The following is a 61,605-nucleotide window of genomic DNA, read 5'->3' as shown; positions in this document are numbered from 1 at the left end:
ATCCCCTGATTCTGTGAGATCTTGAGTGGCTTTTTAATTAAAAAAATAGATATTTGCACAGTATGACAAAAAAATTTATAAAAATATGATGAAAATTAATATGGTTTCATTAAAAGGTTTTAAAAAATTTAAAAAAATTAGGAAAAATGACAATGAGCTTTTAAAGAAGGAAAATAATTATTAAAAAAACCCTAATAACAACCTAAACAGCTTATAATAATAAGTTTTAAAATAAAAAATAATAATTTTTAAAACTTATTTTTTTAAAATTTTTATTTTTGAGACATCGTTGTAATTCTCTTAAAAAATTTAGTGTTGTAAAGCCTACTGCCTCAGTATTATAGCCCAATGGGTGTTTCCTCAAAGCCTAACCATCCTTCCTAACATCTCTGGTTTCACATGAACAGCCCATACGTATTAAAACTATCTCCTCATGGGTCACTCCTTGTCCTTGGTGAATTAAATAACTCAGAGGTTAAAAAAATTAGTTAAATTAAGTACTTGTTATCATCTTTAATCATTTATATTATAAATACCCTCAATAAAAAGCCTCTTAACATATATAATGAAGATAGATAGTTTGCAAAAAGAAAAATTTTTGAATATAAAAAATAAAGTAAATTGAATTTTTATATTCAGAATCAAATTTAATATTTTATCTAGCTTTTATACTATGTCCTGCAGGGAGTATTATCCATTAATTTCAACAAACCCTCAAGCCTCAACTTGACTCCAATCTTAAATCTATAACCCTCCCAGTTGTCCTGCAGCATATGCGTCATAACCAACACAAGTTGTGTCAACCATCTTATATCCTTTTAGCAAAATTGTTGAGAAACTACTCACACGGACCAACTCTTGATTCTTCGTCCCCCGTTCCAATGTACGACCGCTAGATGGCGCTACCGGGTATAAACCAGGGATGCAGACAGCCGAAATCACTGGGCACATCCCCAACCGGTGAATTACGCTTTGTTATCTGACATCAGCACATGATGGAAATTATTGACGTCCACGGCAAAATGCAATAGTACTACCTACGTTAAGATGTTCTTTGCAGATGTCAACAGGATTTGGGGGGAAAACAGACACCGTATTTACAGGCAACATTGGAATAAACAAAGTGTTTGAATGAGCCCCAAGAGACAAGTATTGAAATTTTACGTAATTATGAATTGTTTTCCGCTAAAGTAGATCTTTGCACCTTCTTTTCCATTCTGGGAGAAAGCTAAAGGAAGGGCAGCTAGAAAATGTTTATCCGATGAACAGGCTCAACGCCGGAGCAATCTCAAAGCCATACATACTACTCGTATTAGAAAACATATCAAGCAAGCAGAGTCAACAAGATTTATTCTCATAACAATAAATTAAAATGTGACTTGCTTGTTTTGCTAGGCAGAGCAGGCCTTCATTCACCCTTATCAATCTGGCATATTTTTTTGACACCAGCTAATTCCCCACCATGCCAGACTCAGATGATCTACCGCACAGGCGGAGCTTGATAAGCATTATTGCTCATAGCATGAACCTGGGCCTTTAGGGGCAGTTCTAGCATAGAAGTTCGTGACAGGAGCAGCCGGAACTCCTCGTCTATTTAGCAGACATCTGAAGTGTTGCAATCGCGGCAATGCAGTTAAGGTGATATTTCCTGCATGTGCAGAATCTCTCTGACTCCACAAGCGTTCTGTGACATGCAAGTAGAAGTTAATCTTGCATTTTTCAAATTTAGCAGCCTGCCACCCCAACCCTTCCTTCAATTTACCAAAATACATACATAACTAAAGTAAAATGCCATTATATTCATATCTATGAAAATTAAAAAGAGAGGAGGAGTGCAACTTAAAACTCCTTCATATCTAATTCATCACAAAGAAGAGCCAAAAACAGACTACAAGATCCCTACCACCCCTTCATATAACTTGCATGTCTTAATCCTTCAGTGTATGTGTCTTGCGGTCATACCTTCTAAAGGGCAGAGAAAGATGTGTTTAGATAATAAGGAAAAGACTCTCAACAATGTGTAAGACTTATTATATTCTTAAAGGGAATCTGACATGCAGTATAGGCCCCCAAGGAAAGGAGGGGAGGTTTGGTAACTCTGACTAGGTAAGACGACAGTAATCCTTTAAAGGATCCATTGCTTGATCGATATGCCTTTAAATTACCAACTGCTGATAGAAACACCTGAATCTCTGAAGTCAATAGTGCTACGAACATAGCATAATGACAACAAATTATAAGCAGGGTGTGATTACCTGCAGCTGCTGCAGCTCGAGGCCATATTGTTTGCTGAACGTCTGAGGCATCAGCTGTCTCACCCCACATGCAAACTTCTCCTCCAATTACAAGTTTTTGTTGTGACTCCTCATGTATTCCCTCAAGTGGCTCAGCAGTATAGACCAAATCCCAAGGCACATCAAGATGGTCAAGGTACCAGACGCCCTGGTTACTGAAAATGCACCGGAAACCTTTTGCAACAGCCTTTGGACAAACCCCAGGACCCAACCTAAAAAATTACTTGACCGTCTTCATTCTGAAATTGCGATATTTGAGGTTCATGCCAAGTAAAAAAGGTTATACATATGGAAACTCACCAGTTATGTACTACGGTTTGTGGATGAAGCTTTGACGGGAATGTGTTGAAGGTTTCTTCCCTGAGAAATCACAGAAACTTATTATAAAAATTTAAGAACTTGATGACTCAAAAGAAGTAGAGTTTATACTTGCTGACAAATACGGAAGACATTAAGATACTAGGGGACGGGGGATTTTAAATCCTTAATATAGTCATTGTTTCAAAATTATACATCAAAAGTTTTCAAGTTCAGGCATGAAGAAGAATATGCCGAAGCAGGAACACGAGAGTTTTTGATGCAGGACTTCCATATAGATAAAGATTGTACCAGTTTACAGGAGTCCAATTCTTTGATAATGCTATGCCTTGGGCCTTGAGTACAAAATATTCATAGGCATCTTTAGCAGTCATGTTGTGATTCTGGAGCCTGCACTTGAGAGTCAATACTCAGTATATAGAACGAATGTCACACATGGAAATTATGCATGATACAATGATAATTAATAAAGTTAGGCTACTAAACTTAATTTAGGAAAGTGATGATTATCAGCAGGGCATGTAGGGAGGCATACCGCCAGCCTTTTTCATGCCTTGTTGCACCAATGTCCCTAGGAGAGAGAAAAATCATAAAAGCAAGAATAACAGTTAGGATTGTTACCATTCCTTAACATGAGTAGTATTGCTCCAGCAATCTGTCAAATAATGTTATTGGTCATAAATTAGTATCGATAAAGACAAGAACATGAACCCACATGACTATTAACTAATGACCTAGATTTATCAAATGACATTTTTGCCCAAAATGGTGCTCTTAGGGCAAATTTTACAAAGCTGAAGTTATTTTGAGGGAAACTTTGCTTAAACATCTTTGCAGGGGGGAAAAACCACTTGCGTAAGTCCAGGTCATGAGTTAATGATTGTGTGGATGCCTGTTTATTAATTAGGAGAAATTTTTCCCAACAAATGAATCATTTTGACTGGATAAAAATTGTTCAGGGATTTATTAGGATCCAATTGCAAGGTATGGGACTTGAGCCCCGCATCAAAAGGATGAGATTCTGATATGGGATTTATAGGGACCTTGGGCTCTCCAACCTGATAACTAGCCCTTGAGAACTTCTTATCAAGAACGGCATTGAGAGGCTTTTATCTTTGGAGGACCGAATTAAGAGGAGTCTAATCATTTAACGGTGCACGACCATTAACATTTCATTTTCAGAACAAGGCAGAAATATTATAGGATGAACAATTTATCCATTGCCCTTAGATTGCATCTCTCCTCACAAGACTATTTACTCTTAGCAGTGCTAATTATAAAATTATGCTTAAACCCTTGTTTAACAACTTCAAGTCTTAGGTCATGTGGCTATTCAGAAATTTAATAAAGCTACCAAAGTCTCATACTGACCAGTATTGACTTCATCACCACCCAAGTGGAATAGCTCGAAGGGGAAAATCTTTCTCATATCTGTAAAATTCAGAAAAATTATTATGAAAGGTAGATATGGAGTCATTTAATTAACGATAATGCAAGAATTAAGGAGCTCAAGCTACACCAAGGTTTAGTCAACCAAACAATTAACTTAATAGAGGTGAACCATAACTGTGGTTAAATGCTATCATTGTATTAGAGAGAAAACGAGCAAGAGATTCGAATAGGAATGACAGTTAGTAGTACCAAAGACTCTGCAAAATAGAGCAAGGACAACACGAAATGAACCAAATGACTAAAACACAAATTGGCTAATGCAATCTCTATAACGTGACCAAAGAATCAAAACAGATTTAGAGCTGACTTCTCACAAGACTTTGGTTACAAATAAGAAAATTTAGTGGCTGCTAGAAAGAATAAAAAAGTCAGAAATAGAGACCCATCAATTATTCAAGATTTTAAGCATTGCAAATTCAGTTGGAGGGTCAAAGATTTAAAGATATGCTTTGAAATATCTTCTCCTTTGTCTACAGGTTAAGAATTTATTATTATCCAGGAGTCTTCGAGTAATCCTTATCATTATCTTTAGCAGTTGCCACTATTCAAATAATCAAATTAAACCAATTCAGTATAAAATAAAGCAGGCAGGTGTTACCACTGTCTAAAAGTGTACATGAGCAAGCCATACCATTATGTCTGCTTTAAACATAAATTTCAAAAAAAATAAAATAAAATAAAATAAACAACCACCAAGGGCAATGTTTGATAGGAACATAACCTGTCAAAATCCCAGAAATGAGATCAAATGTAAACTTCTTTGAAACATCCAGCGGCTCTCTACAGGAAGGTGCTGGCCAAAGTTCAGGATATCCAGTACCCCTGGATAAATATAGAACATGTAAATTTTTGTCTGATGCATACTTGGTCAATAAAAATATTAAATTTCACAAGCAGTCTAAAAGTTACACTTAGATTTATGGCTAGAACTCAACAAATCAAAAGTAGTGCATAAATCAAGGTGATTTTTAGGCCAAACAAACAAGGAAACAGGAACAAATTAATGTCAACTTGCAACATATTGTCGGGGTAAGTAATATTCCATCAGAAGAGACACTTGTGGGATTATAGGTTTAAGGCCACAGGCTGGTCCATCCAATGGTTAAACAAAATAACTAATTGACCAACCTCGCTCGATAGAAGTACTCACAATAAATTGCACGAGTGAAAAACATTTTCTTAGTCTCCACGTGCCGGTCTTATCAGGAAAGTTATTATCATAAGATAGATTTTCAAAACTTAGAAGTGCAATATATCATACCATGATTCAGCATGACCAGGGACATCCACTTCTGCCATCACGTTAATGCCTGTAATGCCATGCAAATAACCACTAATAAATGAGCATTGATATTTTAATAGTCAGAAAACTTGACCTCATAATTTACATTTTGCATGATATCAAGAAAGGGGAAGTAACAAAAGCAAAGAATCTGAAATTAGGAATTACTGCAAACTATAGAGGATACAATATAGCAGAACCTTCAAAAGAAATTGGAAGATGCCTCACCTCTCACTTTTGCAAAGCTTTACATCAATCCAGTGTAACATGAAAAGGAAAAAAAAACATCATTAGCTATAGGACTGATAAAGAAAGCTAATCCAAGATAATATATAGAAAATGACAGTTTATTCATAGGTGAAGGAAAAAAATGAAATATTGTTTTAACATCATCACGAAATATTTTCTATTCCGGATCCTTTTTCCCAGGGTTTTAAAACATATTTTTATGGCATATTATCAAGTCCAAATAAATAATGCAACAACAATAACAGACTAATAATTGAATATTTAGCTGAAGAACTAGACAATTTAAAGCAAAGATGATAGTATCAAAGACTTAACTAGAAATTTTGGCCAAAAAAAGAGACTTGGCTAGAAACGTATTTCAGATATTCTATCATACAACCCTCAGCCAGTAAAGTTTTGAGAAGGACAATAAAGTCTTGGATGACATAGTAGGAACCTCTAAATCTAGTAATTCGTGGTAAATGAAATGAGTTGAGTCTTACTTGACAATTTCATAAGCATCCTCTACAGTATAACGTTCCCACTTTGTATATGAGCCTTTCCACAATTTTGGATATGAAGGTATCTCAAGAGGAAATGACTGCTCGTCTATGATGTGCCAATGTAAAACATTCTACTGATTATAATTTTCATATCAGCATTACATGAAACAAAATAACATGATATGGTAGTTAGGTGACACTTCATTGGTTTCCAATGGTGAAAATCGGCATAAAATCAAACAAGAAATACACATAATGTCTATCTTACAAGTTTAGCATAGGACATCGATTCAATTATCTGCTTAATTACATCAATTGGTAAATAGTGTCTTGACGTATCTGCAAAATCAAATACAAAAACATTTTTATGTAGAATAGCATAAAATCACTCAGAAAATAGATTTTTCCTTCAGCAAAATTCTGACTTACCCAGCATAAGCCCACGGTATGCAAACCTTGGCTTATCTTGGATAGACCAAGGTGCCTTGTATATTTGAACTGCTTTGGTTGAATAATCAAAAGAGCACAACTGACTGAAGGTCTGGCGCATTATAAAGGAGAAGAGCATGTGATGGAAATCAATCAGGCATAAATCAAAAGCAATTACATACTTGTTAACATTTTTTAAAGTAGATTGTGTGCTGTGACCAAGATGCATATGTCGAAGAACAAAAGAAACAATAGTTCAGTTTCCAGATAAAATAATGTACACTCACACTGCTTACATCATAGTTATAAGACAAATTTTATAGTATGAAGAATAATTTTAAAAAAAACAGAATAAAATAAATTAAGAATCAAGAAAAATGTTACTACTATGGTCCTAAATATAAAACCCATTTTGTAATGTAATTTGCACTATAAAATAGATCTTATATTTAGGACCAGAGGAGTAAAAGTTACATTAAAACAACTTGGTCATTAATGTCTGATATTCTTAACCACAAAAGAATGCCACAAAAGCATCACAAGTTTTAGCTCTAAATTGTAACAAGCAGCTAACTATTTTGGCAATCTTTTTAACCATCCCTCCTTCACTTCAGACACCACCAAAAGGGAGGGGGGGAGGAAAGAATAAGAGCCTAAATGAGTGACATCAAGTTATGTAGAAAGACATGACACCATATACAGACACCAATATCGTGAGAAGAAATTTTACAGTAATAAGACATACCTCCAATCCACGTAGTGCTCCATAAACTGTATTTGCCTACATGAACAATATCACAGTACCAGACTATTAATAACAATCTAAAAATGGTTCTGCTAAAACACATCTTAATTTGGGCAAAGCTAAAGAATAAACTGCCTATTTCACTTAAAGAAAATAGAAACTCGGTTTCATGTTTTTTGCACTAAAAAGGAGAGAGGAAGAGGGAGGGTATATACTTTGTAGCTACACCATCAATTCCCAAAACTGGTGATTAAGCCCCTCGAAAACTGATAAAAGAATAAGTAGAACCAAGAAGATAAAGCCACAAAACCTGGAATTAAGTAACTTTTAGGCGTCTTTTCTGGTTACCTTTAACCTAAGGTCTCTTCTTGTACAAACGTTACCCTTATATAATTGAGAAGGCTAAATCTATCTCAAGAGTTCCACCTATCAAAAAGTTGGGCCTTTTGACCATTGGATCTATTTCGAGATTCCCTCTTTATTTCAAAGAGAAAAAAATAATCAAAAATCTCACGGTAGATAAAATGTTCAAAGTACTCAACTTTCTTGAGAGCTCGAGCTCGAACTCGTGCCCAATTGAAAATAGGCAACTAGAGTAGATTCATTCATAATTCAGCTCAAGTAATTCATGAAATGCGTTGATAACTGAAAGAGGTAATACAAAACATGTGAACCGAAGCAGGTTTAGGGGGGAAAATAAGCGTACCTCAATCTTTACTTCCCCAGCAACGGACTGCCCATTGGACTTCGGAACGAGCAAAGTATAGCTTTCATCAACACCAAGTTGAAGCTGCAACGTAAAAAAAGACACTTTCGAACCGAGAAATTACTTCCTTAATAGAAAAAGAAAAGGCAATCATCAGAGAACGGAACCAACCTCCTCGCTCGCAGAATGAACGGTAATCCGCAATGTGCTAACATCATAAACAGATATTCTTTCCCTTAATTTCCTAAGAAAACTGAATCTGTCAATTCGCTTGAATATGATCCCTCTGTATCTGTCAAATGCAGCTCTGACAATATCGGAACCACCTCCATTACCATCCACGGCGAGAGAGAGCCCGGGATCAACCGAGAGCGTATCATCGCCGAAGGAGAATTGCGCAGGCAAAGGCCAAATGTAAGTGAGGGGTTCCCTGGGGTGTGGGGTTCTTTTGACTCCGGCACCGAGAGCTTGAGATGAACAGAGAGAAAGAGAAATGATGCAGAATATGGGAGAAGCTTCTAGGAACCATCTGAGTGTACAGAGACGCATGGCTGCGTTATGCTGAGACCCCCGTGCAGATTTGAGCATCAGGCGCGCAAGACACGAAGAGGGAGAGGGAGATGATGATGATGATGATGATGATGATGATGATGAGTTGGATAGGCCCAGCCCCAGCAGGAGTTCAACTACAACGAAAAGCTTAGGCTTTAAGTATGGAGGAATCTCAGGCCATAGAAGTTTTGCACATTTGCCCATTTCATTATACAATGCACTGGAAAAAAGTTTATTAGGGAAGTAATTATTTAATTATTTTACATTTGGGAACATTGAAAAATAAAACGTTTTATTATTTGAAATAAAATTATAATTGTTTAAAATGATTTATTTAGGATTCAATAGCTTGTATTACCAGCATTTAAGACTCGATTTCAATGGTTGAGTTTAGAAAGATAATAGATAATAATATTATTTCGAAAATGGTTTATTATTTTTAAAAATATTTAATTGTGTTTTAGTGTGATAAAAAAATTAATACTTTAAAGAAAATATACGGGAAAATAACAAAAAAAGAACTGTTGAAATTTGAAATGACAAAATGGAAACGCGAATATATGAAATGACCAAATGGACATGATGTATCAATCTGGAATTTTGACAACTCAATAGAAAGACTAAAATGCCCTTGACACGTATTTGGAGCCAATTTTACTACTCCGGTAATGATAATGACAACATTTGTAATGTGAATTACAATTTTTATAATGAGAGTTACCATCTCGCTATTGTCATTTGTAACTCGTTTCTTTCAAACCCAAATAACATGTATTTGGAACCAATTTCACTACCTTGGTAATAATAATAACAACATTTATAATGTGAATTACAACTTTTTTTAATGAGGATTACCATCTCGCTATTGCAATTTGCAACTTATTTATTTCAAACCCATGTAACATGTATTTGGAACCAATTTCACTACCCTAATAATGATTTGACAGCATTTGTAATGTGAATTACAACTTTCATAATAAGAGTTACTATTTCGCTATTGTAATTTACAACTTATTTTTTTTCAAACCCAAGTAACATGTATTTAGAGCTAATTTCACTACCTTGGTAATAATAATGACAATATTTATAATGTGAATTACAACTTTCATATTGAAGGTTACCACCTATTCATGTCTTCAGAGAGGTTCAGCGGTATTTTAGCCTTTCTACCGAATTGTCAAAATTTCAGATTGACACCTCATGCCTATTTGGTCATTTCATATATTCGCATGTCCATTTTATCATTTCAAATTTCAACAGTTATTTTTTGGTCATTTTCCCAAAATATAAATTGTTAATTATTGATTATTTAGTGCATGAATCAAGGTGCATCAGATGATGAATCAAGTTGTTAAATATAACTATTTCAAACCTTTCGAGGGCAAGTGATGGTCTGATTGAGTAGTTCATCAACTTGTTTTGTTGACTCCAATCTTAATCAATCCAATGGATCAACAATCGGAATATTGAAGGCTCAGTGGCTAAATCCATTTTCCAATTATTGCCAGAAAAATCCATTTAAAAAAGGAATAAGCACACACATATATATAAAGATTTTTTAATGAGTTTAAAGCGTTTTGCCAACCAGGAAAGAATTACATAGTCTGCCAGAGGGCGATTTAATTATTCAATGCGGTTTGCCAACAGAAAAAGAGTCTCAAATTCAGTGTTTAAAGAGTATTATATTTTAGGATTAATACAATTTGTAGTTTTTAAAGTTTAATATTGTTTTGATTGTCCCAAAGGCCTTGCTTGCATTCCAGAAACGGCAGCTTTCTTTCGCCCTTCCTGATTGTACAAATTAGTGGTTTTGTCTCTCAAAGTTTTATCTCACAAAGTTTTCAAGTACGGGATATTCATCCAGGTTATTATAGGCACATTTGCCCGACTGGTATGTCTAAAGTTGCTGGTTTTTAAAACAAGATTTTAGGGGGCAAAACCATTAGCTTGAAGTTTTATGGGCTAAAACCCAAATGAGTGTAAATTTTAAAAACTAAAAATCATATAACATTATTAAAAATTAAAAGATATTAAGATTTTATATATTTATGAAAAAATTTAATATGCTACTACATCTGGTCTTTAATATAAAACTTCATTTAATTATTATTTTGATCATTAATATAATATCTCAATTTACCTTATCTCTTATATTTATTTATTTTTTCTCAAAATAGTCTTTTTAATAATAATTAGTTATAGCTAATATATTTAATTAATAAAAATATTTTTTAAAAATAATATCTATTTATTATAAATAACTAAATTAATTTAGTTTTTTAATTTATATCTAAGAGCTGGTAGTATTATTTTTCATGATGTCGTCATTGTCGTTTTCTTCTTGTCCTGACTCGACATGGGGTGGGGGGCCCCTCTAACCAACTCAGCAGGCTCCAACCTACCATCCGTACATTATTTTATTTTGTGTGGGCCACGGATCCTCAAGGTGGAGTGGGAGGTGCTTTGACAATTAACACGATAATTGGTATAATAAATTAATAAAAGTTAAGTTGGATCCAACACTACATTGACAAATATGTTTGGCATTCTAAATTATTTTATGATATGTTTAATTCTGAAATTTTTTTTAAATGCATCAAATATCTTAAAATATTTTGTTGTGTAATTTTATTTTTAAAATATTAATTAGCATGTGCTTGAGCTAATCAATATGGAGTTATTTTATTTTAATTTTTTTATAACAATTTTGTTTTAATTTTAAGTAAGAAAAGAATTCACACCATTTAGGTTGTTCAAATAAAAACAAATCTCTTGAATTTTTAAATATCTCCTTGTTAGCAACATTGGTTGCAGATTTCAAACACCAATTTCAAATTAACCCATCCCTGTTTCTTACTCTGAATCATACAGCACATAACTAATCATATAAAAACAGGCTTTCATAAATTCTGTGACTCAACATGAGGCAATGATTGTACTTGTTGATTATCATAACAAAAAAGATAGAATGATTAGGAATTGTTTCCTCCGCACGTATTTAAAGAACTCATGAAAAGTATTAACAATAAAGAAAATAGCCACATTATAATTTACATGTGCTCATTATTTTTGTTATTCTTCCGATCCTTAATATAAAAACATATTTAACTAATTTAATTAGATTAAGAAAGTTAGGTAATTATAAGAAATATAATATGTTTTTCCTAAAATACTACTTCTGCCTCTTCTACTTAATTATGGTTAAAGGAGTTCCATAAGGGCAATTTAGAAAAACTTGATAAATATGAAAAATAGATCTTATATTTATGATCAAAATCAACTCAATAATTAGGTCTTATATTAAGGACTGGAGAAGTGTTATTTTTTGTGAGATATTAATATACTCCTCCGATCCTAATTATAAGACCCAATTGACTTATTTGAGGAGATTAAGGAAGTAAGTTAAGTTGGTTATTTATAATAAATAAGTGTTGTCATTCCTAAAATATCCTTGCTAATTAAGTATATTGGCTAAAACTATCATTATTAGAAGGATTATCTTGGGAAAAAAATGCATAAATATAATAGACAAAATGGATTGGGGTCTTATAATTAGGACCAAATAAAAAGTTAAATGGAGTCTTATAATAAGGACCGGAGGAGTATTAACATAAATCATCACCATCAAAAACTCCCTTATTTCTTCCTTAACTTTGGTTTGCTAAAACTATTGGCTTATTTTACTAATGAATCACGAAAACAAAAAACAAAAATAATCAAGAATATGGCATCTAATAACTCACAATATATCTATTTGACGTATTTAAAACTGACAATGTAAATTTTAAAAGTAAAATTGTTATGTGTTTTATATTTCTGTTTTGGTTCTTTTTTAATGTGGTTTATTAATAAAATTTATCTTAAGTTGCAATTAAGAAAGAAAATAACCCTGATCTTCCAGACCCAATCAATATCTTGCAATGAAAGACAATTTTAAGAGTTAAGCATTAGCTCGTGTGTCACCCCTACATCATACTCCTCCGGTCCTTAATATAAGACCCATTTAACTAATTTGATTATATTAAGAAAGTTAGGTAAGTTAGTTAATAAGAAAGAAAGTGACATTTTTCCTAAAACACCATAATTATATTTCTTAATACCCCCTCTCCCTCTTCTACTTGATTGTGGTTGAGAGAATATCTATAAGGGTAATTTAGAAAAAATTGATAAATATAAGAAATGGGTCTTATATTTAGGACCAAAATCAACTCAAGAATTGGGTCCTATATTAAGGATCAGAGGAGTATTACTTAGTGCTATTAAAGTAATTTAATGATTATCAATCTTTCTGCCAGCCAAATGATTATCAATTGATCACTTACTATAATATTTAATTTAGTTTTTTTATTAATATTAAGATCATAATCAAACATAAATATTGATTACCCATTTCTTTTTTTTTTTCCTCACTATTGATTGCTCTTTCATACTTTTTACAAATACATAGAACCTGCCCGTCTCATGTCCATTTTATATATAATCTTTTCTTTGAAAATGTATAAATAAGTTTTAAAATTAACAATTTAATGGTTGAAATAAAAATTGTTTGATGAATCACAAAATTTCCTAGAAATATAGTATGCATTGGAAGGAAAATTAAATTAAAAAACATATGCTGCAGTCATCGATAATCATGCAAGGTGGGATAATAAATACTCCTTCTTCTTCTTCTTTTTTACCAGAATAAATACTCCTGGTTGGACTTTAAAGTTGGGCTGCGTAGAACGAGAAATGTCAAGAATTTATGGGTATTCTTTATTTCTTTAATTGGAAAAAGTTGACCCATGTTGATCCCTTACTTGTATTTTAGGCTAAGTAGTTGATCCATTACTCGTATTTTAGGCTAAGTACATATCACATGCAAATGTTTATTGTTCAACTGAAGCAGTTTGGATAACTGCTCCTCAACTACCTGATCAGATTTGCTGTCTTGTAATCCTGTTTGTAGTTGATTTTTTTTTTTTTAATTTGCGAACAACTCGCAATTTCAAAATTGCCAATTTGTTTGTTTGTTTGGATGAGAAGATGGTCGAGAGAGGAGGGCATTTATGTCTTTTCATCTTTTAATGCAGTTCCTACTCTTATGTCAAAACTCAAAGTCAAATGGAAAACTAAAAGAGCATCAACATTTCATTCCCTATCGTGTTTCTCTTTTTTTGGTGGAAATTTATGTATGGTAGCTACTGGTTAGATTTCGAATGTGCTCTTGATGGGTTAGAGTATTTGGTAAAGAGATATTCCCATAGCAAATGTAAATATGTAATACCATTTCTGATCTTAATTATAAGACCTCGTTTGTAATAAATGATATCTTATAATTAGGACCGGAGATAATACCATTCTATTCCTTATTATAAGTCATTTGTATTCCAAACCTACAAACCAATAAATATATTAAATTAATCAATTTTTTTTTACATTTACCCTTATTAAAAGTAGAGAGAGAGAGGGAGGGAGGGGATGGACTGCATAGGAAATAAAAAGTTGAAAGAGAGAGATGGAGAGGGAGAGGGAGAGGGAGAGGGAGAAGGATGTGTTTCGAGGAGCCGTTACTTCAGAGTTTAATTAATTAATTTTTATTAAATTAATAGGGGTAAAATTGAAAAAAGATCATTAATTATACTGTAAGTGACTTATATTTTGAAACAAATTTTTGGGTACAAGTAACCTATAATAAGAAACAGAGTGGTACAATATAGATTAAATAAGTAATTTAATTTATACCATCTGAATAATCTAAATATTAGACATGTATGATTTAATTTATGTTTAAAATATAATCATATCCTTGATTAAATAATCATTTAATCCAATTATCCGATATTATGAATATACGATAGAGATGCACATGAGTTTACATTCAAGTCATATATTCTATTTTATTGAGATAATAAAGAGGTTATACTCCTCCGGTCCTTAATATAGGACCCAATTGTTGAGTTGGTTTTGGTTCTAAATATAATACCCATTTCTTATATTTATCAATTTTCTCTAAATTACCCCTATGAATACTCTCTCAACCATAATCAAGTAGAAGAGGAAGATGGAGTATTAAGAAAGATGATTATGGTATTTTAAGAAAAACATATCACATTTCTTATAATTAACTAACTTACCTAACTTTCTTAATCTAGTCAAATTAGTTAAATGAGTCTTACATTAAGGACCAGAGGAGTAATAAATTAACCGATGTATAGCATGAAATATCTTAAAAGGATAAGATATGAATATCTTGCCTTTCCGGTTTAGAAATAAAAAATTAACTAAAATTTTGGATAAAATGGGCATATGATATATATGAACACCCCTCCATATGTGCTTATATTAGTGTAAAGCCGGAGAGCACAAAACAATAAGGGAATGACGTCAGACGGTGGAGCATCTCTTGCTTTGATGTGCATTCCTCAGCTGCCACTAGCATGGCCCCGACCTCTTTTTTTTTTTTTTTTTTTTGCTAAATAAGAGGGTTAGAGCCCGAACAAACTAAACAAACCAATGGGGATTAAATTTCAAGTACTCACCAACAAGTATTGGTACAAGTAAAAAGAACTTTGACACCTTAAATATCATGTTCTGAATTCGATTCTTGGAGTAGTATGTGTGGAAAAAAACATTATTGGGAGGGATTATCATTATGACGCCTGACAGTATTTCTAGAAATTAGTCTCTTGCTGTTCGAGTGAGAAGATACTTAAAACAAAAAAAAATTCAAGTACTCAGTTTTAAACAAGATTTTGTCCTGATATGTTTTTGAGACTGAATTCACCTAAATTTTACCTATATATATAAAAGAAGAAGAAGAAGAAGAAGCAAAAAGGGACGGGTTGGAAAAACCTCTCTTGACCAAAGCAGCTGCAGGCTGATTTTTGATCTCTTGGCATACCTTTTAATTCAATGTCCCATGCGTGAGTAATGAACTCTCTTATTTTGTCAACTTAAGTCATGATTTTGTTAATAGTAACACAAGAGAATATACATGCACAAGGAGGGAATGGTAGCCGAGAAAGAAGGGCATTTATGTCTTTTCACTTGTGATGAACAGGCCTGGGCTTCATTATATTATGGATTGGGACCATGAACAAGGTGTTAATGGGCCGAACGTCCTGATAATTGGGCCTGGGGATGAACTGATGGTGAACAAAGCTAATAGGCTGTATTTTATTTAGATGGAGGCAGAGTGGCAAAGAAGGAAAGAATTTGGTGATGTCATGGGAATTGCCATTTCACTCCATATCATTGTTTTGCGTCGAAATCTATACATAAAGTGCTTAGTATATAAAACAAACAAAACCTGGAGGCACATATTAACGACTTTTAATATTATCTCTGGTCTTAATTATAAGATTTTGTTTGTAGTCTATAAACGAAGTCTTATAATTATAACCGGAGGTAGTAATATCTATTGGCTGCTCGAGAATATTTCTAGAAGACAAGTAGTCGATTAAAATCAAAGTGAGATTAAATTTAAGGATCTAGAACAATATTAATATAAAAAAAACAATGGCTTTATACACGTAGGACAGACACATGAGAAAAGAGGAAGGGAAGCCTTGAAGGCAAGAACAAGACAGGTGGGAAGGCAGGCCGAGTGGTGTGAGTCAGCATTTTGTTGTATGACGTGGCAAGGGCGAACAGTACAACCAAGGAGTATCTCTTGATTTTCTCCGTGTGTGTTCGGCGGCCTCTGGCCAAGCGCCCAAGCCCCCTGTCCATCACATTACCCGAAAAGTCACAAAAATACTTTCCTCCATTTAAAATTTGTTTTGTAATTTAAATTACTACATCCGATCTTAATTATAAAAATTAATTGACTAATTTAAAGGGATTAAGAAAGTAAGTTGAGTTAGTTATTTATCTTAAATAAACGTTGTTTTTTTTAAAATATCTTTACTAATCAAGTGTATTGACTAGAACTATCATTGTTAAAATGGTTACTTTGGAAAAAAATGTATAAATATGAGAGACAAAGTGGATTGAGATCTTATATTTAAGACTAAAATAAAAGTCAAACATGATCTTATATTAAGGATCGGAGATAGTACATTATAAAAGATATTTTATATTTAGAATTGGAAAAATATTATTTTAATAAAAGAGCTAAATATATGACAGATTAGGATTTGAATTTTTATTAGGAGAAGTATCTATATCTAATGTTTAATATTATCTTAAACATGACTATGCTTGGGAAAAAAAACACCAAAGTTGGTGGAGGACTTTGACAAATCAACTCTCTTGAATCCTAATATTTCAATTTTTGCTTGAAAAATATACTCATTTTTTTTTTGTCAATACCATATTTAGTATCTATATATCGTCAGGCCTTTAATAATAGTAAACATATGCTTTTAAAAAGTTAAAGAAAAGGGGCAATTTGGGATTTTGTTAACATTATTCTAATTGAATGATCCTTACAAATATTCAGGTCACTATCCAACACGGGCGTCCTCACATAAACACACCACGTTGCATGAAGCCATTGGCCGATAGATGAATGGCTCGCTGCCACCGCCTAGAACAGTCTCAAATCAAAGCAAGGGCCCCGCCAGTCGGGGACCATCATTCACGTGCCTGCCTACTTTTTTGGACTTTTTTTTTTTGCTTCGTAATTCGTATATGCGGGTGGATGTTGGATTTTATCCTGCCCATATTAGTTATAATTAATTTTACCCCCCGTAATTAATAGAATTCATCCTTTGCGCTCCATTTATTTTTTTTCCCTCCTCAAGGCCAGGAATATTCTCTATTAATAGCAATTAGCAAACACTGATAGAGGCATCAAGTTCACCTTTTCTTTTTCTTTGAAAAAAAAGGTTCCAATTATTGAGAAACTTCAAAGATTTTTTCCCCCTAATATTTTCAGACCTTATGTAGGGTGAAATTAGATAGGGACTGAAATAGAGGGAAGCTTTTATTTGCGTCCGTTTGTGATGGAAGAGCTTAATGGCTACACGCAACTGCGAGCAAATCAAAGAATGGAAACTCAAAGGGGGGAAAAAGTTCGCGTGCAACATGTGATAGGATAGGCATAAAACGATTTTTGAAATAAAATATGAGTAAATGTAAATGGCAAAAAATGTTTAACATCAAATAAAAAAGGCAAAGTAGCTCGATTGTCTTGACATTATTTTTCAAATGTATCAAGTATTCTAATTCTGTTTATGGTGTATATAACAGCTTAATACTTCTCCGATCCTAAATATAAGAGTATAAGAGTTTTATATTTAGAATCGGAAGAGTACTATTTTCCTAATGCATCTAGTACCCTCTGACTCACCCTAATTTTATTTATAATTTCAAATATTGAACACATTATAAATAAGATAAGATTAGGTGTCGTAGCTTGTGAGTAGGAAAAAAAAAACATTTAAATGCTAGATGTATTTAGAAAATAATTTTAGGGTATTAAATGTTATTTTATCCTAAATAAAATTATCATAAACTTAATCTTATTTTAGATTAATAACAACTATCAAAATTATAATATTTTAAAATTAAAATTAATATTAATATAATCAACACACAATTATGTATAAAATTATGAATAATGAATAGTGTAAGTATTTTATTAAATTTTGATGATATAAAGTTATAAACAATTTTATAAAGTTTTATATCATCAAATGTTAGATTTGGTAGCAAGATATCTTGAAAGAGACTCAAGTTGTGTCTCTGATTATAAGAGTAGTTTACGGATATATTTTATAGAGATTCGACGGAAGCATTGAAGGCTGAAGCCGTCATCTCATTCTCTCCGCCAAAGAATCTGCTGTCAAGGTTGAATCACGCGATCAGCGCGTGCATTAACGCGCGTTCGGGAACCGCATTTGCCTCCCCTTCCTCTTCCCTTTACACGTTTCCCACTTGATTGGTTCGAAAATCTCCCGATTATATATCATCACAACACGATTCATCATCACCTACCCCGATAATTCGCCTCCGTTGATCTGTTCCTCAAATCCCCTCTTGTTCCGCTCACGATCAGGTACTGCTCGCCGAGCCTAGTGACTGTACGGGTTCACTCCTCAGTGACCGGAAAATGGTGGAGACGGCGGAGCTACAGAATGACGAGGAGCTCTCTTTGCTGGGACCGAGCAACAATGGTGACCAGTCCTGGCGGTTGAACTTTGACGGCTTTCAGTTATCTTCAGAGCGCAAGGAGAAGAAGTCTCCACGTAGCCTACACGACTGCCTTGGTGTTCTGGGTAAGCAGAATATGTCCTCCCCGCGATATCTGTCTCATTCTACTTTGGACAAAGTATAGTTACCGGTGACATCTTTATCATAATTCTAGGGGCGGTTTTTTTTTTTTTTTTTTTAATCATTAATGGGGAATCTGCAGATTGCTAGTCACCTTTTAACCTACGGCTGTAGTTGATTGGCATTTGTGAAATTGTGATCATTTTGTATTCTTTTTCTTCCAATGCGGAATTGATAGGCTTTTCTGCTCTAGTTGCGTATTCTCTGCACTGCTAGTCGACCCTTTTCGCTGTTATTCTAGATAGCATCCACCGGGACTAGAGGAAGCTTGTCTTCTTCATCTAAGTAATATGTGTTTGGTAAGAGGGTAGGCATGTATTTTGGATCTCAGTGTATTTTGAGCTTCGTTGTTCTGATATGTGCATGCGAATTACTGTGGGTGAAGTGTGATATTTCATACACATGTCTTCTCTTGCTCTTTCTTTGTGTTTTGAATTGTAGAAGACCAGAAGTTGAGAAAACTGTGAGCTAGACTTTTGGATTTTGCATGTGCTAGAGGAGAAATGCTTTGGATTGTGGACTGGTGCCTTTTGGGCTGATTGGCATTTTATAGTTGGGTTTCCACTTCTAAACTTTGAATTAGTTACATAGACTTGGCGCATAGAGTTTTTGGCTGATCGGCTGTTACTATAGCTTCATAACTTCACTTGAAGTTGTGCGCATAATCAAATGTTTGCTTATCACTCTGCCTGTTGTAATTTCACCTTGTGTATTTTCAGTTGCGTGGGTTGTTTTGTTTTTCGTTTTGGGCCATACTATCAAACTCTATAACCCAATTACAGTGAAACTTGAGACTGTATTATGATGCATTCATGAAACGGGGCTTCTCAGAAGTTGGATGCACAAGTTATATGTGACATTTCCCATCATCAGTAGATGTGTGTGTGTGTTGGATGTTCCAAAAAACTATAGCCCCTTCAGGAGAGGTGGAATGATTTGCCTACATTCTGTGTTGCTATGGGAATATTCTTCAAGTGTGGGTAGTATTTCCATGCACCAAATGATTTTTCTTTTTTCTTTTTAATTTGGAGGTGGGGACAGGGGAATTGAATGAATCAATGTCTTAAATTTCGCTTCTCATTCTTCAGGCTCAGGTCCAGCTCCAGAAAATAATGTAGCTGAGTATTATCAGCAGCAGGTCGAAGTGCTTGAGGGGTTTAATGAAATGGATGCCTTAGCAGAGCGTGGGTTTATTCCTGGAATGTCAAAGGTTTTACATGCGGAGTCATCTTTGGGTTTTAGATTGATAAATAATAATCAAATCACTCTACTGAACATTCATTGTTCTCTACAGGAGGACCGAGAACACTTGGCAAGAAGCGAGACGTTTGCCATAAGATTATCCAATATAGCAAACATGGTCCTTTTTGCTGCTAAAGTTTTAGCATGCATCAAAAGTGGGTCCCTAGCGATAATCGCATCCACTTTGGACTCACTTCTTGACCTACTTTCTGGATTCATTCTCTGGTTCACTGCATTTTCCATGCAAACACGTAACCCATATCAGTATCCTATAGGAAAGAAGCGGATGCAACCTTTGGTTAGTCCCCTAAGCATTTCCTCTTATTTTAATCATTTATTTCTTTTATATTTTTATTTGAAGATCCATCTTTTTTATGCGTATCAATTGCATGCAACCTACACCATTCTGAATGACATGTTTACATTCTGAAGGGCTTTGTTACTTTCTCAATTCACATATTTCAAGATTATTTGTTTACAAGCTTTTTTATTTCCTTCTTAGTTATGGATTACACGATACAAAACCAACCTTGGATTGATGAGGCATCCTATGATAGTATGATTTCTGCGTGTATAGAAAAAAAGTATGATTTCCGCATTTTTATGCCTTGGCTGTTGTTGATTTTTTCCCAATTGTTTAATAATTTTGTGATTCAGTGGCAAAGTGAAGTTTTATTCACTTTTTGTCTGCTTACTTTCTCTTGCTGAGACTTTGAGAGAAGCGCTACTCTCAAAAACAGAACCTTGAAACAAAATGAGGATTACCTTTGTATTACTCAAAAGGAAACCCTACTCCAAAAAAGAAAACACAAAATTTAGTTTACTCTTTATCCAATGGATGTTTATAATTTCCCTATTAGTTTGGAAAGTTAGTGCAGCATATATCATTATATCTTCCAAGGTTCCTTTACTGCTAGTGAGAATAAATTTGTTGTTGATAGATTCTAGGTTGAAAGAACTGTGTCAACCTTGGGTTCTTTGGATTCTTTAACTGTTTTCTTATTTGGATTCTTGATTCAAGTTTATGTATAGTGCATGCATATGTTGCATGCCTCAATTAGGAAGTGAATTTTGATAGTTTGAATGTTAGTGGTAGTTTGATACATTACAGCAGCAACTTCGGGCTAACATTGTGATCTCAAAACTTGGGCTCTAGGGAATTCTTGTTTTTGCCTCTGTCATGGCAACATTGGGACTGCAAATAATTTTGGAGTCAGTGCGTGCTCTAATATCGGATGTGAGTTCATCTCTGCTCAAACTTTTAGTCAAACTTTTCCCCTCCCCCATCAGTAGACATTATATCTTGTTATTGACATTAGTAAACATTATATATAAATATATATATTAGTAACTGCAACTCAATGTCTGGATGGCTCTTACCAATGATCTTGCAGGAAAGTGAATTCAATCTGACCATTGAGCAAGAGCGATGGGTTGTGGGAATAATGCTTTCAGGGACGCTGGTGAAATTCCTACTGATGATTTATTGCCGCGCCTTCAGTAATGAAATTGTCAAAGCCTATGCCCAGGATCACTTTTTTGATGTGATTACTAACGTGATTGGCCTTATTGCTGCACTTTTAGCTAATTATTTTGATGATTGGATAGATCCTATGGGTGCTATTATTGTAAGTAAAATCTTAACTACATGACTTTGAAGTTATTCGCTAAAATATTAATCTGTTGATATTTTTTGCTGCATCACTGGCTAAAATTACTGATTATTATGACTTTTAAATCTATGTTTTGCTGATTGAGTACTTGCAACAAAGGTAACGAACCTATAGCTTTGGGGACGTGGAAACAGATTCTTGTCCTGCCAACTCTACCTTTGCTGTGATCCCAGATTCTACAGTCATGTTTTTAACATTCTTATTTACTGAAATTTTTAGTCTCCATTTGACCTTTCTGTATGCTGGACTGGCTGTCTTTTTTAATTGGACCAAGGAATGCAGTAATGAATTGACGCTTACTTTACTGCACCATGTCAGACAACGAGAACTATAATTAACCATCACTAGTTACTTTGTACAATGCGATCCAAAGAAGCAAATGACTTGATATTTTCACTTGAAGTTTCGAACATTTAACTTGCATCTGCTTATTTGTTAAATCTGATTATTCCGCTGCAGCTTGCTTTGTACACCATTCGCACATGGTCGTTGACAGTGTTAGAAAATGTGAATTCGTTGGTTGGAAGATCAGCTGCACCGGAGTATTTGCAGAAGCTCACGTACCTCTGCTGGAACCATCACGAGGCCATAAGGCACATTGATACGGTCCGGGCTTACACCTTTGGGTCTCATTACTTTGTTGAGGTTGATATTGTCCTGCCAGCCGACATGCCCCTGCAAGAAGCACATGATATTGGGGAATCATTGCAAGAAAAGCTAGAGCTGTTGCCTGAGATTGAGCGTGCTTTTGTTCATCTTGATTATGAGTACTCACATAAACCTGAGCATGCTCAATCTTACTCATAGCAGCAGTAAGTTTCAGTTTGTCCTCTTTCCCCACATGAATTAAAAATTCGAGTCATTTTTGGCATAAATGAGAATCTAAACTAAGAATTATGGTTTAATTTGTAGGAGGTGCAAGTTTTTCTGACGAGAAGCCAAACTTTTCGCGCCATCTTTTGGATCATGGCAATGGTGCACCTCGAAGAGGCTCCCAGTCCCAGATATAATGCAGGGTGCGTTAGGATATGCAAGTAGTACTCATGGTTTTTACTTGGTAAGGCTTGGGCCCTCTGATCGGATCTTTGAATAGTGAATTGTAGAAACGGAAATTAGGAGCTACCTCGTGCATCGCTGGGTTAAGGGCAAAGTATTTAAAGTCGTAGTGTATTGCCGTTGGAAAACCTTGTCAACCTGCTATTATGGGAGGGTCATGACACTGAACAGCTTTGTTACTTAATCTTATGTTTATGTAGAACCAATCCAATGGCTACGGAATTTGGAAATGGTTTAAATTCTTATTTTGGATGAATCTCAAACGTAAATTGTGTTCTCTACGTGCTGAAAATCAAGCTGGCCATTTAATTAAAATATAATAAAACATTTATGCATGAAACATATATAATACAACAAAATAGTTACCAAAGCATAAATTTGATGAATTGTTCTTTTTCACCCGAAACAAGTCGTTTTATGTTCAATAAGAAAGGGAAAAAATGAAATTCAAATCGCTTGATTCGTCTAAAACTTTTTACTTGACAGGCCAATTGTGGTTGGGCAAGTACTAGAGTGCAAGTCAACAAAACCTTTTTTTCCGACCCACGGTGCGTCAGAGTAATACGACAATTTCAAATGCCACAAAATTGATTTTTTTTTTTGTTTGTTTGTTGATAGTCAAAGTTTTAGTTTATACGTGCGGTGAAGGAAATTACATTCACTAATCGAACTTACAAGAGAGAGTACGTCTTATCTTTGCTGAACTCTAGTTGAACTTGGCTACAACGAAATATAATACTCCTCCGGTTCTTAATATAGGACCCGATTCTTGAGTTGGTTTAATCCTAAATATAAGATCATTTTCTCATATTTATCAGTTTTCTCTAAATTACCCCTATGAATACTTCCTCAAACATAATCAAGTAAAAGAGGGAAGAGGGTATTAAGAAAGATGATTATGACGTTTTAGGAAAAATGTGTCACTTTTCCTATAATTAACTAACTTACCTAACTTCCTTAATATAATCAAATTAGTTAAATGAGTCTTATTAAGGACGGAGAGTACTATCTATGATTCTAAATGCATGAACTAACTAATTTAAATAAATTAAAAAAATAAGTTAAATTAGTTATTTATAATAAATAAATATTTTTTAAAATATTATTATTAATTAAATATATTAGTTAGAACTACTATTATTAGAAGGATTACTTTAAAAAATTATTAAATCTTCTATTTAGAATTAAAATAAAAATCAAACAAAAACTTCATAATATTAAAGATATGAATTAGTATCAGTATAAAAAAAAAAAAGTCATTATTTCTCCTGAATATAAAATCTATTTTAATTTATAAATTTATAAATTTTAGAAAAGTACTACTCCTCCGTTCCTTATTATAAGAGACAAATAACCGAAGTACATTGATCAAAAAAAACAGTTAAAGTTAGTTAAGAACAATTAATGTATAAAGTATAATTTTTTTCCAAAATGCCCTCATTAATAAGGAGAGAGAGCATAAGAGAGAACAATTAAATTATTAAAAGAAAGAGAAGTGGGAGGGAGAGAGAGTGTGAGTTGGAGATAATAAATATGAGTAAAATAGTAAATCAACACAAAAAAGTAAAGACAACTTGTAAGTGTCTCTTATATATAGAAACATATCTCTTATAATAAGGAACGGAGGGAGTATTTTTTTATTGTTTTGAATAAACTGAAGGAACCTTAAAATTTCGGGCGTACGAGGCGGATAACACATCAAAAAGGCGTCTTGCAATAAACCCAGGAAAGAGAATCAAAGGTTAAAAACTGAGTATCAGGGGGTTGGGTTGGGAGGCCCGCACAAGCGAGTTCTGCAAAGTAAGCAGCGTCAACGCTCGGCCAGCCTATCACCCCTCCATAAATTCTTGCGCCCTTTTGGTTCAGCGCTGCGACCGGCTCCCACCGCTCGCTTTGTTTTCCTTACTCATTAGTTTAAGGCACCTTTAAGTGTTGCACCCTCCCTCTTATTTATACCCACTTCTCCCCCTTCAACTTCTATTTCTCCTCGATATGGGACTCCTTTCTCTCTTAATCCTCACCTTTCCTCCTCTTCTTCTGCCTTGAACCAGCCCATCCATCTCTCTCTCTTTCTATACACGCACACATATGTTCTGTAACAAACCATTATTATTATTTTTTTTTTGGTAAGAGTAACAAACCATTATTTTGTTTGCAAGTTCTGTGTAACGATTCAAGCCAGGCCTCATCTGAACGCTTGTGCTTTGGTCATAGAAGCCGAACGGGAGCAGAAATTTTGGATCTTGACGAAGAAACAGACGATGCGATAGGCTTCCCTTATTGTTGGGCATAAGGCATTTAAGCTCAGGCCCATGTATATTTCCACAATAATATGCTTGTTTGGATCAGTGTTTGCCAGTCCAAAGGTGACTTAAATTTGAAGATAAGTCTGATTGAAGATGGTGTGATGTTTTGCAGAGCTTATAATGTATCAGGCTTATTGGATTTTAAGCCCTCTGAACATGCAGTTGGAATAAGCTAGGAGGAGAGAGCTTATTTTCCAATTTGAAGAGCTCATAGCCGTTTTGCAAATGTGTCAGGCACTTTTTATTTTTCTCTCCCATCTGCCTTATATTTGCAAGCACATGGCAGGCGTTATCTATATCCCCATCCTGGTGACACCATGTGGCAACTAAAGATCCATTTTTTTTATAAAAAAAATAAAGGTGAGACTGAGATTTATTTTGTTAGAAGAGAATTGAAATTAATAACTCATAAAAATATTAATAAAAAAAGAGAAAGTTTAGAAATTAAAATGTTGGATTTGCAATTTTAAAATTTAATTCACTTATTAAATTTGACTTTTTCATACTAAATTATTTTAATTTCATGGTATTATATAAAATCATTTTTTTAATCATGTTTCATTATTTATTAAAACTCATACCTATTTTGATCATTTTATAACTAAACTTACTTTTACTCAATTATAATCCAAACAACTTTTTACTAATCTCACTTTTATATAGAACTGGTAATATGGAGGTCCAACCAGCCAAAAATAATGGGTTAGGATTAGCTAAAAGCCAACCCACCAGTAAACGAATTTTCTAACCCGCATTGTCAGACCTGCAGCCCATTGGCGGGCTAACCCACATTTATTTTTTTTATTTTTAAAATTTTTAAAAATTATTATAATTGTATTATTATATATAATATTATATCTAAAAAATTTTAAAAATACCTATATAATTTATTTAGTACTTCCAATCAAATATTTCAAGAAAAAAAATAAAAATCTCATTATATTTTTTTAAATATTGAATAAGAAAAAAACTTTTAAAAAAAATAAATAATTGTTGGCGGGTTGGCGGGCCAATCCATCTTGACAGGTTAGGGTTGGCTAAAAGACAACCTTCTTTTAAACAACACTTTTCAACCCGACCCATATGGGTTAAACCCGTCACGGGCCAACCCGCAACCTGTGGGTTAGCCCGTATTACCACTCCTGTTTTTACAAACTAACTTTTCTAAATTTCAATCTAAACACAATTCAATTTATTCAATTTAACTTTTATCCAATTTTGCTTTTCTAAAAATCAAATTAACAATAAACTACTTTTTTAATCGCTATTCCAAACGGATCTAGCGATTGAACTTGCTCACTACTCTTCTCCTAAGTCCTAACTTCATTTGAGGGCCCCAGTTTTGCTTTTCCAGAAAGTCAGAAACATTTGCCATTTGCCACCGACCCTGCCCCCTCCTTCCACAATAATATTTCTTAAAGAGTGGAAGAATTAGTAGAGGTCCTAAGATTTTGATTCTTTGTTAGTGTGCGGGCGTGCGTGCGTGTGTATTTTGCACCTAAGCAGTTGTACATAGCGGTTGAAAATTAGAACTTCTATCAGAAAGGTCGTTACTCTGTCTTGTGATTTAATAATTAACTTGTTGGAAAATGAAGAAATTGAGGAAAAACCTCAAATCATATTGATGGCGATAATGGAGCTAACCTTATATGGTAACAAAACTAACAATAACTAAACTCACATTTAAATTTATGTGTGAAAAATTACTCATCCAGTTAGAAGCTTGTTAGGAAATTAATTTTAATTCTAAATATAAGATCTTAACTCATTTAATCTTTCATATTGATCATTTTTCTCATAAATTTATAATCTAATGTTACTTAAAAATATTTTAGAAAAAACATGTCATATTTATTAGAATTAAGTAATTCGTTAATTTATTTGTTTAAAAAAATAATTTATCAATTTAGCTTTCTTAATTTATCTGCAAGTAACTCTCGCATGAAAAGTGGGAGGAGTAGTTCACCGGTTCATAAATTGGATTTGATTTGAACAAAGGACACTTTCATATCAGATTCCTAAAAAGTAAAGGAATATATTGTATATATCATTAGATTTTTATTAGAGATTCTAATACATTATCATCCCCACTGGTGAGGACCTTCATATTATTATAAATAAATTCATCTCTATATATAAATTCACCTTTGTAGAGAGGAGAAGCCACGAACCTTGAACGTATTAGCCGGATGATAGTATCAAAAAACAAAAGAATTGGATATTACCAAGATTAATTAGTATTTGCGTCAATAAAAGGTGATGATAATGTCCCCGAATCCTAGTAGTTGGCAATTGTAAGATGAGTTTGGTGAGTCCAATATCAAAATTCAAGGGTCTTATATTTAGGATCGGAAGAGTATTTTTTAAAGGCATGACAGGACAATATAAGATAAGATGTTATCTTTATTTAATTAAGACTATTAATTATTCAAAATAATTAATTAGAATTATTTTATTTTAACATATTCAAATATATAGGATCTAAAATTGATCTCTTCACAGACATTACATTATTATTAATTAAACCAAAGTCTAAGAGCAAGGATTAAATACAATCTAAAGTTAGAATTTGCAAATAATATTTTCGTAGCTCCGATTCTTGGATTCTCACTTCTCCGCCTGCGTAAATAAAAGTGATGTTGATATATTGAAAGATTTCGCAGGCACCAGAATCCAATCAGTAAACGCCATATCAGCATCTTACATTATTATCAGACATCAAATTGCACATACAAGTTATCCTCTTGCTGCTTGCGTGGCACGCCGACCTTTCCTTGAAGAAGCTGATGATAACAACATTAGACAGAAATATAGAAAGACAAGAAACCTTGCATGGGACCATGTACGTACGGTAGAAATAAGATTCTCCGGGGACACAGAGAGAGAGAGAGAGTAGGCTGTGTGCTTTCGGGGTCGAAGAAGACAAAGTACGTAAATCCCAAGTGAATATATTAAAACACAAGAGAACAGGAAGAGATCGTTGTCAATGGCAGATGGATTATTAGTCTGCATCTTTAGAGGAGGAATGATCAGAGATCATCTTCTGTATCATCTGACTTGTCTCTTCTTCGGACATTCTATCGTCTTTACTCTTCGATTCTGCATATGCTTCGAAGAATTCCTTGTTTTCTTTCTCCAACTCGTTCCATACTGCAATTTGAGCCAGCAACTATGAATCACAAACGCACACATATATATGTATGTATGGTTCAGAAGGGAAACAACTCAGCCTACCGTATAAGTTTTAGTGATTTCTAGCCGCATATTTAGATTTGGTGTTTCTCATGCGTACCATTTCTTTCCATTTCAGCACATACATATATATGTTGTGTCAACTTGTGGGTGTATAGATATAAGAGGATCCAGATCTGGTCTATTAAACAGGTATTTTTTCCCCCTTCTGTACAAATAAAAAAGGGGTTGTAATAATTCTCATTTGCACTGGATATTCAGTTGTCGTTAAGTTAGTTGGCGACAATTATTACATCTGCGGTTGAAAAAGACTTAACCGCAATTGTTTAAACTCCCTGAGGCACCAAATATTGCAGAGAGTCACACAAAAAAACATGTTTTTGGCTTAGATCATATTTGTGAAGTCAAGTGCAGATTAAGAAAGTCCCAATACGAAAAATTGTCCACAAAACTCAAATATGAGACCCTATATATACTATCTAAACCTGCGTAACTGAGTCAAGCTATAAAGTAAAACTTATTGGCTGTTGTGATCATATATTCAAGCTTATAATAATGAGAGCTTGAGTGCAGAAAGTCTTTCGAAATGACATGTTGATGAGAAAGCCGTAGACTTGTATATAAAGTTATGATCTTTTCATGGTGGGGAGGTAGGAAGAGACAGTAAAAGTAGTTTATATACACACACAATGAGAAGCGGAGTAAATATATTAAAACACACACACACACACACACACACAAAATATACCTGTGGATGTTATGACAGGCTTAATATTTGCATGTTTAGAAAGGGCTTCCATGCACTCTTCCTTTGTCATGTGAAAGGTCAAACACTTCTCGATCAGATGCTGCACCTGTGATCTCACACATCAACCAAACATCATAGTCATAATTTGATCAGTCAACTTGTTGCAATCTTCATCATCTTCATGTTTGTGGGTGTGCGTATATCAAATCAATAAGAGAGAGCTGAAGCTAGCAAGCTTATAACTAAAAAGAGTATGCAAATTAAGAGCATACCATATGAATGTATGAAGCAGCAGAAGTTGATGAAGAAGATGAAGAAGATGAAGAAGAGTCTCCCATAATATATATGATCGATCCTATGTGTGCGTGTGTGATAGCCTATAAAATTGGTTGGTGATCTTCAAATCAGAGGATTGATCGAGGATCTGAGAATTAATATGGGAATTGAATGCAAGTGAAGTGAGGGCGAAGGGAATACACAATAAATGTAACAGAAAAGATATGAAGAATTAAAGAGGGGAGGAGATCAAAGTAGCAGTGAAGGAGACAGATGCAAAAGAGGGTAAAAGAGTACAATATATAAAGTGGCGAGGGTGATTGAGGGGAGTGGGGTCCAGAGGCCCACGTGGGAGATAAATGATAATTGGTTGGGAGGGGATTAGAGGAGATTGTAAATGACTATTTCTTTGTCCAATTCTGTGATTACCATTAGGGCACCCCCTTCACGTGATCTGTGGGGTACCCCCACCCAGAATTCCTCCTTCACGACAACCCCACTTCATCTTCTACACATTACATACTCCTTTCTTGATGGATCCACATGTACATACATGTACATTTCAACATTTCAGTATTATATATCATTGAACAGATCAGTCCGGTCATTCATTCATCTGGGAAAAAAATCAATGTTTTAATTGACATCTTACTATAAAATTATGGAAAAGAGTGATAGATCACAGATTGAGAAACAAGACATGTGTCTCCCAAAAAAAACGAAGGCTATTTAATTATTGGTTAAAGGGTTGACGAAGCAGTATCCGGATAAGGGAAAAGATCTTGCATATGCAATTTATTGATCTGAAAAAGCTTATGATCTTAGTGTCAAGGGTTTTATGGTTTGAACAAGAACACTTGGAGGTGAGATAAATGACTTCTCTGTAAGAACTGGTTTACATCAAATATCATCTTTAAGTTCATATTTGTTTGACCTGGTTTTACATGTCTTAACTGAGCTTATTCGAGAGAAAATCCCCAAGTGCATACCATTTATAAATGAGATAGTCCTGAGAAGAGGTTAACTCAAAATTGGAGTTACGAAGCTGAACTTTAATTTGGAATCAAATGACTTTCGCTTGTGCAGAAGCAAGACATGGTATATACATGCGTTACAAATTTAATAAGAGGCAAGTTAGAAGTGATTTGGAGGTAAAGATTAAACGGCAAACGATAACCACATGTCCGAAAGTTTAAGTATTTGGGATTGATTCTACAAAATGACAATGAAATTGATGATGAACTAATTACGCATATACAAGACCAGGGTGGATGAAATGGAGGAAGACATCATGAGTTCTTTGTGATCGCAAAGTCCCTTCTAAGCTTAAAGAAAAATTTTATCATATCGATCACTATGACACCAATGATATTACATGGCAATGAATGTTGAGTATTGAAAGGGCAACATGATCATAAAATGGGGGAGTAGAGATGAGAATGTTGAAATGGAATATGTGGCTACATAAGAAAAAACAAGATATATAGTGATTATATAAGAGGATGAGATGGTGTTGCATCTATTGACGAAAAAAAAACAGTAAAAAATTATTTAAAATGATTAGTGACGTGCAAAGAAAGTCATTAGAAACACCAGTAAAGAGGGGTGAGTAAATAGTCTTTAGTCTTGTGAAAAAAAGTAGGAGGAGGACAAAAAGGATACTTAAAAGAGTCATTAATCGAGATCTCTTAGTTAATGATTTATCAAAAGAACTGGATTTAGATGGAGTATAATAACAGTGAACCTCACTTAATGCAATTAATGAGGCTTTGGTTGTGTTTGTTTTAATTAACATCTCAGCTAGGTAATCATATGATATGTTTGAGCATAGTTCCTCATAAATAATTCCAAGAGCTTGCTTATTATCACACGTTGATACACACATACCAAGTGGAGGACAGTGTTCGGAAGGGGAATAGAGGAGGAAGAATGAGAGTGTTGAAAGGTATGAAGCAGATGGGCTGCTAGTTGATTAATATATATGCTGAAGATAATAGTGAATGCAATAATATATATATTTATATATTTATTCTTATGAAGCCTGTACAAAGAAAGATATTTCCACTTAGTCCACATATGTGGTGCTCTCGTTTCGCTACCATCCAAATGTTGCCCATACCCTGACAAGGCACGCACCCATTGGATTGAGTAGCCAAGAACTCTCCCCTAGCCCATTTGGACAAATTATTTGAAAGATTCTTGCAATAAATGTACTGTACACGAAAACAAAAAATCTGAAAAGATGTCCATTAAGTTGGCCCCAAGAAAAATAGAAGGCAGATTGCAACAAAATAAATAAGATGACGTAGATGTTGAATGCACGCATGTTCAAACACAAATAATTTCTCTTACATGTTTAGTATAGGATTTGAATTAAAGCAATAAAAGTAGAGAGCACATGTTAATAACTAGGCTAAGGAGCGTAGTCAAGAGTTAAGAATAAGGGGATTGAGATTAAATGAGACATGTGATACAAAGTTCTCATAATTTTGGGGCCAGACATGCATGACATCTATATAATTTTAAGAGAAAATAATATATTCAGGGGTCACGATCCTTATCATTCCTTTCTTTTCTTTGCTATTAACTAAACATGCTTTTTATAATTAAATTATACTTTTTTATGGAAGGAATTATAGTTTTCAGATAAAAAAGTAAGTATGGTCAAAGCATGATAAATCATACTGCTCAAAATTTATGAATAACAAATTAAACCCTCTGTTTAATAAAAGCTGTTAAAGTTTTTATTGCTTTTTACGGTGATGACTTGTACTTCGTAGTTTCATTGGATGGAATTAATGTATTTTTAAATTTGAGCTCTTGATCTGTTTTTCTCATTGCCAATCAAACCCCACCCCCACCCGAAAACACTTGCGAGTGTAGTACATATATACATATTGAGTCATCAATAATACGAGGTAAAGGAAGTTTTGTCTTTATAACATGTTTATAAACTCTAAACGTAAGCAGCATGTAATTTACCCAAAACCCCATGGAGGGCCTGGTCCAATTATCCCACTAAAATGAAATATGTATATTCTGTGATTACTTGAGAAAGGAATTGAGATTCGAGGGGTTAGATGCTGACTGAAAAATATATGAGGGCCAGGACTGAAGTCCAGAATGCAACATCATAATTAACATACGACGCGTGAGTCGCTGTATGTTTCCAAGTTACAACAAAAACCAACAAACTCAGTGCATCATATGATTATAACAAAGTGGAATTAGTCCACACAGATTTCATGAAACGTGATTCATATATGAAGCAAGGAGAGAGATCGATATCAATAAGGCACTTTGTCATTCACAAGAGACTCTCATTAAGCATCCTACAAAGAAAGCACAGAATTCTGTTTCATAAAGAAATTATGGGAGATCCGTCGATACTAATTAAAATGGATGCCACCATTTACCCATTAATAATAAGCCTGCAGATAATTCAGGTCGCATCAGCTTGATGGTGATCTTACACTTATAAGCAGTAACACTTACAACAAAGTGTCCAGACAAACTCATCCTCAGTAATTAACGGTACTGCTTCTCCAGTGTTCCTTAACCGCCCATAATGTCTCCATACAACATTGGTTAACAACTACATACCACAAAAACTCTGAAAATTTCAAACTTAACGGCCACGACCTCTTCCACGTCCACGTCCGCGACCCCGGCCCCGGCCCAATGGCTTTCCTGCAAATGCAATCGAAATTAATGAAATCAGAAATGATTAAATAACAAGTAACCAGAGCCAAAAGTGTTTGTATAAACAGTCAGTCTTGTAATCAAACTGAATATGGTACCACCTGCAGTAGGCTTCTTGGGCTTCACCCTAGGTGTTTCTTCAACCAGCAAGGTCTCAAGATTTAAGCTGTCAGGAAGGATATAATAACGGATGTTGTTACCCCTCACACTGAGATGATCCAGGGTCACTGGATTCTTCCCTTTCAGAGTAAGCTTAACTGTTTTCAAATGTGTATTCATGCTGATATCCACACCTATGGCAAAAGAAGGCTGAGAATCAATTTAACTCCAAGAAGAACAGACTAAAACAATCATAGGACAGAAGTCTGACACAGACACAATGATACAGCAACATCTAGCGTGACCATGTGTGATTTAAAGTGCCACATTATGTCTCCTCCAAGTCCCCGACACAAATATAGCTCCTCTAAGTTTCCCTTTTTCAAAGGTTTAGCTACAGCTTCCAGACTGTACTGAACTCAATTTTTATAACAAGCGACTATTAGAAGAGAAAAGTCAAAGGTACAATTGAGAAGAAGGATATTAAGATAAGATGTTCTCAGCAAAGAAATTTATAAACAAGTTCAACAGTGCAATAATTCTCCCTAATCCCTATGCATATCCGATGATGAGATTCCCTTACAAAAGGGAGGGGCAAAGCACCAATGAAAAATCATACAAACTATTCTATGCCACAGTCGTTGATGCAGCATGATGCAAACAGAAAGAAGGCTGCAATAATCTCAGCAGAGACAGTTTTTCTTTTGGTCAAAAGCAGAGACAGTTAGAAAAGTGGAGTTATAAAGGTACCATTAGGAGGTAGAATGAGATCACAGACTAAAAGACCATACATGGACTGAGATCTACACATTATGCAAGTGGTACCCATCATTGGCTAATTAAAAATGGAGAATGTAGGGCATGATCGTGTGCCATTTGAGCAGCACATACTCTTGTGGCGATGTCTCACAAAATCCCACCGGACACTGACAACTAAATCTACCCCATTATAGATATCATGACTCAAGATAATGAAGCCCCCAGGAAAATACTGGAGGTGTTAATGAAGATGGGAAAGTGGAGCACTTAGGGCATAAAAGTAGAAATTTAACATAAATATTGCCTCTGGTCCTAAATATAAGAGTTAAATAACTAATTTATAAAAATAACTAATAAATGGGTGTTGGTTTGCCTTAAAGTACCCATTCTAATCATTTGCATTGGATACTGGCCTCTTGATAGAAAACCCCCTTAACATGTATAATCAATAAGGAGAATTTGGGGGGGAATGTTATAAATTTGGGAGACAAAATGAATTGAATTCTTATATTTAAGACCAAAGCAAACCCTTCCATTTACTATTATATCCAGGACCAATGGGAATATTAAATATAAACCTGTACAACAACTATCTATAAAGCATCCACACAGATCAAAGCCATGTATGCGCAATTGGAATATTTTAAACGGAAAACTTCCTCTGGGTGTACACAAACAGCCTAAAAAAGGCTATCAAGACTATAAAGGCATTTATAAAGCAAACTTAAAAATAAGTAGTATTCGCGTGCAATACATGCCAGGCACTAGTATTGAACAAATCATGACACTTTAAATTATAAAAGAAGTAAGAAAACTTCTAAGCTTGTTATGTTGCTATGGACTACAGCGTACATTTCAAAGTACGATGTTCCAAAAAACCTAATAAAATCAACATTCCAAGAATTGAAAATGAAAACAAGAATGAGCAAAAAGGAAGAGAAGAAACCTGTAATGGTGCCATGAACAACGGTACCATTCTTCAGCTCGATTGACACAGTTTCATTGTTTAACTTCATTAAAAACCTGATCAAATGTTCATAGTCAGCTTTAGGCCAAAAAATCAATAATGCCGAAGAAGATTAAGAGAGACAGAAAAAAGAGACCTGACGAGCTTCATCGTGAGCAAGGAAGGATGAGAAAGGGCTTAACTTCAGCACAGCAGATACCAGAGGAAGTGGGAGCTATCCTCACTTTTCTCTGTAATACCATCATAAAGAACATTTCATGAAATGACATTAATTACCGAAGAACCAAAACCCTAGAATTGGGACTATCAACAGATAGTAAGCAAGTTATCTGTGAAATTCACAAAAGAATTTCAACTTGGAACATTCGTTAACTTAGGATGACCAATTTTTTAAAAACCAAATTTCAATTTAACAAGAAAAGGAGAAAGCGTTCTCATGGCTTTGTTGTAAACCTTATTTATATAGATTTGGAGTCGTCCCCATCCCCGGAATGATAAGAAAATATGAAAACTCGGCCAACTCACCATGAAGCCCTCGTCGCTACTCAGCTATATCAAACACAACCAAAATCAACACGAACCCGTCACTAAGATGAGACAAACCACTTTAACCAGTTCATAATCCCTCGCCCATGACTAATTTACACTTTGCTCGACAAATCAGTGAATCATTAGCCCAAAAATGACAAATATGTGAATTCAGAAAAATTAAAAGAAGAAAATGTCGTACCGATGACGGAAGCGAGAAAGAAAACGACGGACGTCGGAGTGGCGGCACTGGCAGTCAGGTTTGGCAGCCAAGGAGTAGGGCAAATGAAGATATGCGCCGGGTCCGTGGGGTTCTGCAGCCAAGCCCTTTTGGGTTTAATATGGACGACAGCGTGAATCGAAATTTTCTTTGGGGATATTTTTGTCTTTTAGGTAATCTCAATTTCAGTTTCCATTCATTCAATTCAAATCATCAAATGGACGAAGAATTGGAAATTAAACATCTCATTATTAATTACTAATAATATTATTCAAAAAAAATAATTGATTAATAATAAATATTAAAACAATAGCATCTTATTTTTTTTATTTTGTTAGAAAAATAATATATAATATATTTTGTTTTATGAAGATAAAATATTGCATGGATAAATTTTTTTCTGATTTCTATGAATTGATACATTTTTAATTTGATTATTTAAAATATGTACAAAAAATATTAATTTCCCAAGCCTAATTCAATATGAAGTATAGAAAAAATAATTTAATTTTTGTTAAACAAAGTTCAGTATTTAAATATAAATTTTAAAAAATAGTCTAGAAAGAGTGATCATTAGAAGATTATACAAAAATATCATTAAAATTTTCAAATATATTTTCCATTACATACTATTTATTCATATTATTTTATTAAAAAATAGGAAAACCTATTTTATTCATACTGTTTTTTATTTTATTGTTGGGAAAATTAATTTGGAGGTCCTTATAATTTACCTCAGTTTTGAATCAGGTCCTTAAATTTTTTTTCTTTTTTATTGGATCCTTTAATTTTTTTTATTGTTAGAGTTGTTAGTCCTTGGAGTTTAAATTTGTTAAATAAATACTAGCACTGTTAAGAATTTTCGTTAAAAAGCATTGCCCACTTTCCTGCCACATCTAAAAACATCATCTTCTCTTCATGTTAGCATCGTCTCCTTCCACCGCAACCTCAAGACCACGCTCTCCTCTCTCTTCTTGCTCATTCATCAACATCTCCCTTACTATTCTTGAATGACAGATCAAATGGAAAAGTATACCGGATAGAGAAATAGGTAGTCAAGCTGCAATTCCTTTAAGGCTTTGTCCAACGCAATTGTGAAACTGTACCTAGAGATAAATTCATAGATGATAAGGGATTGGCAATCTAGTTTGACACAACAACAAAGAAAGTGAACAGGGTTACCATGGTTGACTTGGCAATGACTCAAACCTTGTTGAGGATTTAGTCTAGTTTACCTTTGGAGAAGTTGTTGGTTGCTTCCTTGATCTTTTTGTTTTTCTATTACTAAAACAGGGGCTTGAAGAAAAATAGAATCGTTGTTTTTCTTTGTTGCAGACAAATTTTGGCCATTTAAACATCATTATCTTAATTTTCAGAAACATTACAAAGTTACCCAAAAAAAATGTGTCTTTACTTTAGTGCCTAAACAAGATTTTTGATCCTTTTTTGTGCTTTTCTATGACAATAACATTTGGTTGGTTAAAGAACCTCCAATACATTTCATGAAGTTGAATCCATCAAAACTGCAAAATAATTCTCATTCATTAAAAGAAGCTTCAAATGGCCTCAAGTTGGATGGAGAAGGAGATGTGACCGCAGGGAAATGTTATGGTGAGATGAGAAGAAATTGTGAGCTATTTATAGGTTGAGAGGTTGAAGAAGAGGAGGAATGAGCAAAAAGAGAGAGGAGAGCTTGGTACTGTGGAAGAAGATGTGAACAGGAAGAGACGAGGATGCTTTTAGACATGGCATTTTATTATTGAATGAGTCGTGCCTTGTAACAGAAATTCTTAACAGTATCAATACTTATTTAATAGATTTAAACGACAAGGACTAACAGCTGTAATAGCAAAAAATTAAAAGACCCAATAAAAAGAAAAATAAATTGAGGAACCTGATTCAAAACTGAAACAACTTATAGGGACTTCTAAATTAGTTTTCCCTATTTTATTTTGGGCACCTAATCAAATGACTGTAACGTGTTGGCCCATTTTGGTTTTTCTATACCCATTTCATTTTGGTCCCTCCGTATTGGCCCAAAAAAATGAACCTAGAACACAACTAACCTTGCATAGCCCACTTTTCAGGGTCAACTTTCTGTAGCCCATTAGGGGAGTAGGGGGAAAAAAAAAGGTTTAATTTGGTTCTTTTTCTTTGAGGACTAAATTTGGTTCGGTAACAATTGTTGCCCAAACAGAACTAAATCAACGAAGTCAGGACTCGAGGGGAGAAAGAAAATTGAATGAACACTCTCGTGTGGATGAATTCAAAGAAACAGTCTTTATTAAACCACAGACAACAAGCCTTGTTCCACCATATCAAATATATGAATCCCATGGCACTGTTGTATTACTTTTGATCTTAATTATAAGACCTCATTTATAGACTATCAACGGGATCTTATAATTAGGATCGGAAGTAGTATAAGAACTAATTTGACTTTCAGTTTAGTTATAAATATAAGATCTTAATTCACTTTGTCTTTCTTATTTATTGATTTTTCCTCAAGATAGTCCATAGTTACATATGTTAAAGCTAACACATTTGATTAGCAAAGGTATTTTAGAAAAGATAATATATATTTATTACAAATAAATAACTTAACAGATTTTCTTCATCTATTCAAATTAGTCAATTAGCATTTATAGTAAGGACCAGAGAGTGTTCTATTAACAGCTATATTTTTTACATAAATTATTAATTAAAAAGTCTCTCTCAATAATTTTATTAAATATCCTTTTCGATTTTTCTCGACATCTTTTCAAAGCACTCATACTGCTTGATCTATCATGTTTTTTTTTTACTTGCCCAGAGTATCTTTCCACTCGAATGATGAGAGACTAATTTCTCAGGTACTGTCAAGCACCATAGTGGGAACCCCTCCAATAGTGTTTGTTTCATATATACCGCCCTAAAGATCGAACCCACGACATGATGTTTAAGGTGTCCAAGTCCTTTTCACTTGGACCGACACTTGTTGGTGCTTGATCTATCATGTTTGTTGAGGGAAATTAAAAGTGTTTTAATGGCACAAATTAAGGTTCCAAACATTGATTGATTCTCTACCAACCGAATATATAGACACCCAATAGTTTGTAATTTGGTAGGTACATATAAACCAGTAACAACACGAATGTAGATAGGACATTAAAATACAAGCTTAGTGTGTTGTCTAAGCCTCAATTGTTGGATTGTCCTCGTTTTGGTTTTTAAGCTCTCTTTCCAATCTGATACTTCCATACTTGCATTTATCATCAAGCCAATCGACAATGTCTTTGTAAATGATGTTCAAGTTCTCCGGCGGCTCTCCGATGAGGAGGCCATGCCACATTCCGGGATACAACTTTAGTGTCTTATCTTTGCTTGAAGCCACCTTATGCAGCTGAATGCTTACTGATTTATCTGTCACTTTGTCATCTTCACCGTGTAGAACCAAGAACGGTAGTGACACCTGCATATCCAAACAAACCCGTTTATTTTGTATTATACACATATATATGGTGGTATATCTATGCCTCTTTATAAGAAACAGATGTTAGTGAACAAATCCACTCATAAAGTATTCATCCATGCACACCTGACACCGTAAAATTTCCTTTGATGCAAGATTACACAAATACATATACAAATGAAACAAAAATATCATGTTTATATACCTCCTGTAATGTTCGCTCCAGTTGTACACTAATTCTGTAAAGTTCGTATCCAGTTTTCAATCTAGGCCGTCCTTTATAGCACAATGGGTTATTTTTAATCTGCAATAATTTCATCATAGAAATATATATACATATATACATATATATATATATATATATTCAGTCAGGTTTTGGAATGTGGCAGTGGCGCATCATAGTTATATAGATGGATGAATACCTGTTCTCTAACTTGGGGCTGCTTGAAGGCAATGTCAATTATATCCTTGGTTGGTATTAATTTCCACTTGGGAATGATCCTGCTTAGTGCTGTCAACATGTTGATCACTAGTGGGCTCGGCTTCATTTCATCCACTATCTGCACCATCATTCATTCACTCAAATTATCATACAATCTTTGGTAAAATTACCCCCAATTCTAAATAATACATCTGCAATATTTAAACAAAAGCTTTATTTTAGTCTTAAATATAAGACTCTAGTCCATTTGTTTCCCAAATTTATAGTTTTTTTTATTTAAAATATCCCTATTGATTACACATATTAAAAGAGTTTACAATAAAGAAATATCTTTAATGCACAAGATCAAATAAGGTAGTTTAAAAAATCTAAAATATATTTGTTATAAATAGCTAATTTAATCAATTTTTTTAAATTTGCTTTGAAAGTTTTTACTTAGGAGCACAGTTTTTTTAGGTGTAAAATTGCCTTTAAAATCATATATAGCAATATTGTCTTTTAACTATTAAAAATGTTAACCATTAATATCATTATTTTAATAATCAACTGTGGGGTAATATTACGCTATGATTTTAAACTCCTAAGCAAATTTGCACCCAAAAATATTTTAGATTCCCAACATTGTTAAGTAAAAACTTTTCAAAATAAATTCACACCTTAAATCTATCTACAAATTAGCTTTTAGCTTTTATATGAAAGAATGGATGCAGAAGTAGTGTTAATCATTATTATTACTATGAAATTATACTAATTTCCTCCTCAATAAATGAGGAGGAGTTGGTAAGGAAAACGTGACTTTTTCTTAAAGCATATAGTACACATACATGAACTTGATAGCATTATCTTTAGGAAGCCCTTAATTAATGCAAGCATTTTAAGTCAACATGTAGGGTCCATATATTTCATCCGCGAATCACAATAATAGTGAATCATGTTTATATCTGTTGGTTTTGAATTTTGATATTGATGCCCACGATTTGGTAAATCAAATTGTGACGGATCTTGTTAATCATTATCGAGATATCAACATCGGGCATTCTACTTTATTTTCATTGACCAAAAGTAAAATCCAAGCATCCTCATTCCAAGTAAAGTAGTTAGGGAAATAATAATAAATAATTATTCAACAGGATATGCATCATCGATCACTTGCTACTACTGAATATTTTATTTTAATATAATGGATCGTGAATCGTGATAAGGTTAGGTATAATTATAACTAATGACAAACATATTTTTGAATTAAAAATATCAATATAGAGAGAGAGAGAGACAATATCGGAATTTGCTAATCTGATCTAGGGATGCACATACAGAAGATGTAAATTAGAAAAATTATTGATGAATTTATAAAAAGAATATCACAGAATTATTTAAAACAATTTGAGAAACTAGTAAATGAATTATGTGCAGGTTTTGAATTATTGGAAGATAAGAATTTTGAGAAAATCGTCTGTTTAAAAAAAAAAAAACAAGAAGAAGTTTCACGTCCCTGATGTTTGTCACATAAAATGAAAAAGAAACCATGACTAGTCGCAGTTTTAGGGACCAGCTCGTGTATTGAAAATAAGAAAAGAAAGAACCAAAAAAAAAAGTAATATTTGTGAGTATATTGAAATTTGAATTTGAATGCAAATAAAAACAAAAGAATGCGAACCTTACACATGGGGGCAACCAAAATGGCACCATCCCAGAAGTGAGGCTTTTGCCTGTCCAGTAAGAGAGCCACGGCTCCTCCCATGGATTCCCCTACCAAGTACCTCATCTTCTTCTTATTCTCTTCCTTCTCTGTTCACAAATTCTCAATAAAATCAATGTCACCATCATATTTCATTCCTAACATTATCTGCCATTTTTTTTCCCTTGTAATTCATATATTTTTCTAACTCTATTTAACTTAAAAAAAATCTTAAAATTCATTAATTTTATTTTAAAAATTAATGATTTTTAACTTTATTCTTATATAATATATATTTCGAAACTTACTAATATTAAGGGAGCGTACAGATTTTCAAATCCACATAAATCACTCTGAAAATAAAGAATATGATAGATCGTAAGGTTTTGCTTGGTTTATTAAAACTTGCACAAACTATTTTCATTTGTAGAAGGATGGGAAAGTAGGTGCTGGAGTTTATGTTTAGGATTGAAGTAATAATATATATTAATTTTTAACTAATTGACTTCCCCTCCTCCCTTTTCTCTCTCCCTCTCTTGCACTCACGTGTATACGATACAAGCAAGAGTTTTTTTTTTTTTTTGCTAGCAGGCATATGCATTCTCCTATATGAAGATAATTCTGTTCGAGGTGTTATCAGACTCTAAATGTTGGCATTTCTTCTAACAAAATTTAAATCTTAGTTTATCATATTGTGAAGATTAATCCATTTTGTTAGATCCAACTCTGGTTGATTAAGCAGGAATTTCTACTTTTTTTTACCCGGAGGCCCAAAACCATTTTTCCCCTTGACATAAGCCGTGGTAAATATAAAGACAAAAATTGAAATTTCAAAATTAAGAGAATTGAAGAGTCAAAATGGAAATGGGAAAAAAAAATTTGTATAGCTTTATCAATTAAACCGGCTGCCACTAAATTGTACTCAAATGTTTTGGAGGGGTAAGTGCTGAGTTGGACGGTGAGGGAAACAGTAAAATAAAGCTTGGAATTATTCAAAAAGACAAGGTGACGCACATGAGATGAGAGTTTAATTTAGAATAATATTACAAAAACATTGAAAAAAAGGAACGAATATAATTAAAAAAAAGATGATAGCGAAAAAAAACATTAAAGTTAGAGGAGGAAGGAGATAACGGAGGAAGAGAAAACTGACCACAAATAGAGGAGAAATAGTTAGAGCAATCGGCGATAACGTCGTCGAAATTGCTCACAAAACCAGGCAGCCCTTCTGATTTCCCATGCCCTTCATAATCCATCCCATACACTTCAAATCCTGCCTTCGCCAGCCTTCTTCCTGCGCCTGATATCATATATATATATATATATAATTTGATTCATCATAATTTACTTATCCTTTTAAATCATCATCATCTTCATCAATTATTTCAGATTCTAACGTACTGTTCATGGTGACGCTGCATTCCATGGCGTAACCATGGCACAAGAAGATCAAAGCCTTCGACCTTTCCTTCCCAGAAACCCATCTGCAAGTCATCAGCTTCATTCCACGAGAGTTCTCTATATACTCCTGCAAACATATATATATATATATATAACCAATAATAATAAATTTGTGTTTGTTCATGGGAATGTTTGTGTATATATATATGCCGTACCTCATGGTATTCGATTTCTGAGTCATCATTGGCCTGCGACGACACCAGAAATTAGCAAAGGGAAATTGGGGTGAGACGATAATGAGGCAGAAATTAAGGAATCATAAATTATTCTGACTGGAATCGAAAAACCAACCAAGAGACAAACCATGAAGAGATAACTGAGGGTTGAGGAGATACGGAGAGATCCAGAGAGACGCAGACGTAGGTGGCTGCAGCCAAAAGACAAATCAGCTTTTGGGCGAAAATGAGAAACCTTCCTCTTTCTTTCTTCACAAATGTCTGTGTGTGAACTTAATATACTGTTTGCTTTATGTATCTGTTTGCGTGTTTATGATGGCCGGTGTGTTTGTGTGTTTCGCGAGAGAGAGAGAGAGAGAGAGAGAGAGAGATTTTCCCAGATTCAATGAAAGGAATCCCTCGCCAACAAAGCTCAAGGCCCGCAACTCAATGCTTCCACACATTGCGTATGTATACATAATAATAGTTATAATATAATATAATAAACCAATTTTTTTTGTTTTACCAGAAATGGTTTAACGCTTTAATGAGTATGAGAAAAACAATAGACATTCACGGGGCATATTCTTTGACCATTGATTTTTATGATAAGACCATTTATAAAATTTAGTAAAATATGTATGATTTATTTTAAAAAATATTCTTATCTTTCTTAATTATTCTCAACTCAAATAATCTTGGCTGGTCAAAAAAGAAAAACTCAAATAATCTTGAAAATTTATACAATTTTGGCATATCTTTATAAGGAAGCTCGGCTGCTATTAATTGCAATTTGCCACTGGCATTTAAAATTGCAGTTGAAAATGGAATCAGTTGACAATAAGAGAAAAGGAAAAAGCTGGAAGAATAATAGAAGGCGTGCGTAAGGTTTTGGAAAAATCATGTGAAAGAGGCAAGTCGATTGGAACCAGTTTTCTGAACAAAAAAAAAAAGAGATTGGAACAGTTTTGGTACTAATCATTTTGATGAGTACCATAAGCTTATCAGATCTAAATCATCCATATCTCATTTATATGATTTGGATTTGATTTCTTTTTTAATTTTTATTTATTCAAAATAATTATTTTAATATGTATAGAATCTAAAATAGAGATAATATTTTAACTAAAAAAATAGTTTTTTTTATTTAAAAATAATTAATTAAAGATTTTAAATATGGATTGTTCAAATCATATATAGATAGCCCTGATTTGATGAGTTTGAGGTGCTTATCAAGATAATAAGTATTAAAATTGGTTCCAGATAAGGTCTAGAGATGACGTCCACCGTAATAAATACGCCCTGCTAATCCATATACGGTCAATATGAGGCCTCCGAAGAATAGACGACATGTTGGAACTCAAAGTTGCTCTTGTTTTCGTCCGCGTTTTGGAAAAAATCAACACCCCCACCAAGGCATCCATCACTTTCAAGTTGTCGTTTTGATCAGTTCCCTACGCATCCCTCTCCAATTTGAGCTACTACTGCTTCCTAACTCGACAGTGAAATTAAACTTAATTGCCAAAGCCACCCACTGGACAAATAAGTTAGAAATCTCCCAAGATAGTTCGTTGCGTGTCTTTTCGCAAGTTAGTAAGCCACATTCTTAGCAGGATCCAGCTCCAACTTGTAACATCCCACTCATAATTTCCTTTTTATATTATTACAAGGTTGTTAATTAATACTCCTCCGGTCCTAATTATAAGACCCAATTGACTTATTTGAGGAGATTAAGGAAGTAAGTTAAGTTGGTTATTTATAATAAATAAGTGTTGTTATTCCTAAAATATCCTTGCTAATTAAGTATATTGGCTAAAACTATCATTATTAGAAGGATTATCTTGGAAAAAATGCAAAAATATAAGAGAGAAAATGGATTGGGTCTTATAATTAGGACCAAATAAAAAGTCAAATTGGGTCTTATAATAAGGACTGGAGAAGTAATAAGCAACATTCTTAATGTGTTGTATAATGCTGTCTCCGATCCTAAATATAATATCTACTTTATAGTGCAATTTGCTCTATAAATTAGATCTTATACTACATCTGATCGTAATTATAAAATCTTGTTATAGTCTACTGACGGAGTCTTATAATTAGGATTGGAGGTAGTATTTAATATTCCCCAAGTATCACAATCATGTTTATTTAGATTTAGCGGTCCTAGAAGCACTTGAAAAAAAAAATTTGTGCACATCGACAAAACTCCTGTCATATATTTATCTCAAACTTCATAAAATTAGTTTCAAAAAGAAAAAAAACTAAACTCCCAAGTCCCCAGGAACCTGTGTGTAATAAATTGTACTTGTGAAATTACCTATTTACCCCCATTCATTTACAACCTCAACAGTGGTTGTTAACAATCCGAGGAGAAGTGGTTAACAACCTCGGCAGTGCCCCTGCTATCCCACAGAGTGAGTTGTCAGGAGCACTACGAGGTTGTTAATCACTTTTTCTCAGATTGTTAACAGCTACTGTTAATATTGTAAATAAATTACTGCAATAAAATTAATGGAGGTAAGTAGGTAATTTCATAATTTTAATTTATTACACATAGGTCCCTGGAGACTTAAGAATCATTTTGGAATTTCTAGAGACTTTTTATGAATTAATTATCTTGTGTGGGGCCTATGTGTAATTTTCCCAAAAACTAATCCAAACATCTTATTTACCTCTGAACCCGTGAACCGTGAAGTGAATCTTTGGGCCGGAAAAGCAAATCTGAGAAGTGATTCTTGAAAGGCGATTGGAGGGAGTGGGCTTCTATTTATTAGGCCCAAGAGCTGATTCAATCAGTTTAACCAGCCCAACCCAGATTCTGTTAATTAAAACATGTTTGAATTATTTATATTATATTTTGATAATACAAATTTTGTACCTTCTAATCTTAAATGGCTTCTTACTATTAAATAATAAACTAATATATCATTGCACAAACGAGGGGAAAAAAATAACGCACTTCCATATTTTATTCTTGACAATAGTTCTTTATGAAGTCAAGTAAATGCCGTTGTTTAGGGTGTTGATGTTAAGAAAATAATTTTAAAAAAAATCTCATGATATTAAAGAAAATCTCAAACATTGAAAAAGATAAGAAAAAAAGATATGGTACCAGCGCCTCATTAACAACCCCACGACCACCTAAGCCCAAGTTTCTTCGTTTTTTATGCTCCAGTTAGCGTATTACATAAACAGAGCAGGTTATATAAATAAAAATAAAAATAATATAAACAGATTGGAGAATGAGAAAGCTTGTTCACAAAATGTCCAAGCTTCCCTCTGTTGAGGCCACCATAGCCATATTTCTTTCCTTCATGGCGTCCTTCATGAACCAATCTTGTTCTGCTCGAACCCTGACAAACAATATTCCAAACCATAACCTCAACCTCAATCTCAACCATAGCCATCTTCATAAAGTCACATTCTTAATGCCATCCTAGACATTGGTCTGTCTCAGTCTTCATCAACCAATGATCTTGTCTTCTCAAAACCTTATGGCATTTCTCCTGATCTAACTGCAGAGATCCCAGTTTGAGAATCTTCCGGTGATGACCAAACCCAGACTCTGGACCTCTCATCCATGGGCTTCTTGTTTCCCACGAAAGCCAACCTCCAGGACCTCGAACTGCGGAAAATAACGTTAACACAACAGGAATTACTGCAACAAGCGGATGGTTCCCTAGACAAGATTGGGAAAGCAGGAGGAGTGTACGTGGGCAGCTCAGAGGATCATGGGAGTAGTTATACGATTGCTCTGACCGTGAGTTTTGAAGAGGACGATGATGGGTTGAGACTTTTTGGAGAGCAGAGGAATGATGTTCTTGGTGGTACTGGCAAGTACGAGGATGCCAATGGCTATGCTTCCATTAAGGTTGGAGAACGAGTAGGGTTTAGTGAAGACGAAGGAAAAGTCACCAGCACTAAGCTTCTTTCCTTCACAATGTACCTTTATTTAAAACTGAAATTAGTTCATTTATATGTCACCTCACAATAAATATTATGAGAGGTAATAGTGTTATTTTTTGTGTGAAATTAATATCAGTTTGTCTTTTTGATCCTGCAGTAAAGTTTCAGAAAATTTTAGAGGCTATTTGAAATTAATTCTATACTGTGGTCCTTAAACGAAACTTTCCCAACTTATTATCCTATTTGCTTTATGTATCTGTATGCGTGTCTATAGGGAGAGGAGGGGAGGGAGATTTTCCCAGATTCAATGAAAGGAAAACCTCGCCAACAAAGCTCAAGGCCCGCAACTCAATGCTTCCACACATGGCATATGTACACATAATTATAGTCATAATATAATATAATAAACCCATTTTTTTGACCAGCAATAGTTTAATGAGTATGAGAAAAACAATAGACATTCACGGGGCATATTCTTTGACCATTGATTTTTATGATAAGACCATTTATAAAATTTAGTAAAATATGTATGATTTATTTTCAATAATATTCTTATCTTTCTTAATTATTCTCAACTTAAATAATCTTGAAAAATTATACAATTTTTTTTACTTTCAACTAATTTTGATTAATTTTTTAATTTAAAAAGTTAATATGACTTTATAAACAAGATTGGAAGGAATATTTCTTTCTTTCTTTTGGCTATTTTGGCATATCTTTATAAGGAGGCTAGGTTGCTATTAATTGCAATTTGCGAACGGCATTTCAAATTGCAGTTGAAGATGAAATCAGTTGACAATAAGAGAAAAGGAAAATAGTGGAAGAATCACGGAAAGCGTGCGTGAGCTTTTGGAAAAATCATGTGAAAGAGGCAAGTATATAAGGTCTAACGATGACGTCCACCGTAATAAATACGCCCTACTAATCCATATAAGGTCAATATGAGGCCTCCGAAGAATAGACGACATGTTGGAACTGGAAGTTCCTCTTGTTTTCGTCCGCGTTTTGGAAAAAATCAACACCCCCACCAAGGGATCCATCGCTTTCAAGTTGTCGTTTTGATCAGTTCCTTATTTGCTGCGCATCCCTCTCCAATTTAAGCTACTGCTACTTCCTAACTCGACAGTGAAACTAATGATATTGCCAAGCCATCCACTGGACAAACAAGTTAGAAATCTCCCAAGATAGTTCGTTGCGTGTCTTTTCGCAAGTTAGTAAGCCACATTCTTAGCATGATCCAACTCCAACCTGTAACATCCCACTCATAATTTCCTTTTTATATTACTACTTCCGATCCTTAATATAAGATCCTGTTTGACTTTTATTTTAGTCTTAAATATAAGATCCCAATTTACTTTGTTTCTCATATTTACTCAATTTTTTCTAAGATAGTCCTTCTAATAATTATAGTTATAGTCAATAAACTCGATTAACAAGGATATTTTAGGAAAGACAACACATATTTAGGACAAATAACTAACTTAACTTAATTCCTTAATCTCCTTAAATTAGTCAACTGGCTCTTATAATTAGGACCGGAGGTAGTATTATATTACAAGGTCGTTAATTAATAATAAGCAGCATTCTTAATGTGTTGTATAATACTGTCTCCGATCCTAAATATAATATCTATTTTATAATGCAATTTGCGCTATAAATTAGATCTTATACTATACCTGGTCCTAATTATAAAACCTTATTTATAATATATAAACAGGGTCTTATAATTAGGACTAGAGGTAGTATTTCAGCTTCCCCAAGTATCACATTCTTGTTTATTTAGATTTGGCAATCCCACAAGCACCTAAAAAAAAATCACTTTTATACATGTTGAGACAAAACTCCTATCATATATTTATCTCAAACTTCATAAAATTATTTTCAAAAAAACTAATACAAACATCTTTTGTTGTTTGTTAAAGTATAAGTATTCTTCTATTGGAAGCATTTTTTTTTTGGTACAATAAAGTTTAGGTGAGTTGGGTCCCGGGGGCTCACCAAGACCAGGGCATGCCTCCAAGCTCAAAGAGCGCTTACAGAGGTACTTACAGATTGCCCACCAACAAGATTCTCACATCGGAGGCGGGATTCGAACTCACGACCTTGTGGGTCATGAGTCTACTCCTTACCAACTGGACCAACTCTTGTTGGTTATTGGAAGCAATTTTATTTACCCTGAGCCTAGAAGTAAATCTTTGGGCCCGAAAAGAAAATCCGAGAAGTGTTTCTTGAAAGGCCGTGGGGGGGATTGGGCTTCTATTTATTAGGCCCAAGGGCTGATTCAATCAGTTTAAGCAGCCCAACCCAGATTCTGTTAATTAAAACATCTTTGAATTATTTATATTACATTTTAACAATACAAATTTTGTACATCCTAATCTTAAATGGCTTCTTACTATTAAATGATAAACTAATATATCATTGCACAAACGGAAAAAAAAATATATATAACGCACTTCTGTATTTTATTCTTGACAATAGTTCTTTATGAAGTCAAGTAAATGCCATTGTTTAGGCTGTTGAGATTAAGAAAATAATAAAAAAAATCTCTTGATATTAAAGAAAATCACAAACACAGGAAAAAAAGAAGAAGAAAGAAAAGACACTGTACCAGCGCCTCATTAACAACCCCACGACCACCTAAGCCCGATTTTCTGCACTTTTTATATTCCAAAGTCCAAAGTTAGCGTATTATATAATCGGAGCAGGTTATATAAATAATAATAAAAATTATATAAACAGATTAGAGAATGAGAAAGCTTATTCACAAAATGTCTAAGCTTCCTTCTGTTGAGGCCACCATAGCCATATTTCTTTCCTTCATGGCTTCCTTCATGAACCAATCTTGTTCTGCTCGAACCCTAACAGACAATATTCCAAACCATAACCTCAACCTCAATCTCAACCATAGCCATCTTCACAAAATCACATTCTTAATGCCACACGTCCTAGACATTGGTCTCTCTCAGTCTTCATCAGCCAGTGATTTTGTCTTTTCAAAACCTCAAGGCATTTCTCCTGATCCAACTACCGGAATCCCAGTTTCAGAATCTTCCGGTGATGACCAAACCCAGACTCTGGACCTCTCATCCATGGGCTTCTTGTTTCCCACAAATGCCAACCTCCAGGACCTCGAACTGCGGAAAATAACGTTAATACAACAGGAATTACTGCAACAAGCGGATGGTTCTCTAGGCAAGATTGGGAAAGCAGAAGGAGTTTACGTGGACAGCTCAGAGGATCATGGGAGTAGTTATATGATTGCTCTGACCGTGAGTTTTGGAGAGGACGATGATGGGTTGAGACTTTTTGGAGAGCAGAGGAATGATGTTCTTGAGTCGCACGTTGCAGTTATTGGTGGTACTGGCAAGTACGAGGATGCCAATGGCTATGCTTCTATTAAGGTTGTAGAACGAGTAGGGTTTAGTGAAGACAAAGGAAAAGTCACCAGCACTAAGCTTCTTTCCTTCGATGTGTACCTTATTTGATATATATCAACTAGTTGGATAGTGGTCTGGCTTGTTTTCCTCTGTAGTACTGAGATATATATCATTCTTATTTGCTGTAAACAATCAAACTAGCGATCGACTTCCTGTAATTTTAGTTCTCCTACCTATAGTAAATATTCAAAGGTGGTGATGAACACAATATAATGACTTCTTCAAGTTCGTATGTTTTTGTCAAATGAACTATAAATTAGTATAAACTTACTTTCCTGATGAACTTTCTCTGATTTAATTCAATACTATTCCTCTCTTTTCAGTGGATATATCAATGAAAGCTGCAAGAAGATTAAGCAAAACTTTAAGAAACTATATCCTACGGTAAAATAAGTAACTTCTGCCACATGAACAACATGATTCCCAAGGGGAAAAAAAGATTTATTAAAAGGAAAGGAAGAGAGTTCACCTCTCTATCAATCTCTGCCTCAGCTGAAATTTTAGTTGCCAACAGAGTCAAGGGCTCAAGGCTGAGAATGCTTGCAAGAACTGCTGGAAGAAGGAGGCTGAGAATGTTTCATGTTTAACATCTGGATGAGTGTTATACTGATATATAACTCATGTCTGTGTTTCTATGTTATTCTTTTCCCGGTTTTAGCAGCGTGATAGCCTGATAGGTTGTACCTGTGTGATTTCGTTTCTTTTAATGATCCATAGAGGATCCATTTTTCTGGCAAAAGGTAAAAAAATGGAAAGGAAGAGATCCATATTTAAGATGAGAGAAACAATGAAATCCCATAACATATATTTGGCACGGTAGAATACTGAAATGTTATGTTCTGTATGTTCTGAGATTTGAGAATTCAATAAGCTGTATAACATATATTCTATATCAGAGCTATAATCAAACCAAACTTTAATCCCATTGGCAGTCACTATTTTTAGAATTGGTTTAAACTTTAACCTCTGTACATTTATCCTGTTGTAGTGTGAGGTAACTGGAAAATGTTGATAAAGATAGAACCAGATACTACAGCATCTAAGTACAATTAAATTTCACAGTGACCACTTCTGTAAATAAAACTCCAAATTGCTTAATATTATGCATGTGATATGCTACTCAAGCATTGGGAATTTTTCCTAAAGAAAGCAGATTAATCTGAGATCCTCGGCATAACAGAACGAGCAAAAACATAAATCAAATCAAAGCAGAAAGAATAGTTGTCTGCTCTGTTCGCATAATTTTCTCAACAAGACCACGTACGTGCACAGAGAGAGAGAGAGAGTAATCTATCTAACCCATGATATATCAATTTAATAGAAAATTATGGTTTTTTAGTGATCCACATTGAACTTTGAAATCAAACTCTTCCAACTTCAATTCAATTTCCATCTCAATTATGCATGCGACTGTCTAGTAACTAAAGGTATAGTTGACCTGCCCATGATGGGGCATCTGTATAATTTTCTTATATCACTTTATCACTTTATATAATTGGTATATATGTTTCTTGGATCATTTTATATAATTTGATGAAACATTCCATTTTGTTGAGTTGTTTCAACCAAAACACCCCTGAAGCTAGAGAGGAACAACATCGAAATCCAACCACTCCATAGCTTTTTTTACCCTTAATCAAATATGCCACCAACTTCAATTCAGTTTAAACTAAATACAAAATATTAGGGAGCCTCCTGTTCTATGCGCAGGTATAAATACACAACAACAAACTCTGCTTCGTCACAGCATTCTACAGTTGAAGCATTCATCTAAAGTCTCTCGTTTTCAAACCCACACAGCCTTCTCTGATCGGTAAAAATGGCGGAACTCGGCAATTTCAAGCTCATCGGCTGCCTCTTCTTTTTAGTCAGTGTGTATAATATTGTCAACTCTGCTAGGCTTCTTGATGAAGTGGATCCACAACCTCAAGTCATCAACAATCAACCAGGACCAGCCATTCCTGCAGTTCCTCAAATACCGGCAACCACGTTACCAAGCACCCAAATACCTGCTGCCACCGCGGTCCCTCCCCTCCCGGTCCCAGTTACCGATGACACCCCGGAGGAAACACCAACGGCAGGTGCCCCGGTTGCCGCCGCCGCGGCCGCCGCCCCCACCACCGTGGACGCTGATGATGGCGCAGCTGATGATGACGAGAATGTTGATGATTCCACTCAAGCCCCGGCTGCTGTGACTGCCTCTGCACCGGCTGCAGGTAAAATGTTATCCATATGAAATGAACTATCAATCATATTCATCACAGAATTTAACTCTTTTTTTTTGCCACATTTTTGTAAGAATAAATGAGTTATGTTAAGTATATTGTTATAAAGGTGGCCAAAAGAAGAATATCGTTATAAAGAATATAATATGAAAACATTTTCATAGATGCAGGCCATTAACTTGTTTTCATTCAAATGCACGGTAACATCCAACATATATAACGTTGAATTAATGACATTTTTATATCTCTGGCTGCTTTTTAAGCTAAGTTTTGTTTTGTGAGTGAGAATCAGAGCTAAGAACATGAGAAAGCTCAAACCAATCGGAAATGTTCGTGGTAACAGAGAGGTTTGAGCAGTCTTTTTTTTTTTTTTGCCCCTTCTAATTTTGGTTAAAAATTCCAGGCGATGAGAGTGAAGAAGAAAATCCAGACCAACCAGAGCCTGCAGCTGTAACTCCAGCCCTCCCGGTGGCAGGCGCCCCAGTCGCCGGAGGCAACGCGGCAGCAGCGGCAAACCCGGCCGGAAAAGAGCCAACTCTTTCTTTCTATATGCACGACGTTATTGGCGGGACACATCCATCGGCCAGGGTGGTGGCCGGGATCGTCGCTAACACAGACGTCACCGGCCTACCATTCTCCAAGATCAACAACAACCTCTTCCCCATCGTCGGAGGAATTCCGTTAGTCAACCCCAAGCTCAATGGCATCGTCACCAACAACAACCTGCCACTCCTTGTAGGCCTCAACGCTGCTCAAACCTCTACTGTGTTCCAAAACCGAGGCTCCGGCAGTGCAGTGAGCGGCGGCGATAACCGGCCTTTTGTGAATGCCAACAACCTCCCATCCGGATTCACCCTCCAGAAGCTCATGTTCGGGTCGGTGACGGTGATCGACGACCAATTAACCGAAGGGCACGAGCTAGATTCTACTGTGATTGGTAAAGCAGAAGGCCTCTACTTGGCTAGCTCCTTGGACGGCACTAGCCAAACCCTTGTGGTCACAGTTATATTACACAGCGGTGAGGAACATCACGGGGTTGAGGATACCATAAGCTTCTTCGGTGTTCACCGGACTGCATCGCCGGGATCGGAGATCGCCGTGATCGGCGGCACAGGTAAGTATGAGAATGCAATGGGATATGCTGCTCTCGAGTCGCTTCCGAAGGTGGATCAGCACACCACGGACGGAGTAGACACCATCCTGCATTTCAATGTCTATCTCACTGATGAGTAGATTATTTCCATGTGTTTCTTTTGCTTATTACTTTCACATTTGGATGAAATTTGATTATTATATGTATGTATGGTGCTTGGTCTGTATCTCAAGGCGTACGTGTTCATATCAATGTCGAAGCGTGTCATATGGTAAAAGGTTGTCAGTTTCTTTTTATGTTGAAATGGGCAAAGTAGCTACCAATTTCTGATATTCAATCTTCATATATATATATATATATATATATATATCATGACATCATGGCTCATCAAACTTACAAGTCTCTTTTTAATTAATCTTCTCCCATCGAGCCAACTATGATCTGTTTAACTATTTCTGTTTTTTTTTATTGGCCAAGAACAGATACCAACAAATATCCAAAACACCATAGCCGTACTTGACACAATTTTAATTTTAATGTTGTGGGATACTTTTATAGACGCGCGCGCACACACACAGGGGTTATTACAAATTACTCCTCCGGTCCTAATTATAAGATCCAATTGACTTATTTGAGGAGATTAAGGAAATAAGTTAAGTTGGTTATTTATGATAAATAAGTGTTGTCATTCTTAAAATATCCTTATTAATTAAGTATATTGGCTAAAACTATCATTATTAGAAGGATTATCTTGGAAAAAAAATGCATAAATATAAGAGACAAAATGGATTGGGGTCTTATAATTAGGACCAAATAAAAAGTCAAATGGGGTCTTATAATAAGGACCGGAGGAGTAATATCGTATTATTTAAGGTTGTTCACTTTCAACAAAAGTTGGTGAAGGTGCAACCTTGGATCCACCCCGACAATAATGAATGATGCTACAGATATACACAGGCTAATAAGAGAAGACCAATGACAACAAGAGTGAGTTCTTCCTTACATATGACATCTACAGAGTTTACCAGAAGCATAAAAACTCACTGCCCATGTAATAACTGAAGCCGTGTGATAGATCCACCCTGCAATAATTTCAATCATATTTCATTATCTTCATGTTGGTATTGAACGATCAGTTTAACAGAATTTAGAGTATGAGTTGCGATCTTGGAGGTATCTGGTTGACATAAATGGTCGATACTGCTTTTACAACGAGCTGCAAATCGGACTGTATAATCAAGGGAACATAGGGCCATGAATGCCAACGTAGGAAGGTAAATTCCCCCCGACACCAGTAGTTGTACAAGATTAATGTCCTCTTCGAGAAGGAAACCGATCACTAGATATATCGCGGCAATGAAAAACGAACAGAAGAAACCAGAACAGATGAAGAGACACAATGAAGTAATCACTGCTTTTACTTTGTGAATCTGCATTACTTTTCCCCCTGAAATATAGTCGTAGCTTCAACTTATTAAGTGTTTAAATTTGTGTGTGCGCAGGAGATTTTAGTAATTACGAACGCATGTTGACAACTTGTATTGCAGTATTTTATCTTATCATGTATGTTTACATATTATCATTCGTTGCCGCCCAGGTTACGTTGCTGTACTATTTTGTTGCTTCTTACGTTGCCTTTCCTTCGTTTCTTTCTGAGAAATCACGATTTGGAACCCCATGTTTTTTAATATAATCTTGCTCAAATTAAAATAAAGAATATTTTACTCGAATATATAAGGGGTATGTTTTGAGAGTTGATAAATAAATTCGGATTCAGCTTCAAATATACACGGGTGATGCCTATATAGACAGATAGAGTACCTGATGATATTTTAAAATTATTAATTATTGGATTAAGATGCATCCAGCACCCTGAAGTATTTTCTCAGGTACAACCATAACCCTAAAGTATTTTATAGTGCATCCATCATTCTGAAATATTTTTTAGGGGAGCCTAGCACCTTGAAGTATTATTTTTGCCTGGGTGCTCGATGCACCAAAAAATATTTTTGGGTTCTGGACTCACTTAAAAAAAATACTTTGAGATGCTAGATGAACTAAAAAAATACTTTATGGTACTAGATACATATAAAAAATATTTCAGGATACTAAATGTCCTACAAAATACTTTAGGGTACTGGATGTACCTGAGAAAATATTTCGGGATACTGAATGCACCTTAACTCTTAATTATTTGAATTTATTTTTCGTAGAATGAGTGCCTGTAATTTCATGTTATTAAATCTATTCCCAGTTTTGTTGGTCTCCAAAGAATGGGCTTATATGGTTCTTAATAATTATGGCTTTAATGCTATTTTCAATTTGGAATTAATTATTGTTGGCTACTAATAAAACGGGCCTACATCACAGTTTTTATAGTAGTCAAAAAAGAAAATAAGCTTATATTTACAACTTACTGTTTGTTAGTTGATACTCATTCTCTTATCCTTAATATAAGAACTAAATTTAAGTAAATTAATGAAGCCAAATAAATTGTTAATTATAAAAAATGTAGCAATATATATATCTTTGTGTAATATTAGATTATATATCATTGTACACGCTTGATAAATTAGTTTGCAGAAAAATAATAAATAAGAGAAACAAAGTAAATTAAAAATGTTATATTTAGGATAAAATATAACCCATCTAAGTCCAATATTAGATATGGGAGGGAGTACTAAACAATAAAAGGTTGCTCACTTTCCATGGAAGTTGGTGAAGAAGTTGCAACCTCAGTGCCACGGCAATAATGATCGACGACACCACAGATACAGGAAGCTGATAACAGTACCGCAAGTAAAAACATAACAATGTCGCACAGTGAGAGAAGAACTTGAAAAGGACCAAAAGAACCCATCACCGAGTCCTGATCTCTGCCATCTATAAGGATTATGAGAAGCATAAAACTCAAGGCCCATGCCACAACTGAAGCCGTGATCAACACTGCCGTTTCAACAATTCCATTATTGTCTTCTTCATCTCGGTATTGAACCTGCAGTTTAACAGAAATCTTACTGGTTTCTGCTAAATACTCCATGAAACCGCTTTTACAACGAGCTTTATATAGTAGGGTGTAGAAAAGCGAAGCAAAGGCCATACATATCAACCCTGGGGTTACAAATGCCGCTGTCAATGCTTCTATGACACTGTGCTCTTCGATAACGGAGACGATCAATAAATATATCAGCAGCAAGAGAAAGGAAAAGAAGAAACCAGAACAGATGAAGAGACACAGTGAAGTGATGATGGCTTTTACTTTGTCAATCTGCATTTCTTCCCCTCGAAAAAAGAAACGGATACGAGGTAATAATATTATTGCAATGAAAGTATATTCTCGGGTTCAGTTTAAGTGTTTCAGTGCGAAATATATAAGAAGCAAACCATGGTAATTGCTTTGGTTGAGAGCTATGTACATATATATAAATATATATATATATATATATATATCATTATCATTTTCGTTGCCGCCTAGGTCACGTTGCCCATTACTTTGTTTCTCTCGTTGTCTTTTTCTTCCGTCGTTTCTCTTTGGGAAATGACAATTCTTCGAACTACCATGCATGTCAGTCAGTTTCAGTCATACTTAGACAGAATAAAATACATACTTATATATATATATATATATATATATTTGTTTCATATATAACAGATTTATCGAAGAGCTATCCGAAATGACTGAAAAATGTTGGATTTAGCTTCAAATATACGTTGCTCCGGTGATATGTATACTTACAAATAAAGTACCTACCTCGAATTGTTAATTATTTGAATATAATATTTTTTGCTGAATTTATAATGCCGGTAATTTCATGTTCTGGAAGTCCTATTGAAAAAAAAAAAAACTAGAAACTCTGCATTTATTACAACCACATGCGTGTATTCATAGATATTTCATATTACAGATCTACCATGGTAAAATTGTTGAGGTGGGTGTTGTCACTTGTAATAACATTCGATTTCCCACGTTCAATAATCTTGATGGCACCAAAATGATCGATGATACTACGTATAAAACCAGCGGGTATAACCACACAAAAGAAGAGGAAAAATAAGGCTGAAAATAAGAACCAGGCAAGTCCGATTCCCAACCTCAGTACTTGTCCAGCTTCGTGTGCTTCGTTCATAGAACCAACGAAATCCATTATGATATATACACACTTGACCAGACCCAAACAGCTCAAGAACCAAAAGCTAATCACAAAAATGGCCATTCCTGTTTCAACCAGCACTTCATTATGGTATTCATAATGTTGGTGTTCTTCACTAACCATTTGAGCTTCAACACAAGTTGGTCTCTTCTGTGCTATAATATTTTGCAGGGACCTTGTACGGCTCCAATCTTCCATGATCCTCCTTTTACAGGAAGCTGCAAATCGGACAGCGTAGATGAAAGAAACATACGCGATGAATAATAACCAAGCAATATCGATTCCGATTTCCAGTAATTTTATAGCTTCGTGCTCCTCAGAGATAATGAAACTCATCAAAGCACCTGCGAAATATATCGACACGATAAGGAAGAAACAAAAGAAAGATGAATAGATGAAGAGAAGCAGTGCAGTAACAATTAACATCTTTTTATTTTCTTGTCAACCAAAGTATATTTATGCAGCTACATATACAGGGTCTCTGTGAGTGTTGTGTTGTGTTATATATTTTTATATCATTCGTGGCCACCCAAGTTAATTTTTTAATTCGTAGGAGTGGCGAACATTGTATGTGTTGCCTTTGGATTCTTTGTGCCTTGGGGTGTGTGTGTGTAAATTCATCCTAAATTACTATGGAGCTAGCAAAAATCCGTTGGCTTCTTTACTTGTTTCGCTATGTTTCTTTCATCCCTGTATCAGTCTAGGGATATCAGGCAACCTTGGCCCGTCGGATACAAAGTGCCGACAATAATTTTTAAATATTTATACAGTGACTGAAATGAGCCAGATTATTTAGAATTTATAAATAATATACTCCTCCGATCCTTAATATAGGACCCAATTGTTGAGTTGGTTTTGGTTCTAAATATAAGACCCATTTCTCATATTTATCAGTTTTCTCTAAATTACCCCTATGGATGTTCTCTCAACCATAATCAAGTGGAAGAGGGAGAGGGGGTATTAAGAAAGATGATTATGGTGTTTTAGGAAAAATGTGTCACTTTTCTTATAATTAACTAACTTATCTAACTTCCTTAATCTAATCAAATTAGTTAAATGGGTCTTATATTAAGGATCGGAGGAGTATATCATATTAAGATTGATTGGATCATACTTGATTAATACATATATATATATAAAAATCAAATATTTGGTAAACAGGTATTGAAGGTTCAATACATTATCAGCAATATTTTGAATATCTGAAATGAATTTTTTTGAATAAAAATTGAAATGGATAGTGTACTACTACCTTTTTAAAATTCCAATATAAATTGCAATAATATGAGTTTGTGGTGCCCAAATTAAAGATCCAAAATTTTAGCTAACATAATCCAATTAACCACTAAATTCATTTGTTTGAGAATCTACAAAAGTTATTATTCCTTATTAAAATCCTCATACAAATTAAAGAATGTTCTTCATGAAAATATATATTCCCCATTTTGAAGATATGTAGTAATTCTTAAGCAAATTAAAGAGGATGAAACTTGTTGAATTCTGAGACAGACAGAAGTGGAAGAATGATAATTATATCTGCACTGGACATATCCTCAATGGCCTTTATGATGTTCTGTTTGATGTTTATCAAGATACAGCCTACAGAGGATCTTTGGGATAAACTTGAGGCAAGATACATATAAGAGGATACTATAAGTAAGAAATTTCTTATCACTCATTTCAATAGATATAAAATAGTTGATGGAAAGTCTATTATGGAGAAAATATATGAAATTGAACATATTTTGAATAATTTCATACAACATAAAATGCATATGGATGAGGCTATTATTGTCTCCTTAATCATAGACAAAGTTCTTCATTCACGGAAACACTTCAAAAAGAAGCTCAAATATAAAAAAGAAGATATCTCTCTTGAGAAATTGGAAAATCATCTTCGTTTAAAAGAAGAATATAGAAAGTAAGATGTTAAAAAGGAAGTCAATACTTAAGAGAATGTACATGTAGTGAAGGAAAGACAGTCCAATAAGACCTTAAAGAAAAGAGGAAAAGATAAAGACAAGCCTTAAGCACAGGATGGTCACAAGAATAAGAAAATGGTCACAAGAACAAGAAAAGAAAGGTAATTGCTTTTTTTTATAGAAAAAGTGGTCATTTCAAGAAAAAATGTCGTTTCTTCAAAAGAGAAAGGAAAAAGAAAACAAGTCATCTATAAAAAAAAATTTTGTGACAATAAATCAATAATTTCTAAGATCCACTTGGTTGATACTAATAAATCATGATGGGTGGATTCTAGTGCCACACATTATATGTGCAAGAACAAAAACTTCTTCAAAACATTGACGGAAGAAGATGGCCGGAGATGTACTTCATACGAGAAATGCTTCAAGTGTCCAAGTGAAGGGCATTGAACCAGAGGGAGTAATTCTTAAACAATTTAAACAAGATCAGTAGGAAATCTACTATAAGATTTAATTAATAAGAATTACTTCCGTATCAATAGTAATCATTGCGAGTGCATTTTTTAAGTTGATGTTAAACTCTTCATAAATTTTGAGCAGCCGAAATATGTACGTATAATAGTACTATATAATTTTGAGAAATTAAAATTCTCGTGGGGTGGTGCCCTTAAAATTACTGGAAAATGGAAATAGGATTTTATTACAGAAACTCCAAAAGATATATATAATATATATATATATATTTATATATCTGTACGATCATTCTCTAGCTGATGAATATAGATAGCTCATGGGTTTCCATCTGATCTCTGTTGTTGTAATTGTATGCTGGCCTGAACAATCTCATCATCATGTTCTTTCGGTGAAGAAGATGAAGTACTCTTTTTGCCACCGCAGCAATCTTTTCTGCCATATATACAACCCAATGGTATTACCAGTACGAAAAGCAAGAAGATAAACAAGGCGCCTATTACCATCAAAGCCATTCTAAATCGGGCCATTCCTACTTTTCCATGTTCCTCTCCTCCTTGCTGTAACCTATTCACAACTTCGTATATAACCATCACCATAACCCAGACGCCCAGGTACACAGAAGTCACAGCACACAGGAACTTTGTTACGACCACCATCACTCTACTGACTTTATTATTACGACGTCGGAGACTTTGAGGTTGTTGTTGTTGCTGTTGTTGATAACGATGATCAGCTTCGATTGGTGTTACGGGTACAATCTGCGATGAAACGTTCCAACATTCGGAGATCTTGTTTTTACCTCGGACTGCAAATCGTATGGTGTAGACGAGAGAAATAAAGGCCAAGTGTAATAACCAAGCAGTAAAAATTGTCAACCACACTGATTCAAGAACGCCGTACACCTGGGGAAAGAAACAAATCGTTGCGATTGCTAGATATATCATCGCTATGAAGAAGAAACAGAACAAAGCCGAAAGCAAGAAGAGACACAGTGCAGTGATGACGGCTTTTACTTTTTCAATCTGCATTTTTTTGGCTTGTCAACCACAATTAATAATGTTGTTATGAAGCTATGCAATTGCCTATATACATTCCCAGCTTCAATTAATCGTCAACTATATGTATATATGTCGCAAATTATGCAGTTACTTAAATAAGGACTAAGGAGGCAATAATTATAATATATTACCTCCGGTTTTTAATATAAGAATTCGTTTAATTTTTGTTTTGGTCCTAGATATAAGACTCCAATTCATTTTGTCTTTTATGTTTATATATTTTTTAAAGATAGTTCTTGTAATAATATTAATTCTAGCCAATACATTTGATCAATAAAGATATTTTAGAAAAAACAACACCTATTTATTACGAATAACTAATTTAACTAGCTTTCTTAATCTACTCAAATTAATCAACTAACTTTTATATCAAGAGCTGAAGGTAATATTATCGTTGTTATCACTCGTTACGTTGCCGCCTAGGTCTCCTTTTGATGATTCTATCTTTGTGTTGGAGTATACTTCAGATTTATAATTGAAAAAAAAAAATTACATATCCTTCCAGTCTTGATAGGCATTTATATTGGAAACTATACCCATTTGATAGAAAACTCTTTTAATTAGTACCTTAATATATGCAATTAATAAGGAGAGTTTATACATTTAGGAGAC

General features: G+C 34.3%; 8 protein-coding genes and 1 non-coding gene across 13 annotated transcripts; 4 read left to right on the top strand and 5 right to left on the bottom strand.

Annotated features, from left to right (window-relative positions):
* Window positions 1-1,218: 1,218 nt before the first annotated feature.
* On the bottom strand, window positions 1,219-8,607 carry LOC114747008 (beta-hexosaminidase 1). Its single transcript, XM_028935291.1, has 15 exons — window positions 8,129-8,607; window positions 7,958-8,041; window positions 7,252-7,287; window positions 6,507-6,618; window positions 6,346-6,416; window positions 6,078-6,208; window positions 5,575-5,591; window positions 5,326-5,374; window positions 4,786-4,886; window positions 3,984-4,043; window positions 3,234-3,267; window positions 2,904-3,002; window positions 2,595-2,654; window positions 2,256-2,506; window positions 1,219-1,684 (listed from the first exon to the last, which is right to left on the bottom strand). The coding sequence occupies exons 1-15, from the start codon at window positions 8,543-8,545 to the stop codon at window positions 1,509-1,511; spliced, it is 1,698 nt and encodes a 565-aa protein (XP_028791124.1). The 5' UTR covers window positions 8,546-8,607; the 3' UTR covers window positions 1,219-1,508.
* A 9,764-nt stretch (window positions 8,608-18,371) lies between these two features.
* Window positions 18,372-23,009, top strand: LOC114747009 (metal tolerance protein 11). Of its 2 annotated transcripts, none has more exons than XM_028935292.1 (7): window positions 18,372-18,714; window positions 19,858-19,979; window positions 20,064-20,309; window positions 21,168-21,248; window positions 21,406-21,639; window positions 22,144-22,496; window positions 22,597-23,009. In XM_028935292.1, exons 1-6 carry the CDS (start codon window positions 18,549-18,551, stop codon window positions 22,489-22,491), a joined length of 1,197 nt encoding a protein of 398 aa, XP_028791125.1. In that variant the 5' UTR covers window positions 18,372-18,548; the 3' UTR covers window positions 22,492-22,496; window positions 22,597-23,009. The 2 variants fall into 2 exon arrangements, with proteins under 2 accessions (XP_028791125.1, XP_028791126.1); XM_028935293.1 differs by lacking the exon at window positions 18,372-18,714 and adding an exon at window positions 18,950-19,068.
* An 890-nt stretch (window positions 23,010-23,899) lies between these two features.
* Window positions 23,900-43,112, bottom strand: LOC114747011 (caffeoylshikimate esterase-like). Of its 3 annotated transcripts, XR_003740334.1 has the most exons (9): window positions 42,861-43,112; window positions 42,725-42,757; window positions 42,510-42,636; window positions 42,262-42,408; window positions 41,088-41,218; window positions 39,411-39,548; window positions 39,194-39,292; window positions 38,657-38,988; window positions 23,900-23,911 (listed from the first exon to the last, which is right to left on the bottom strand). XR_003740334.1 is itself a non-coding variant. In XM_028935294.1 (8 exons), the coding sequence occupies exons 1-8, from the start codon at window positions 42,873-42,875 to the stop codon at window positions 38,710-38,712; spliced, it is 969 nt and encodes a 322-aa protein (XP_028791127.1). In that variant the 5' UTR covers window positions 42,876-43,111; the 3' UTR covers window positions 38,573-38,709. The 3 variants fall into 3 exon arrangements, 2 of the variants coding, with proteins under 2 accessions (XP_028791127.1, XP_028791128.1); XM_028935294.1 differs by lacking the exon at window positions 23,900-23,911 and having other exon boundaries at window positions 38,573-38,988; window positions 42,861-43,111; XM_028935295.1 differs by lacking the exon at window positions 23,900-23,911 and having other exon boundaries at window positions 38,573-38,988; window positions 42,873-43,111.
* Window positions 24,512-24,663, bottom strand: LOC114747015 (U12 minor spliceosomal RNA). Its single transcript, XR_003740335.1, has one exon. It is a non-coding gene; the product is annotated as a U12 minor spliceosomal RNA (small nuclear RNA).
* LOC114747013 (uncharacterized) lies at window positions 27,925-29,324 on the bottom strand. The gene is made up of 3 exons (XM_028935299.1): window positions 29,259-29,324; window positions 28,987-29,092; window positions 27,925-28,196 (listed from the first exon to the last, which is right to left on the bottom strand). The coding sequence occupies exons 1-3, from the start codon at window positions 29,322-29,324 to the stop codon at window positions 28,048-28,050; spliced, it is 321 nt and encodes a 106-aa protein (XP_028791132.1). The 3' UTR covers window positions 27,925-28,047.
* On the bottom strand, window positions 32,504-41,535 carry LOC114747012 (small nuclear ribonucleoprotein SmD1a). 2 transcript variants are annotated; one of them, XM_028935297.1, is made up of 6 exons: window positions 41,524-41,535; window positions 35,520-35,566; window positions 34,926-35,019; window positions 34,769-34,845; window positions 33,066-33,257; window positions 32,504-32,952 (listed from the first exon to the last, which is right to left on the bottom strand). In XM_028935297.1, exons 3-6 carry the CDS (start codon window positions 34,937-34,939, stop codon window positions 32,891-32,893), a joined length of 345 nt encoding a protein of 114 aa, XP_028791130.1. In that variant the 5' UTR covers window positions 34,940-35,019; window positions 35,520-35,566; window positions 41,524-41,535; the 3' UTR covers window positions 32,504-32,890. The 2 variants fall into 2 exon arrangements, with proteins under 2 accessions (XP_028791130.1, XP_028791131.1); XM_028935298.1 differs by lacking the exons at window positions 35,520-35,566; window positions 41,524-41,535 and adding an exon at window positions 35,243-35,283.
* A 2,875-nt stretch (window positions 43,113-45,987) lies between the features above and the next one.
* Window positions 45,988-46,718, top strand: LOC114747006 (uncharacterized). Its single transcript, XM_028935289.1, has 2 exons — window positions 45,988-46,140; window positions 46,287-46,718. The coding sequence occupies exons 1-2, from the start codon at window positions 45,988-45,990 to the stop codon at window positions 46,716-46,718; spliced, it is 585 nt and encodes a 194-aa protein (XP_028791122.1).
* A 2,683-nt stretch (window positions 46,719-49,401) lies between these two features.
* LOC114747005 (dirigent protein 24-like) lies at window positions 49,402-50,118 on the top strand. The gene has a single exon (XM_028935288.1). The coding sequence runs from the start codon at window positions 49,402-49,404 to the stop codon at window positions 50,116-50,118; it is 717 nt and encodes a 238-aa protein (XP_028791121.1).
* Window positions 50,119-51,878: 1,760 nt separating this feature from the next.
* LOC114747004 (dirigent protein 24-like) lies at window positions 51,879-53,528 on the top strand. The gene is made up of 2 exons (XM_028935287.1): window positions 51,879-52,286; window positions 52,699-53,528. The coding sequence occupies exons 1-2, from the start codon at window positions 51,890-51,892 to the stop codon at window positions 53,526-53,528; spliced, it is 1,227 nt and encodes a 408-aa protein (XP_028791120.1). The 5' UTR covers window positions 51,879-51,889.
* The last annotated feature ends 8,077 nt before the right edge of the window (window positions 53,529-61,605 follow it).

Source organism: Neltuma alba, unplaced genomic scaffold (genome assembly GCF_004799145.2).
Source record: "Neltuma alba isolate B1F8T4 unplaced genomic scaffold, ASM479914v2 tig00005179_pilon, whole genome shotgun sequence".
NCBI lineage: Eukaryota > Viridiplantae > Streptophyta > Magnoliopsida > Fabales > Fabaceae > Neltuma > Neltuma alba.
This window is presented reverse-complemented; position numbering and strand designations above follow the sequence as displayed.

Coding starts and splice junctions, on each gene's coding strand:
- LOC114747008 (XM_028935291.1), bottom strand. CDS start 8,545: ATGCTCAAATCTGCACGGGGGTCTCAGCATAACGCAGCCATGCGTCTC. Junction 7,288..7,957: donor CTGGGGAAGTAAAGATTGAG/GTACGCTTATTT, acceptor TTGTTCATGTAG/GCAAATACAGTTTATGGAGC. Junction 1,685..2,255: donor TCGAGCTGCAGCAGCTGCAG/GTAATCACACCC, acceptor TGCATGTCACAG/AACGCTTGTGGAGTCAGAGA.
- LOC114747009 (XM_028935292.1), top strand. CDS start 18,549: ATGGTGGAGACGGCGGAGCTACAGAATGACGAGGAGCTCTCTTTGCTG. Junction 20,310..21,167: donor AGAAGCGGATGCAACCTTTG/GTTAGTCCCCTA, acceptor CTTGGGCTCTAG/GGAATTCTTGTTTTTGCCTC. Junction 21,249..21,405: donor TGCGTGCTCTAATATCGGAT/GTGAGTTCATCT, acceptor ATGATCTTGCAG/GAAAGTGAATTCAATCTGAC.
- LOC114747013 (XM_028935299.1), bottom strand. CDS start 29,324: ATGGGAGACTCTTCTTCATCTTCTTCATCTTCTTCATCAACTTCTGCT. Junction 29,093..29,258: donor CTGCTTCATACATTCATATG/GTATGCTCTTAA, acceptor GTGAGATCACAG/GTGCAGCATCTGATCGAGAA. Junction 28,197..28,986: donor GCCTGTCATAACATCCACAG/GTATATTTTGTG, acceptor CTCAAATTGCAG/TATGGAACGAGTTGGAGAAA.
- LOC114747012 (XM_028935297.1), bottom strand. Junction 33,258..34,768: donor TGTTCATGGCACCATTACAG/GTTTCTTCTCTT, acceptor CTTTTGCCATAG/GTGTGGATATCAGCATGAAT. Junction 32,953..33,065: donor GCCCAAGAAGCCTACTGCAG/GTGGTACCATAT, acceptor TTGCATTTGCAG/GAAAGCCATTGGGCCGGGGC.
- LOC114747011 (XM_028935294.1), bottom strand. Junction 41,219..42,261: donor CTATTTCTCCTCTATTTGTG/GTCAGTTTTCTC, acceptor ATTTGTGAACAG/AGAAGGAAGAGAATAAGAAG. Junction 39,549..41,087: donor TGGTTGCCCCCATGTGTAAG/GTTCGCATTCTT, acceptor ATGATGGTGCAG/ATAGTGGATGAAATGAAGCC.
- LOC114747006 (XM_028935289.1), top strand. CDS start 45,988: ATGTCCAAGCTTCCCTCTGTTGAGGCCACCATAGCCATATTTCTTTCC. Junction 46,141..46,286: donor ACCATAGCCATCTTCATAAA/GTCACATTCTTA, acceptor GACCAAACCCAG/ACTCTGGACCTCTCATCCAT.
- LOC114747005 (XM_028935288.1), top strand. CDS start 49,402: ATGTCTAAGCTTCCTTCTGTTGAGGCCACCATAGCCATATTTCTTTCC.
- LOC114747004 (XM_028935287.1), top strand. CDS start 51,890: ATGGCGGAACTCGGCAATTTCAAGCTCATCGGCTGCCTCTTCTTTTTA. Junction 52,287..52,698: donor TGCCTCTGCACCGGCTGCAG/GTAAAATGTTAT, acceptor TAAAAATTCCAG/GCGATGAGAGTGAAGAAGAA.